General features: G+C 44.8%; 2 protein-coding genes and 1 long non-coding RNA gene across 7 annotated transcripts in view; 2 read left to right on the top strand and 1 right to left on the bottom strand.

The window, feature by feature from the left end:
- LOC112260899 (rho guanine nucleotide exchange factor 18) overlaps positions 1–16,843 on the top strand; it is a 46,754-nt gene extending 29,911 nt beyond the window's left edge. Inside the window, 10 exon segments of the mRNA XM_042329089.1 lie at positions 1–175; positions 1,007–1,086; positions 1,383–1,430; positions 5,696–5,878; positions 6,608–6,760; positions 11,216–11,338; positions 11,448–11,771; positions 13,564–13,765; positions 15,622–15,720; positions 15,990–16,843. The exon segment at positions 1–175 is cut by the window's left edge and continues 44 nt beyond it. Of these exon segments, the coding sequence (XP_042185023.1) occupies positions 1–175; positions 1,007–1,086; positions 1,383–1,430; positions 5,696–5,878; positions 6,608–6,760; positions 11,216–11,338; positions 11,448–11,771; positions 13,564–13,765; positions 15,622–15,720; positions 15,990–16,174 (1,572 nt within the window). The 3' untranslated portion in view covers positions 16,175–16,843.
- LOC121847516 lies at positions 14,399–15,615 on the top strand. Of its 4 annotated transcripts, none has more exons than XR_006084386.1 (4): positions 14,399–14,431; positions 14,521–14,701; positions 14,764–14,829; positions 14,939–14,979. It is a non-coding gene; the product is annotated as an uncharacterized LOC121847516 (long non-coding RNA). The 4 variants fall into 4 exon arrangements; XR_006084387.1 differs by lacking the exon at positions 14,939–14,979 and adding an exon at positions 15,075–15,615 and having other exon boundaries at positions 14,409–14,453; positions 14,764–14,856; XR_006084385.1 differs by having other exon boundaries at positions 14,409–14,453.
- Positions 16,844–31,535: 14,692 nt separating the features above from the next.
- On the bottom strand, positions 31,536–62,115 carry LOC112260898 (signal peptide peptidase-like 2B). 2 transcript variants are annotated; one of them, XM_042329088.1, is made up of 15 exons: positions 61,969–62,115; positions 61,328–61,444; positions 60,392–60,574; positions 59,087–59,176; positions 58,482–58,621; positions 53,505–53,647; positions 50,192–50,288; positions 49,846–49,962; positions 42,475–42,556; positions 40,137–40,211; positions 38,701–38,763; positions 38,470–38,569; positions 36,436–36,513; positions 34,049–34,209; positions 31,536–33,122 (listed from the first exon to the last, which is right to left on the bottom strand). In XM_042329088.1, exons 1-15 carry the CDS (start codon positions 62,038–62,040, stop codon positions 32,970–32,972), a joined length of 1,671 nt encoding a protein of 556 aa, XP_042185022.1. In that variant the 5' UTR covers positions 62,041–62,115; the 3' UTR covers positions 31,536–32,969. The 2 variants fall into 2 exon arrangements, 1 of the variants encoding a protein (XP_042185022.1); XR_006084383.1 differs by having other exon boundaries at positions 32,983–33,122; positions 33,959–34,209.
- Between the last annotated feature and the right edge of the window lie 9,974 nt (positions 62,116–72,089).

The raw sequence follows: 72,089 nt of genomic DNA, 5'->3' as shown, positions 1-72,089 counted from the left end.
GATCCCCACCCCCATCCAGAGGACAGCCTGGGACCAGGGAGGTTCAGTTTGAGGCCAGAAGTGGTACGGCTTTATCTAGGAGGGCTAGGCCTTGGGCGGCTGGGGAACCTGTCGGTGCATAGGAGAGCTGAGACCTTTGGAGGTTACGACTGCAACCCTCCCACCCCCATCAAGAGTAAGTATTTTATTTATCAAAACAATAATTAACCCCTTTTTCTCCCCAATTTCGTGGTATCCAATTGGTAGTTACAGTCTTGTCTCGTCGCTGCAACTCCCGTACGGACTTGGGAGAGGCGAAGGTCAAGAGCCGTGCGTCCTCCGAAACACAACCCAACCAAGCCGCACTGCATCTTGACACAATGCCCACTTAACCCTGAAGCCAGCCGCACCAATGTGTCGGAGGAAACACCATACACCCGGCAACCGTGTCAGTGTACACTGCGCCCATCCCACCACAGGAGTCGCTAGTGCGCGATGGGACGAGGACATCCCTGCCGACGCTGGGCCGATTGTGTGCCCCCCAATGGGTCTCCCGGTCGCGGCCGGCTGCGACAGAGCCTGAACTCGAACCCAGAATCTCTAGTGGCACAGCTAGCACTGCGATGCAGTGTCTTGGGCCTTCCGAGTGGTGCAGTGGTCTATCAAGAGTAAGTCTGTCACTCAGTCGCTCAGTCGGTCTGCCGCTCAGTCGGTCTGCCGCTCGGTCGGTCTGCCGCTCGGTCGGTCTGCCGCTCGGTCGGTCTGCCGCTCGGTCGGTCTGCCGCTCGGTCGGTCTGTTCGTCTGCCGCTCAGTCGGTCTGCCACTCAGTCTGTCGGTCTGTCGGTCTGCCGCTCGGTCTGTCGGTCTGCCGCTCGGTCGGTCTGTCGGTCGGTCTGCCGCTCGGTCGGTCTGTCGGTCTGCCGCTCATACAGATGGACTATTATGTCCATATCTGGTCCTATCGTTCCTCATATCTCACAAATCCAGTGTTATCTTTTGAACACAGTTTAACATAATGTTTTCCAGATGTGGAGGGACGACCTCAACGTTCAAAATCTGACCCCCAGCTACAGGACCTTGACCAATCAGAGAGCCTGGAACTGTCGGTGAGTGACCGGCTATCCCAATCTCCTCGCAAGTGTGCTCTTGTTTTCTCCTCAGAGAGGAAGGGAGGTGTGGACTAGTTTTTAGTTTGTCTGATTCATGGTTTAGTGATTACAAGCTGATGAGGCACCAGAATCATACTGTAGTTCTCCATGCCCAAATCCATCCTTCCCTGAAGCCAAGTTAGGTGTTACTAGATTACTCTCAACCTGAACATACAATATCATTATGTTTAGTCTCCTGAATATCTGAAGTCAATTGGTTTTCTTGTCTCAACCTTATTTCTCGATCTCCCCAGTTCTTTTACGCTGTGCTGACGCTCTCACATAGGCTCTACGGTCTGCAGGTAAGACATACACCGACTGTACAAAACATTAAGAACACCTGAACACCTCCATGACACAGATTGACCAGGTGAATCCAGGTGAAATCTATGATCCCTTATTGGATGTCACTTGGTAAATACACTTCAAATCAGTGTAGATGAAGGGGAGGAGACGGGTTAAAGAAGGATTTTTAAGCCTTGAGGAAATGTTGACATGGATTATGTATGTGTGCCATTCAGAGGGTGAATAGGCAAGACAAAATATTAGTGTCTTTGAACAGGGTATGGTAGTAGCTGCCAGGCGCACCAGTTTGTGTCAGGAACTGCAATGCTGCTGTGTTTTTCCACGAGCAACAGTTTCCCGTGTGTATCAAGAATGGTCCACCACCCAAAGGACATCCAGCCAACATGCCTCAACATGGGCCAGCATCCCTGTGGAACGCTTTCGACACCCTTGTAGAGTACATGCCCTGACGAATTGAGGCTGTTCTGAGGGCAAAGGGGGTGGGCGGGTGCGCAACTCAATATTAGGGAGGTGTTTCAAATGTTTGGTATACTCAGTGCATATATTCTTTACATGCTACAGACACAGTTGTAGCTTCATCCTGTCTTATCTTACCATTCCATTCAGTTTTAAGTGTGTCCCCCTGCCTCTCCCTAGTCTGAAGTGTGTCCCCCTGCCTCTCCCTAGTCTGAAGTGTGTCTCCCTGCCTCTCCCTAGTCTGAAGTGTGTCCCCCTGCCTCTCCCTAGTCTGAAGTGTGTCCCCTGCCTCTCCCTAGTCTGAAGTGTGTCCCCCCTGCCTCTCCCTAGTCTGAAGTGTGTCCCCCTGCCTCTCCCTAGTCTGAAGTGTGTCCCCTGCCTCTCCCTAGTCTGAAGTGTGTCCCCTGCCTCTCCCTAGTCTGAAGTGTGTCCCCCTCTCCCTAGTCTGAAGTGTGTCTCCCTCCTCCCTAGTCTGAAGTGTGTGTCCCCTGCCTCTCCCTAGTCTGAAGTGTGTCCCCTGCCTCTCCCTAGTCTGAAGTGTGTCCCCCTGCCTCTCCCTAGTCTGAAGTGTGTCCCCTGCCTCTCCCTAGTCTGAAGTGTGTCTCCCTGCCTCTCCCTAGTCTGAAGTGTGTCCCTGCCTCCCCTAGTCTGAAGTGTGTGTCCCTGCCTCTCCCTAGTCTGAAGTGTGTCTCCCTGCCTCTCCCTAGTCTGAAGTGTGTCCCCTGCCTCTCCCTAGTCTGAAGTGTGTGTCCCTGCCTCTCCCTAGTCTGAAGTGTGTGTCCCCTGCCTCTCCCTAGTCTGAAGTGTGTCCCCTGCCTCTCCCTAGTCTGAAGTGTGTCCCCCTGCCTCTCCCTAGTCTGAAGTGTGTCCCCTGCCTCTCCTAGTCTGAAGTGTGTCCCCTGCCTCTCCCTAGTCTGAAGTGTGTCCCCTGCCTCTCCCTAGTCTGAAGTGTCCCCCTGCCTCTCCCTAGTCTGAAGTGTGTCCCCCTCTCCCTAGTCTGAAGTGTGTCCCTGTCTCTCCCTAGTCTGAAGTGTGTGTCCCTGCCTCTCCCTAGTCTGAAGTGTGTCCCCCTGCCTCTCCCTAGTCTGAAGTGTGTGTCCCTGCCTCTCCCTAGTCTGAAGTGTGTCCCCTGCCTCTCCCTAGTCTGAAGTGTGTCCCCTGCCTCTCCCTAGTCTGAAGTGTGTGTCCCTGCCTCTCCCTAGTCTGAAGTGTGTCTCCCTGCCTCTCCCTAGTCTGAAGTGTGTCTCCCTGCCTCTCCCTAGTCTGACGTGTGTCCCCTGCCTCTCCCTAGTCTGTGTGTCCCCCTGCCTCTCCCTAGTCTGAAGTGTGTCCTCCTGCCTCTCCCTAGTCTGAAGTGTGTGTCCCTGCCTCTCCCTAGTCTGAAGTGTGTGTCCCTGCCTCTCCCTAGTCTGAAGTGTGTCCCCCTGCCTCTCCCTAGTCTGAAGTGTGTCCCCTGCCTCTCCCTAGTCTGAAGTGTGTCCCCTGCCTCTCCCTAGTCTGAAGTGTGTCTCCCTGCCTCTCCCTAGTCTGAAGTGTCTCCCTGCCTCTCCCTAGTCTGAAGTGTGTCCTCCTGCCTCTCCCTAGTCTGAAGTGTGTGTCCCTGCCTCTCCCTAGTCTGAAGTGTGTGTCCCTGCCTCTCCCTAGTCTGAAGTGTGTGTCCCTGCCTCTCCCTAGTCTGAAGTGTGTCTCCCTGCCTCTCCCTAGTCTGAAGTGTGTCCCTGCCTCTCCCTAGTCTGAAGTGTGTCTCCCTGCCTCTCCCTAGTCTGAAGTGTGTCTCCCTGCCTCTCCCTAGTCTGAAGTGTGTGTCCCTGCCTCTCCCTAGTCTGAAGTGTGTGTCCCCTGCCTCTCCCTAGTCTGAAGTGTGTCCCCTGCCTCTCCCTAGTCTGAAGTGTGTCCCCCTGCCTCTCCCTAGTCTGAAGTGTGTCCCCTGCCTCTCCCTAGTCTGAAGTGTGTCTCCCTGCCTCTCCCTAGTCTGAAGTGTGTCCCTGCCTCTCCCTAGTCTGAAGTGTGTGTCCCTGCCTCTCCCTAGTCTGAAGTGTGTCTCCTGCCTCTCCCTAGTCTGAAGTGTGTCCCCTGCCTCTCCCTAGTCTGAAGTGTGTGTCCCTGCCTCTCCCTAGTCTGAAGTGTGTGTCCCCTGCCTCTCCCTAGTCTGAAGTGTGTGTCCCCTGCCTCTCCCTAGTCTGAAGTGTGTCCCCTGCCTCTCCCTAGTCTGAAGTGTGTCCCCCTGCCTCTCCCTAGTCTGAAGTGTGTCCCCTGCCTCTCCCTAGTCTGAAGTGTGTCCCCTGCCTCTCCCTAGTCTGAAGTGTGTCCCCTGCCTCTCCCTAGTCTGAAGTGTGTCCCCCTGCCTCTCCCTAGTCTGAAGTGTGTCCCTGTCTCTCCCTAGTCTGAAGTGTGTGTCCCTGCCTCTCCCTAGTCTGAAGTGTGTCCCCCTGCCTCTCCCTAGTCTGAAGTGTGTGTCCCTGCCTCTCCCTAGTCTGAAGTGTGTCCCCTGCCTCTCCCTAGTCTGAAGTGTGTCCCCCTGCCTCTCCCTAGTCTGAAGTGTGTGTCCCTGCCTCTCCCTAGTCTGAAGTGTGTGTCCCTGCCTCTCCCTAGTCTGAAGTGTGTCTCCCTGCCTCTCCCTAGTCTGAAGTGTGTCTCCCTGCCTCTCCCTAGTCTGACGTGTGTCCCCTGCCTCTCCCTAGTCTGAAGTGTGTCCCCCTGCCTCTCCCTAGTCTGAAGTGTGTCCTCCTGCCTCTCCCTAGTCTGAAGTGTGTGTCCCTGCCTCTCCCTAGTCTGAAGTGTGTGTCCCTGCCTCTCCCTAGTCTGAAGTGTGTCCCCCTGCCTCTCCCTAGTCTGAAGTGTGTCCCCTGCCTCTCCCTAGTCTGAAGTGTGTCCCCTGCCTCTCCCTAGTCTGAAGTGTGTCTCCCTGCCTCTCCCTAGTCTGAAGTGTCTCCCTGCCTCTCCCTAGTCTGAAGTGTGTCCTCCTGCCTCTCCCTAGTCTGAAGTGTGTGTCCCTGCCTCTCCCTAGTCTGAAGTGTGTGTCCCTGCCTCTCCCTAGTCTGAAGTGTGTGTCCCTGCCTCTCCCTAGTCTGAAGTGTGTCTCCCTGCCTCTCCCTAGTCTGAAGTGTGTGTCCCTGCCTCTCCCTAGTCTGAAGTGTGTGTCCCTGCCTCTCCCTAGTCTGAAGTGTGTGTCCCTGCCTCTCCCTAGTCTGAAGTGTGTCTCCCTGCCTCTCCCTAGTCTGAAGTGTGTGTCCCTGCCTCTCCCTAGTCTGAAGTGTGTGTCCCTGCCTCTCCCTAGTCTGAAGTGTGTGTCCCTGCCTCTCCCTAGTCTGAAGTGTGTCTCCCTGCCTCTCCCTAGTCTGAAGTGTGTCTCCCTGCCTCTCCCTAGTCTGAAGTGTGTCTCCCTGCCTCTCCCTAGTCTGAAGTGTGTCTCCCTGCCTCTCCCTAGTCTGAAGTGTGTCTCCCTGCCTCTCCCTAGTCTGAAGTGTGTCTCCCTGCCTCTCCCTAGTCTGAAGTGTGTCTCCCTGCCTCTCCCTAGTCTGAAGTGTGTCTCCCTGCCTCTCCCTAGTCTGAAGTGTGTCTCCCTGCCTCTCCCTAGTCTGAAGTTTGTACCCTGTCCATCACTGGTGTTAAAGGCAAGATGCACCCATTTTGAATGTTACTTCATATTTGTGCTTCCCCTCGATTCCCAGGGTCATTTCATGTTTTCACGTGTATCTGGGTTATTCACGTTCAAGCAGGAAGGAAATACATCTAGTATGATGAGTTTTGCATCATATGCCCGCTGCCTCCTGGTGTTAAGTATGTCCACTGTCCCTCTCCGTAGGCCATCGTCTCCCAGCAGGACAGCCACATTGAGCTCCAGCGTGCCTCTCATTTGGTGCGTGAGCGTCCGGCTCGCAACCGAGGCAACATGCTACTGGAGCAGGAGAAACAACGTAACCTGGAGAAACAGAGAGAAGAGGTGGCCAACTTCCACAAGCTGCAGACACAGCACCGTCAAAACCAGGTACAATACAGTTTATTGTGGTAGGGAAATTCAAATTCAACTCTGGACCTCGGAAGTCAGATCCACTGTTTTTTTCATGGTTCCCCTTTAATCAAGGACTGAATTAGCCCTGGGACACCAGGTGGGTGATTCCCCTCTAATCAGGGACTGATTTAGCCCTAGGACACCAGGTGGGTGATTCCCCTTTAATCAGGGACTGATTTAGCCCTAGGACACCAGGTGGGTGATTCCCCTTTAATCAGGGACTGATTTAGCCCTAATACACCAGGTGGGTGATTCCCCTCTAATCAGGGACTGATTTAGCCCTAGGACACCAGGTGGGTAATTCCCCTCTAATCAGGGACTGATTTAGCCCTAGGACACCAGGTGGGTGCAATTCATTATCTGGTAGAACAGAAATCCAGCAGGCTCCGGACTTCATAAGTTAAGAGTTGAATACCCCTGATGTAGTGGATCTATCTCATCTCATCTCTCCATCTCATCTCTCTCTCCATCTCATCTCTCTCTCCATCTCATCTCTCTCTCCATCTCATCTCTCTCTCTCTCCATCTCTCTCTCTCTCCATCTCATCTCTCTCTCCATCTCATCTCTCTCTCCATCTCATCTCTCTCTCCATCTCATCTCTCTCTCCATCTCATCTCTCTCTCCATCTCTCTCTCTCTCCATCTCATCTCTCTCTCCATCTCATCTCTCTCTCCATCTCATCTCTCTCTCCATCTCTATCCCCAGGCTCGCTGGGAGAAGGAGCGGGAGCGTCACCGGCTGCAGGCGGAGGTCCTAGAGGCGGAGCTAAGACAGAGAGAGGAGGAGTGTAGGAGACTGGAGAAAAAACTAGAGATGGAGAGAGAGGAGCTGGAGAGACAGAGAGAGACATACCAACAGGTTGCTGCTTCCTTACAATATAATAATATACAGGAGAAAATCTGACCTCTCTGAAATGAAAATGGATGGCCCTCCCTTCAGTGAAAATATATTTTTACCCTCCCTGTGAACGCTTGAAAAAGTGATCCTCCCATATACCCCAAATAATAATTAAAACATAAAATGGATAGCAGAGAACAATCATTTACCCTCATTCCTAGGACAAACCAGAGTCTTAGATATTCAGTTTTAGAAACTGTTCTTCGTTTTGTAAGCATTACATGGCAAAGTACCCAGAAGGTTGTCAATTCACAGACTACCGCGGACAAGAGTAGGGGTGAAGAGACTGACTTGCCTCCATTGTAATAAAAGCACTAAATTCATCTATTTTTTTAACCTTTATTTAACGAGGCAAGTCAGTTAAGAACAAATTCTTATTTTCAATGACTGCCTAGGAACAGTGGGTTAACTGCCTGTTCAGGGGCAGAGCGACAGATTTGTACCTTGTCAGCTCGGGGATTTGAACATGCAACCTTCCGGTTACTAGCCCAACGCTCTAACCACTAGGCTACCCTGCCGCCCCTATCATATTTTTGCAGGCCAAGAAAAATGAGCCTTTTTATGAACTCATTTCATGCAATTCTATGTCATTTCTACATGACTGTAGACGAGCAGAATCTATTTTAATACCGCAACAGAGCATGACAACGAATGTGCACATACTGCAGTTCCAGATACATTTAGATTTCTATACAGGCTAGTGTTAAAAAAAAAGAGGACAGTCTAACCGTGATAAAGTTGTCTATCAAGTGTAAAAATATATCAGAACAGAACCTGTTACGACTGAAGTACCTGATCATCAATGAATTTCAGAAAAATACATTAATTGTTTAACACAGCAGCTGCATATCATCAGGTAGGCCAATATACACTTGTAACTTTTTTTCATATGCAAAACTATCATTTTCTAATTCATTCCATGATACTGTTGTTACAAAATAGATTTGTTTTGGCTGTGATCAGGGCACGGAAATATAAGTATTATATACTAAATTATATACTAAATTTAACAAACTAGGCATGCATAGCTCACCACATGATCCTCAAACCAGAGACTGGCCAAAGGCACTGTAGAATCACTGACTGTATAGCCTAATAAGACATTTTTCATTTAATTATTATTTAATTCAAAGTATTTTTTTAAATGTAGTATTTCATCATAATAAATACATGTATAGGCATGTTGTTGAAACTCCTGCTAGCTTCTTGCATGTCTCAAATGCTTCACAATGGATTTCTTAAATGGCCTTGAAATAATAATAATAATATAGCCTAAATAATACATTTGTTTGTTCCTTCTTAGGCTACCTGGCTGGCTCCTGACTGATTTAGAGTTAATATGTTGTTTAATAGCGTGTTGAAATATTTGAATGTCAATTGAAAGTGACAGAATCACACATTACTTCCCAAGCCAAGTACATGTTTTGTCTCCTCGGCAACAGAAGGTTGTAGCGAAGACTCTGAATGTGATAGAGACAAACCAAAGACAAACCATATGCATCGTAGTCACGTCTTTCCCAGCATTGTTCAGCTTGTTTCTAGCTTGAAGCATTTGGAAAAAAATATATATATTTAACCTTTATTTAACTAGGCAAGTCAGATAAGAACAAATTCTTATTTACAATGACGGCCTACACCGGCCAAACCCGGATGCTGGGCCAATTGTGCGCCGCCCTATGGGACTCCCAGTCACGGCCGGTTGTGATACAGGCTAGATTCAAACCAGGGTATCTGTAGTGTCTTAGACCGCTGTGATACAGCCTGAATGGAACCAGGGTGTTAGACCGCTGTGATACAGCCTGGATGGAACCAGGGTGTTAGACCACTGTGATACAGCCTGAATGGAACCAGGGTGTTAGACCACTGTGATACAGCCTGAATGGAACCAGGGTGTTAGACTGCTGTGATACAGCCTGGATGGAACCAGGGTGTTAGACCCCTGTTATACAGCCTGAATGGAACCAGGGTGTTAGACCCCTGTTATACAGCCTGAATGGAACCAGGGTGTTAGACTACTGTGATACAGCCTGAATGGAACCAGGGTGTTAGACTGCTGTGATACAGCCTGAATGGAACCAGGGTGTTAGACCACTGTGATACAGCCTGGTTGGAACCAGGGTGTTAGACCGCTGTGATACTGCCTGAATGGAACCAGGGTGTTGGACAACTGTGATACAGCCTGAATGGAACCAGGGTGTTAGACTGCTGTGATACAGCCTGAATGGAACCAGGGTGTTAGACTGCTGTGATACAGCCTGGATGGAACCAGGGTGTTAGACTGCTGTGATACAGCCTGAATGGAACCAGGGTGTTAGACCGCTGTGATACAGCCTGGATGGAACCAGGGTGTTAGACCCCTGTTATACAGCCTGAATGGAACCAGGGTGTTAGACCCCTGTTATACAGCCTGAATGGAACCAGGGTGTTAGACTACTGTGATACAGCCTGAATGGAACCAGGGTGTTAGACCGCTGTGATACAGCCTGGATGGAACCAGGGTGTTAGACTGCTGTGATACAGCCTGAATGGAACCAGGGTGTTAGACCCCTGTTATACAGCCTGAATGGAACCAGGGTGTTAGACCACTGTGATACAGCCTGGATGGAACCAGGGTGTTAGACCACTGTGATACAGCCTGAATGGAACCAGGGTGTTAGACTGCTGTGATACAGCCTGGTTGGAACCAGGGTGTTAGACCGCTGTGATACAGCCTGAATGGAACCAGGGTGTTGGACAACTGTGATACAGCCTGAATGGAACCAGGGTGTTAGACTGCTGTGATACAGCCTGAATGGAACCAGGGTGTTAGACTGCTGTGATACAGCCTGGATGGAACCAGGGTGTTAGACCGCTGTGATACAGCCTGAATGGAACCAGGGTGTTAGACTGCTGTGATACAGCCTGAATGGAACCAGGGTGTTAGACTGCTGTGATACAGCCTGAATGGAACCAGGGTGTTAGACCGCTGTGATATGCCTGAATGGAACCAGGGTGTTAGACCGCTGTGATACAGCCTGGATGGAACCAGGGTGTTAGACTGCTGTGATACAGCCTGAATGGAACCAGGGTGTTAGACCCTGTTATACAGCCTGAATGGAACCAGGGTGTTAGACCACTGTGATACAGCCTGGATGGAACCAGGGTGTTAGACCACTGTGATACAGCCTGAATGGAACCAGGGTGTTAGACTGCTGTGATACAGCCTGGTTGGAACCAGGGTGTTAGCCTGATACAGCCTGAATGGAACCAGGGTGTTGGACAACTGTGATACAGCCTGAATGGAACCAGGGTGTTAGACTGCTGTGATACAGCCTGAATGGAACCAGGGTGTTAGACTGCTGTGATACAGCCTGGATGGAACCAGGGTGTTAGACCGCTGTGATACAGCCTGAATGGAACCAGGGTGTTAGACTGCTGTGATACAGCCTGAATGGAACCAGGGTGTTAGACTGCTGTGATACAGCCTGAATGGAACCAGGGTGTTAGACCGCTGTGATACAGCCTGGATGGAACCAGGGTGTTAGACCGCTGTGATACAGCCTGAATGGAACCAGGGTGTTAGACTGCTGTGATACAGCCTGAATGGAACCAGGGTGTTAGACTGCTGTGATACAGCCTGAATGGAACCAGGGTGTTAGACCGCTGTGATACAGCCTGGATGGAACCAGGGTGTTAGACCGCTGTGATACAGCCTGGATGGAACCAGGGTGTTAGACCACTGTGATACAGCCTGAATGGAACCAGGGTGTTGGACAACTGCGCCGCTCTGGAAAATTGTGGACTAAAGCGTTGTTATATAATCAGGTCTCTAAAAAATACCTCTTAGGCTAACAAAGGGGTAGGCCTATGCTTTCAGCCATTTCCTTTAACAACAGCCACAATATCCTCACATACTGTACCCTCACATAACCCCTCAATACCAGATCTGGTTTTAACTGAACACACCAAGCTCTTCATTTAAGTCTGAGATATTTATACGGAGTGCACGGTGACTGACAACATGTATGGATAGTAGCCTAGAAGACCAGAGGGAAGAGTGACCCCTATCTGCCCTCCAACCCCACTTCCAGCAGCATCTGGTCTCCCATCCAGGGACGACCAGGACCAACCCTGCATAGCTTCAGAGGCAAGCCAGTAGTCAGATGTAGTGTGGTATGTTGCTGACAGCGGAAGGTAGCCTAGCTGTCAGAGCAGTGGACCAGTAACCGAAAGGTTGCTGGTTCGAATACTCGAGTCGACATGGTGAAAAATCTGCCAGTGCCCTTGAGCAAGGCACTTATCCCTAATTTGCTTCAGGGTCACCGTGCTACTATGGCTGACCCTGTAAAACAACACATTTCACTGCACCTATCCGGTGTATGTGACAAAATGTGTTTATTTAAAGTAATTTCCCTTTGTCATGTAACGTACCAACAGGATCTGGAGAGGCTGAGGGAGTCAATGAGGACGGTGGAAAAACAGAAGGAACACCTCAATACACAGATGAAGCAGAACAAGACCGTCACCAACCCTGGGAGTTTTAACTTCAAAGCTCAGCAGGTGGGGATGTGGTGTGGTCGTTAAGAACTGAGGACCAATAGTGTGAGGAGCTGTTGTTGATGTATTTGTAGATGTTTACATCATCCAGACATTCTATTCTTCTCCTCAGGTTCCCCTCTCCCAGTCCTTCCGAGGGGATCCTCCCCTCCTCTCCCAGTCCTTCCGAGGGGATCCTTCCCTCTCCCAGTCCTTCCGAGTGGATCCTTCCCTCTCCCAGTCCTTCCGAGGTGATCTTCCCCTCTCCCAGTCCTTCCGAGTGGATCCTTCCCTCTCCCAGTCCTTCCGAGGGGATCCTCCCCTCCTCTCCCAGTCCTTCCGAGGGGACCTGACAGCTGATTGGATGAAGGGAAGAGAGGTGATCCAGATCCCCAAGGTCCTTGTCCCCCCCAGCATCTCTGTAGCCACCAACATGTTCCTGGAGCAGCCCCCGGAGGTGAGCCACATAGGACGTAATAGGACAGTGCATTCAGAAAGTATTCAGACCCCCTGACTTCTTCCACATTTTTTTACATTACAGCCTTATTCTAAAATGGAATACATCGTTTTTTCCCTCATCAATCTACACACATTACCCCATAATGACAAAGCAAAAATAGGTTTTTAGCAAATTTTATAAAAAATTCAACTGAAATATCACATTTACATACACAATATCACATTTAAATACACATTTCCCTGAGTACAAGGTGTTGAGACCCTGTACTCAGTACTTTATTGGTACACCTGTATTTGTGGAGTTTCTCCCATTCTTCTCTGCAGATCCTCTCAAGCTCTGTCAGGTTGGATGGGGAGTGTCGCTACACAGCTATTTTCAGGTCTCTCCAGAGATGTTTAATCGGGTTCAAGTCTGGGCTCTGGCTGGGCCACTCAAGGACATTCAGAGACTTGCCCGAACCCACTCTTGCATTGTTTTGGCTGTGTACTTAGGGTCGTTGTCCTGTTAAAAGGTGAACCTTTGCCCAGTCTGAGGTCCTGAGAGCTCTGGAGCAGGTTTTCATCAAGGATCTCTGTTCAGCTTTCCCTTGATCCTGACTAGTCTCCCAGTACCTGCTGCTGAAAAACATCCCCACAGCATGATGCTGCCACCACCATGCTTCACTGTAGAGTTGGTGCCAGGTTTCCTCCTAAAGTTCAATCTTGGTTTCATCAGACCAGAGAATCTTGTTTCCCATTGTATGAGAATCATTTTGGTGGGCTGTGGGCTGTCATGTGCCTTTTACTCAGGAGTAGCTTCTGTCTGGCCACTCTACCATAAAGGCCTAATTTGTGGAGTGCTGCACATATGGTTTTCCTTCTGGAAGGTTCTCCCATCTCCGCAGAGGAATTCTGGAGCTCTGTCAGAGTGACCATCGGGACCAGGGCTTTTCTCCCCCGATTGCTTAGTTTGGCCCAGCGGCCAGCTCTAGGAAGAGTCTTGGCGGTTCCAAACTTCTTCCATTTAACGATGGAAGCCACTGTGTTCTTGGGGTCCTTCAACAATTCCTTCGACCTCATGGCTTGGTTTTTACTCTGACATGCACCGTCAACTGTGGGACCTTATATAGATAGGTGTGTGCCTTTCTAAATCATGTCCAATCAATTGAATTTACCACATATGGATCCAATCAAGTTGTAGAATCATCTCAAGGATGATCAATGGAACAGGATGCATCTGAGCTCAATTTTCGAGTATCATAGTAAAGGTAGCAAAGGTACTTATGTAAATAAGGTATTTCAGTTTTTTATTTGTTATAAATTTGCACAAATTTCTAAAAACCTGTTTTTGCTTTGTCATGATGGGGTATTGTGTGTAGATTGACAAGGGGAAAAAATGATTGAATCCATTTTAGAATAAGGCTGTAATGTAACAAAATGTGGAAAAGGTTGAGGGGTCTGAATACTTTCCAAATGCACTGTACCGACCATGGTTTTCTAGAAATCCCAGTTAGAGGATTCCTGGAATCAGGAAATAGTACTTTGTCAAGTTACCAGTATTTTTCAACCCTAACCAACTACGTGAATGTGTGCTCACTTTTCAGTTTTTCTATTGTAACGTGCTGTTCAATAGTGTATTGATATTGTGTATTTTGCATGCTGAATTTCCATGGAAATGGACAGTAATGTTCCCATTCGGTGCACTTGGTACAACACTCTTGCCAGTTAGATCTCCATAGCTGTGTGTTGTAACTCATTTTCCAGTAGTTCATTCACAGTTATATTCATAACTTTACGTTATCGTATCTTAGGTGCCCCCTCGCAGGGAGAGCATCAGCCCCGGGCCCCCTAAACCGGAGTTCCCCATCCACCTGATCAGCACAACCAACCAGGTGGTTCACAAACCAGGGGCCGTGCAACAGCAGATACCCACCAAGCTGGCTGTCCTTGGTAACAAGGGCAAGGAGAAGAGCAGTAAGAAGAGGTCCCACCACAAGCGCAATCACAGCGCAGGTAAAAACTCGGCTCAGTAGAGCACGGCACAAGTCAGAACGGAACAGAACACGGCGCAGGTCTGCTCAGGTCATAACAGAACAGAACACGGCTCAGGTCATAACAGAACAGAACACGGCTCAGGTCATAACAGAACAGAACACGTCGCAGGTCAGAACACGTCGCAGGTCAGAACAGAACACGGCAGAACACAGGTCATAACAGAACAGAACACGGCTCAGGTCATAACAGAACAGAACACGGCTCAGGTCATAACAGAACAGAACACGGCTCAGGTCATAACAGAACAGAACACGGCTCAGGTCATAACAGAACAGAACCCGGCTCAGGTCATAACAGAACAGAACCCGAACACTCAGGTCAGAAACCGAGTAGAACACGGCTCAGGTCAGAACCGAGTAGAACACGGCTCAGGTCAGAACCCGGCTCAGGTCAGAACCGAGTAGAACACGGCTCAGGTCAGAACCGAGTAGAACACGGCTCAGGTCAGAACCGAGTAGAACACGGCTCAGGTCAGAACCGAGTAGAACACGGCTCAGGTCAGAACCGAGTAGAACACGGCTCAGGTCAGAACCGAGGTCAGAACACGGCTCAGGTCAGAACAGAACAGAACACGGCTCAGGTCAGAACAGAACATGGCTCAGGTGAGAACAGAACACGGCGCAGGTGAGAACAGAACACGGCGCAGGTCAGAACAGAGTGAGAACACGGCGCAGGTCAGAACAGAACATGGCTCAGTAGAGAACACGGCGCAGGTGAGAACAGAACACGGCGCAGGTCAGAACAGAACACGGCGCAGGTCAGAACAGAACACGGCGCAGGTCAGAACAGAACATGGCACGGCGCAGGTGAGAACAGAACACGGCGCAGGTCAGAACAGAACACGGCGCAGGTGAGAACAGAACACGGCGCAGGTGAGAACAGAACACGGCGCAGGTCAGAGAACAGAACACGGCGGTCAGGAACACGGCTCAGGTCAAGAACAGAACACGGCGCAGGTCAGAACAGAACACGGCGCAGGTCAGAACAGAACACGGCGCAGGTCAGAACAGAACACGGCGCAGGTCAGAACAGAACAGAACACGGCTCAGGTCAAAAGAACAGAAGAACAGAACACGCCGCAGGTCAGAACAGAACAGAACACGCCGCAGGTCAGAACAGAACACGCCGCAGGTCAGAACAGAACACGGCGCAGGTCAGAACAGAACACGGCGCAGGTCAGAACAGAACATGGCTCAGGCGCAGGTCAGAACAGAACACGGCAGGTCAGAACAGAACACAGCGCAGGTCAGAACAGAACACGGCGCAGGTCAGAACAGAACATGGCTCAGTAGAACACGGCGCAGGTCAGAACAGAACACGCCGCAGGTCAGAACAGAACACGGCGCAGAACAGAACAGAACACGGAGCAGGTCAGAACACGGTACAGGTCAGAACAGAACAGAACACGGAGCAGGTCAGAACAGAACAAGGCTCAGTAGAACACGGCGCAAGGTCAGAACTGTACACGGCACTCCTATAATCTCAAATGTTCCGTTTATTAGTCATGTACTGATTCACTTGTTTTGAAGTCCTACTCTTTCCTCTTGACCTCAGCTGTGCTAGGGGAAATCATAACATTTACCCCATATTGATATTTTCTATGATCTGTTAAAGCAGTGGGCGTATATCTCCACCACAGGAGGCTTGTGGTAATGGCTGGAGTGGAATCACTGGAATGGTATCAAACACATGGTTTCTATGCATTTGATGCCATTCCATTTGCTCTGTTCCAGACATTATTATGAGTTGTCCTCCCCTCAGCATCCTCCACTGATCTCCATAGTTCTGATGCAGTGTTGTCTTTCCTCCTGCAGCGTCCATAGAAATGTCTCAGTTGGTGCCGATCAGAGTGACAGGAAATCAGAGTCTGAGAGGGAAGAAGACTGTGAGCCCACAGAGAAACTACCAATCAGGTAAGAGCCCTCACTGATACTACCAATCAGGTAAAACCCCTCACTGATGCTACCAATTAGGTAAGAGCCCTCACAGAAACTACATCAGGTAAAACCCCTCACTGATGCTACCAATCAGGTAAGAGCCCTCACTGGACCTACCAATCATCTAAGACGAGAACCTTGGGAGTTCCAGATACATATTGTCGATTTTTACTGTTTTAACATCTCAGGAACTAAATTAACACACACAATAATTAAGTTAACCGTACTCTGTTATGCCTCTTCAGATGATTTCTTCAGTCCTCCAGAGCCCCTGTCCAGCGCTAAGCCCTCCCAGACCCTGTCGTCCAGCAGCAGCATGAGGACCAATAACCAGAGCCACATCCCTCCACCCAAACCTCCACCTCCCCCTCCACCCTTCCCCAAAGACATAGCAAGCAAACCAACCAAGGAACACGTTATCTACCTGTAAGGACACAGGGCGACACCAAAACCCTATAAGCCAGGGCTCTGAAATGGCGGCCCATGTGCTAAAACCGGCCCACGAGTGATTTATATTTGGCCCGCCAAAGCTCTGTCCACAGTAAAGATGTGATTATATATATATTTTTTACTGATTGGGCTTTCTAATTGCTGGTACTTATTGAGTTCCTGTTGAATTTCCACATTTCCAAAATTAATTTCTATTGTTTGGATGAGTGCTTGTCTCTAAACTCTCTCTGCACTCAAGTCTTTATGTTTTTAAGCCTTTTTAAAGATGATTTAAATTCATGTTAGGAAGCTGGTTATTACTTTGAATTGTTTACAGGTCTGAGGTGCCAAGCACGTTACCTCAGAGCGCATTAGAATCTCTTTTAAATCTGAATTGACCTGTTCCTCGTTTTGTATTTCTTCATGTCATAGAATGTATGGAAGTAAATGTTCATTTAGCTGTGAGGTGTAAAACTGACCAGTTTACCAGACGCAGATTAAGTTTAGTCCAGGACTAAAAAAAGATTCTCAATTGAGATTCTCCCAGTTTTTTTTTATTTATTTTTTTAGTCCAAGACTAGGCTTAATCTGTGTCTGGGAAATGGGCCCTTATGGTATGGGAATTATGGTGTATTTTAACACTGTGAATAATAATGACTACTGTACTAAATTATGCCAATTCTACTGTGGTTTATGCCATTTTGTGATTTTTGTTATGAAGTTTACAGGAGAGGGTTTCATGACATTTTGTCAGACAGCTTCTCCACACCCATATCAACATGGATTGTTGGCAGTCAAGTTTTAGTTTAGTTTTACGACAGGAAAGTTTGTGCGTGAGAGTGAAATGTTAGAACTATCTTATGTGTGTACTTTGAACAAGAGGCAAAACGTTTTGCCAGATGGTTTTCTTCATTGTGTAACTGTCAAAAGGTTATGTTCTGGGAACCAAGGAACTTTTTGAACAACGTTCTATCGGGGAAGATGTTTGGAAGGATTTGTGAAGTATGTTGCTCATGGTTACACAGTTTCCAGTGAACACAGTCTGGGAATAGAATTAGAACACATATGACGAAACATTTGTTTTTACTGCTCTAATTACGTCGGTTATTATCTTCAAAATGGAATCTCCCTATAACACATGTTCTATTGTTTCTACTATGTTGTTACTTATAACCTGTGTGGTTCCAGCCCTGAATGCTGATTGGCTGATATCGCCGTGGTATATCACACTGTGTGCCACGGGTATGACAAAACATTTGTTTTTACTGCTCTAATTAAGTTGCTAACCAGTTTATAATAGCAATAAGGCACCTCTGGGGTTTGTGGTATATGGCCAATATACCACGGCTAAGGGCTGTGTCCAGGCACTCCGTGTTGCGTCGTTCGTAAGAACAGCCCTTAGCCGTGGTATATTGGCCATATACCACACCTCCTCTGGCCTTATTGCTTAAATATATATATTTATATATATATATATGGTCTGGACATTCTGCTGTGATGTTGATGTCCTGGTGAACTGTTGTGGTTCCCATCCACAGCCGATGGAAGGAATAAAAATAATTATGATGCCTGTAATCAGCCTTGCCTGTTTGTTTCTAGAAGGAGGGCTCAGTCAAGTCAGGCCGGGATTCAATCCAATAGTTTCCTTTCAAATCTGCATTGGCGTAATCGGATTGAATCCCCGGCCTCAATGTCACCTCCGAATGACTCACTTCCTCCCATCCCATGTCCAGTCTGAAATAGCAGTGAACCAGAGCAAGGACAAAGCAGTTCTGTCTTCCCCCACCAGAATAGAACAGTGGCCTGTAATAGTTAGTCGTGTATGTTTTGCCTCCAGTTCAGCCCCTCAATGGGTGAATCTCAATTGTATTTCCTTGATTCCTTTCATCCTCTCGCTTCAAAACACTTGGATGGGAGGGGGACAAAATGGCGCCGTAGAGAGAACAAGGTGTTTCAGCGAGCTCTCGTGGCATTCGTAAATTTATATTCTTACATTAATCTCCTAGCTTGAAAAAGTGGTAGAATTGGCTAAATAAGTTACCATATAATGAGTCTTGACAACTATTTCGCAAAAATATCCGACAACATGCCCAATAGAACTACTAAGAAGTCGACCAAAACCACCACCCCTGTGGATGTGCATGAGGAGCTAGCTAACGTTAGCGAAGCTAACACCATTGCGGATCCAGGCACAATGGACCTGATGATTCAAAAGATGACTGATAACATTACTAAAGTGATCGATGCTAAGATAAGAACGGTCTTGGAAGCAATAGCAGGCCATTCAGCTGAAATACAGAGCGTTGTGAAACGTGTTGTTGAGGCGGAAGGGAGAATTGCTGCAGTGGAAACTTCAACTACATCTATGGACGCTAAGATAAAAGCACTTGAGAAACAGGTGCGCGAAATGGCGGAGCACATTGACGACTTGGATAATCGAGGACGCAGATGCAATATTCGTGTTGTGGGACTCCCGGAAAATTCTGAAGGGACACGTTCAGTAAAATTCTTTGAGGAATGGATCCCTGGCTACCTACAAATGGACACTAAGGCTGGTCGTGTGAAGCTGGACAGAGCTCATCGCTCTCAAGCACCGATACCCGGTCCCAATCAGCGCCCACGGCCGGTGGTTATAAAGTTCCACAACTTCACCGACAAGCAGCGCGTCATGGATGCGGCTAGAAACATCGGCTCTGATGGTAGTCAACATAAAGGTCCAAAGGTCTCATTCTTCAATGATTATTCCACAGCGGTTGTACGAAGACGCAAGCGTTTGATGAGGCGAAGGCTCGACTCAGGAGAATGAAGATGGACTACGCACTGTTGTACCCGGCCACATTGAAGATTATGGTCAACGGATCACCTAAAAGCTCTACACACCTGAAGAGGCTGCTGCGTTTATTGACTCTCTCGGGTAAATAACTTTAAGCTGCACCTCCACAGCATTGAATAACTTTGTTTATTTTTGGTTGAATCTGATCATGAAACAGTGGTGTGAGTCCTCACGTACTCCGGCTCAGTAATATTCGTATCTTTATTATTTTTCTTGCTAAAGTAATAGCCGCTATAGCTCAGGCTGAGATATGTGTGAATCCATATTGGTGCCCAGGCTTGGTTTTAGGTGGAAGAGCCTCAATGTTCTTCTATTGATTTTCTTTTCCATATATATAAAGGATGAGGCTATTGAGCGGCAATGCGGACTTAAGAGTCTACATTGGAGAGTTGAAATCCCCTGCATGTTAGCTAGTGGGAAAACCCCCTTTTGGATCTTTACATGTTTAATTTTTGGGTTTAGTATAGTTCGAGTTCAGGGTTCATATTTTTTATTTATGCTCAGTGAGATAGAGGAGAGTTCAACACATGGAAAAAGGTACCACCCCACTTTTACAGTAGGATCCATTCTGGATATTGAATGGTCAAGATACAATGGCAGATAACAGACTGTGTGTATGTACGTGGAACATTAGAGGGAGCCATAACCCCATTAAAAGGAAGAAAGTACTGTCTTTTTTGAAAAAAGAAAATATTGATATTGCCCTGTTGCAAGAAACTCATTTGGATGATAAGGAGCACCTGAAATTACAACAAGGAGGGTTTGGTCAAGTGTTTTTCTCATCATTTACATCCAGAAGTAGAGGTGTAGCAATTCTGGTGAAAAAGAACTTACCACTTAAGGTCTTGAATTGTGTGAAAGATAAATTTGGTCGCTTTGTTATAATTAATGGTACTTTACAAGGGCAGAACATTTCCATAATGAATATTTACTTCCCCCCTGCTCACCCCCCTGATTTCCTCACTAAGGCATTTCTAGACTTTTCAGAATTAAACTCAGACACTGCAGTGGTTGGAGGAGATTTTAACTGCTTGTTGAACCCCCTTATTGATAGGTTTCCCAGTGGTATAGCTTCACTCTCTCCTCAAGCTAAGTCACTTAAAGTTATTTGTGATGATCTGGGGTATGCGGATGTCTGGAGAGCTTTTCATCCCTCCAACAGAGAGTTCACTTTTTTCTCTGCACCTCATGGATGTCAGACTAGAATAGATTATTTTTTTATGCCCAAGATGTCTTTGCAGTCTGTTTTATCTGCTAGGATAGGAAGCATAGTCATATCTGATCATGCTGAGGTGATCCTGGACATAAAACTCAACGGGGCACTCAATCGGTCAAGACATTGGAGGTTGAACACAACCATTCTTAAAGACCATACATTCACATCATATTTTATAACAGAGTTTAAAGCATTTTTCTCTATTCTCAATCAACAGATAACCCCTCGCTCCTTTGGGAGACCTGTAAAGCGTATGCCAGGGGTCTGATTATGTCATACACAGCTACTAAGAGACGGAAAAAGCGGGAAAAGCAAAAAATGTTAGAGGGTGAATTAGGAACTAAAGAGAAGGACTACATTAAAACGCCCACTCCTGCCCTATTAAAGGAAATATCAGTCATTAGATCAACGTTAGACTCTCTCCTAACACAGGACGCTGAAAAGAAAATGAGATTTGTCAGGCAAAAGCTATATGAACATGGCGATAAGCCAGGAAAGTACTTGGCATACCTATCTAAAAAGAGGGCTGACTCTCAGTCAATTGCTACTATTACTGATTCTGATGGTAATCATTTATATGAAAATAAATTGATAAGTGACTCATTTAAGAAATTTTATACAAACCTTTACGCCTCAGAACTGCCAAAGGATGCACCCAAATTAATGGAGAACTTCTTTTGTAAGATTGTGCTCCCTACTATCTCCGAAGAGCAGAGGTCCCTCCTTAATGCCCCTATTACCAAGGAAGAGATAATGTTCGCAATTAAGAATCTGCAAAATGGTAAGGCCCCAGGACCAGACGGGTTTTGTAGTGAGTTCTATAAAGAGTTCCATGGCCTGATCCTTGAGCCATTGCGTGATATGTTTAACCACTCATTTTCAAATGACCAACTCCCTCAAACGCTGAGAGAAGCCAACATTTCACTTATTCTCAAAAAGGGAAAATGTCCAGAGTCTTGTTCCTCGTACAGGCCAATTTCCCTTCTGAATGTGGATAGAAAATTGCTTTCTAAAATTCTAGCCACAAGATTAGAGGACTCACTGCCACTAATTGTGAAAGGAGACCAAACTGGCTTCATTAGGGGCCGTAAGTCATGCAACAACGTCAGGCGGCTTCTTAATGTAATTCAAGCCTACCAACAAAGTGCTGTGGATGGTCTTGTGCTCTCCCTAGATGCTGAGAAAGCATTTGATCGTGTGGAGTGGTCTTACCTATTATTTGCTCTAAATAAATTTGGTCTGGGGGACAACTTTATAAAATGGGTGAAAGTTTTATATGATGATCCTCAGGCAGCTGTCCTTACTAATGGGCTACGGTCAAATAGCTTCTCTATACACAGAGGTACCAGACAGGGCTGTCCTTTATCCCCCCTCCTCTTTGCACTCGTTATGGAACCACTAGCTGAGGCCATCAGGGTAACGCCTGCTATACAGGGGCTGCTCATTGGTGATGTTCACCATAAAATAAGCTTGTATGCTGATGATGTCCTGATATTCATCTCTAGTCCCGAGACTTCAATTACATCTCTTATTAATATTATTGAATTATTCAGCGAATTCTCAGGCTACAAGATTAACCTTACTAAGTCAGAGGCTATGCCACTTGGTAGCCTACACTCTGTACCTAATACTTCTCCCCCCTTCCCTTTTAAATGGTCTCCCTCAGGTTTCATGTATCTGGGTATATTTGTAACTCCTAAATTCCAGCTAATGTACAAAGCCAATTTTGTTCCCTTGTTTGATACAATAAGACAGGATCTGGATCGCTGGAACTCTCTCCCGATTTCTTGGTTGGGTAGAATATCCCTCTTGAAAATGAGCATTTTACCTAGACTACTTTACCCAATCCAAATGATCCCAGTATTACTCTCCAATAAGGTAATAAAGGATGTAAATGGATGGCTAAGTTCCTTTATATGGAGTAAACGCAAACCAAGACTTAAGATGGCAATATTGCAGCTGCCAAGTTCTATGGGCGGCTTGGACCTGCCCAATATCAGGTTCTATCAATGGTGTGCCCACCTTTGTTATATTTCTGACTGGATCACAAATGATGACTCCTCTATTTGGTTAGACATTGAGACTTCTCTTTCAAAATACCCCTTACAAGATCTTTTATTTTTCAGAAGTTTCAAGTCTGTAGAAGACCATTGCAATAATCCCGTTACACTTAACACACTCAAAGTATGGAGGTCAGTTCAACGCTTCCTGGGAAGGTCCAAACTAACCTCTGCTCTTACCCCAATTCTTATCAACCCAGATTTCAGTCCAGGATTGCTGGATGCTGGCTTTAACTTATGGCTTAATAAGGGCATACGCAGGCTAAATGACTTATTTGCTGATAAGATTTTGTTGTCATTTGAGCAGATGGTCGAGAAATATCGACTCCCAAAGCAGGACTTTTTCCGCTTCCTACAAGTAAGACATTATATTCTGAAGAGCACCACCTTAATTGGTAACCCTGATGTGTCTGTCATTGAAAGAATGCTTTTTTCCCACAAAGGAAAATGTCTAAGTCTGTTTTATGATACTTTAAGGTCCTTTTCTGCTGTCAACACATGGAGGGTGAAACAAGTGTGGGAGAAAGAATTGTCTGTTACTATTGACGAAGAGATGTGGGAGGACATTTGGAGATATGCAAAAACAATATCTATATGTAACCGTACTAGAGCAATCCAATTAAGAATAATACACAGATTGCATATATCCCCAAATCGCAGACATGCTTTTAGCCCCACTTCCTCTTCCCCTCAGTGTCTTAAATGCAAAACTGATACAGGCACCCTAACACATTGTTTATGGTCATGTACCAAAATACAAAGATACTGGTCTGGTGTTCTGCAAGAAATTGAAAAGATCCTAGGGGTTGATCTAGAATTGGACCCAGTTTCTTTACTGTTAGGTCTCCCTAGTAGGCATGTTACTTCTGTCGGTAAAAGGAGGCTTTACAACATCCTTACCTTCGCAGCGAGGAAAAACATCCTTTTACAGTGGATTAGTGATAAGGTTCCTTCTATTAAAGATTGGCATAAGATATCAAATCAAATCAAATCAAATTTTATTTGTCACATACACATGGTTAGCAGATGTTAATGCGAGTGTAGCAAAATGCTTGTGCTTCTAGTTCCGACAATGCAGTAATAACGAGCAAGTAATCTAACTAACAATTCCAAAAAAAACTACTGTCATACACAGTGTAAGGGGATAAAGAATATGTACATAAGGATATATGAATGAGTGATGGTACAGAGCAGCATAGGCAAGATACAGTAGATGATATCGAGTACAGTATATACATATGAGATAAGTATGTAAACCAAGTGGCATAGTTAAAGTGGCTAGTGATACATGTATTACATAAGGATGCAGTCGATGATATAGAGTACAGTATCAACGTATGCATATGAGATGAACAATGTAGGGTAAGTAACATTATATAAGGTAGCATTGTTTAAAGTGGCTAGTGATGTATTTACATCATTTCCCATCAATTCCCATGATTAAAGTGGCTGGAGTAGAGTCAGTGTCATTGACAGTGTGTTGGCAGTAGCCACTCAATGTTAGTGGTGGCTGTTTAACAGTCTGATGGCCTTGAGATAGAAGCTGTTTTTCAGTCTCTCGGTCCCAGCTTTGATGCACCTGTACTGACCTCGCCTTCTGGATGGCAGCGGGGTGAACAGGCAGTGGCTCGGGTGGTTGATGTCCTTGATGATCTTTATGGCCTTCCTGTAGCATCGGGTGGTGTAGGTGTCCTGGAGGGCAGGTAGTTTGCCCCGGTGATGCGTTGTGCAGACCTCACTACCCTCTGGAGAGCCTTACGGTTGAGGGCGGTGCAGTTGCCATACCAGGCGGTGATACAGCCCGCCAGGATGCTCTCGATTGTGCATCTGTAGAAGTTTGTGAGTGCTTTTGGTGACAAGCCGAATTTCTTCAGCCTCCTGAGGTTGAAGAGGCGCTGCTGCGCCTTCCTCACGATGCTGTCTGTGTGAGTGGACCAATTCAGTTTGTCTGTGATGTGTATGCCGAGGAACTTAAAACTTGCTACCCTCTCCACTACTGTTCCATCGATGTGGATGGGGGGTGTTCCCTCTGCTGTTTCCTGAAGTCCACAATCATCTCCTTAGTTTTGTTGACGTTGAGTGTGAGGTTATTTTCCTGACACCACACTCCGAGGGCCCTCACCTCCTCCAAAATTGCTGTAGGCCGTCTCGTCGTTGTTGGTAATCAAGCCTACCACTGTTGTGTCGTCCGCAAACTTGATGATTGAGTTGGAGGCGTGCATGGCCACGCAGTTCGTGGGTGAACAGGGAGTACAGGAGAGGGCTCAGAACGCACCCTTGTGGGGCCCCAGTGTTGAGGATCAGCGGGGAGGAGATGTTGTGCCTACCCTCACCACCTGGGGGCGGCCCGTCAGGAAGTCCAGTACCCAGTTGCACAGGGCGGGGTCTCTCGGCCTTGATGACAGAAACTTGGAGGGTACTATGGTGTTGAATGCCGAGCTGTAGTCGATGAACAGCATTCTCAATAGGTATTCCTCTTGTCCAGATGGGTTAGGGCAGTGTGCAGTGTGGTTGAGATTGCATCGTCTGTGGACCTATTTGGGCGGTAAGCAAATTGGAGTGGGTCAAGGGTGTCAGGTAGGGTGGAGGTGATATGGTCCTTGACTAGTCTCTCAAAGCACTTCATGATGACGGATGTGAGTGCTAACGGGGCGGTAGTCGTTTAGCTCAGTTACCTTAGCTTTCTTGGGAACAGGAACAATGGTGGCCCTCTTGAAGCATGTGGGAACAGCAGACTGGTATAGGGATTGATTGAATATGTCCGTAAACACACCGGCCAGCTGGGCTGCGCATGCTCTGAGGGCGCGGCTGGGGATGCCGTCTGGGCCTGCAGCCTTGCGAGGGTTAACACGTTTAAATGTCTTACTCACTTCGGCTGCAGTGAAGGAGAGACCGCATGTTTCCGTTGCAGGCCGTGTCAGTGGCACTGTATTGTCCTCAAAGCGGGCAAAAAGTGATTTAGTCTGCCTGGGAGCAAGACATCCTGGTCCGTGACTGGGCTGGGTTTCTTCCTGTAGTCCGTGATTGACTGTAGACCCTGCCACATACCTCTTGTGTCTGAGCCGTTGAATTGAGATTCTACTTTGTCTCTGTACTGGCGCTTAGCTTGTTTGATAGCCTTGCGGAGGGAATAGCTGCACTGTTTGTATTCAGTCATGTTACCAGACACCTTGCCCTGATTAAAAGCAGTGGTTCGTGCCTTCAGTTTCACACGAATGCTGCCATCAATCCACGGTTTCTGGTTAGGGAATGTTCTAATCGTTGCTATGGGAACGACATCTTCAACGCACGTTCTAATGAACTCGCACACCGAATCAGCGTATTCGTCAATATTGTTATCTGACGCAATACGAAACATCTCCCAGTCCACGTGATGGAAGCAGTCTTGGAGTGTGGAGTCAGCTTGGTCGGACCAGCGTTGGACAGACCTCAGCGTGGGAGCTTCTTGTTTTAGTTTCTGTCTGTAGGCAGGGATCAACAAAATGGAGTCGTGGTCAGCTTTTCCGAAAGGGGGCGGGGCAGGGCCTTATATGCGTCGCGGAAGTTAGAGTAACAATGATCCAGGGTCTTTCCACCCCTGGTTGCGCAATCGAGATGCTGATAAAATTTAGGGAGTCTTGTTTTCAGATTAGCCTTGTTAAAATCCCCAGCTACAATGAATGCAGCCTCCGGATAAATCGTTTCCAGTTTGCAGAGAGTTAAATAAAGTTCGTTCAGAGCCATCGATGTGTCTGCTTGGGGGGATATATACGGCTGTGATTATAATCGAAGAGAATTCTCTTGGTAGATAATGCGGTCTACATTTGATTGTGAGGAATTCTAAATCAGGTGAACAGAAGGATTTGAGTTCCTGTATGTTTCTTTCATCACACCATGTCACGTTGGCCATAAGACATACGCCCCCCCCGTCTTCTTACCAGAAAGATGTTTGTTTCTGTCGGCGCGATGCGTGGAGAAACCCGCTGGCTGCACCGCTTCGGATTGCGTCTCTCCAGTTAGCCATGTTTCCGTGAAGCAGAGAACGTTACAGTCTCTGATGTCCCTCTGGAATGCTACCCTTGCTCGGATTTCATCAACCTTGTTGTCAAGAGACTGGACATTGGCAAGAAGAATGCTAGGGAGTGGTGCACGATGTGCCCGTCTCCGGAGTCTGACCAGAAGACCGCTTCGTTTCCCTCTTTTTCTGAGTCGTTTTTTTTTTGGTCGCTGCATGGGATCCACTCGGTTACACTGGTTGTAAGGCAGAACACAGGATCCGCATCGCGAAAAACATATTCTTGGTCGTACTGATGGTGAGTTGACGCTGATCTTATATTCAGTAGTTCTTCTCGGCTGTATGTAATGAAACCTAAGATGACCTGGGGTACTAATGTAAGAAATAACACGTAAAAAAACAAAAAACTGCATAGTTTCCTAGGAACGCGAAGCGAGGCGGCCATCTCTGTCGGCGCCGGAAGTCTCGGAGTGAATCCGATTACAAGGACGGGGAGGTGGCTGATCCTAGATCAGCCCCAAATATCAACTGGTGTAGCTCTACTCACAGCTCCAGGATGATACTATTTGAATGGGTGCCTCTGGAATATCTGACATGTACATTGCATTCTAAAACAGACCAGTTCTACAAAGTATGGGAACCTTATCTAAATTACCTAGAACCTGAGGTATCAGCTATTATGCTGCAAGGATTCTCTTAGAATGGCGGGGATCTATGTATTTCAGAACTACACTGTACGTTCCATGTGTGGAACCTAACCTCTTGGTTTAAACTGAGCTTTTTTGTTTAATTTCTGTTTGTAAGTTTGTTTAAAATGTATGTATTGAGAGACGCAATGATGGTGATGGGGCGAGAGAAGCACCAAGCGGGAAGAGGAAAATGGTGTACGTATGTATGGGTGTGTATATGTGTGTGCGTGCGTGTATGTATGCGTATGTGTGTGTATATGCATGGGTATATGTATGTGTGTGTATGTATGTATGTATGTGTATATATATGCACGTAGATATGTGTAAGTGGGTGCTGTTTATCTTGTTTTTGTTCTGTGTGCTTTGTCTCTGTTGTTGTATCTCTTAATATGGGTGAAAATTGTGAAATTCCAATAAAAATACTGTTACAAAAACACTTGGATGAGGTCAGAGGTCAAAACCCCTCTGACCGGCAACCTCAGAATTATAGTCACCATTCTTCTTCTGTTGCTAATATAAAACATTCAGTTGGTGGTATATGACCTGCCAGTAGCAAGAGTTCTGAATGGAGAGTCTGTCTGACTGGGAGAGTCACTCCGGGAGCCGGTGGAGATTTGATGCCCTGTCACTACCTGGTTGCTTGGTCCTGGTTGCTTGGTCCTGGTTGCCTGGTCCTGGTTGCCTGGTCCTGGTTGCCTGGTCCTGGTTGCCTGGTCCTGGTTGCCTGGTCCTGGTTGCCTGGTCCTGGTTGCCTGGTCCTGGTTGCCTGGTCCTGGTTGCCTGGTCCTGGTTGCCTGGTCCTGGTTGCCTGGTCCTGGTTGCCTGGTCCTGCCCGTTAGCGCTGAGGAAGTCTCCTCTGGCTCCCAGAGTGACTCTCCCAGTCAGACAGAATCTCCATTCAGAACTGATGATTCACACAGCACTGCAGCGCCTCCCTTGGCTCTCATCTCATCAGCAAGGCAGGCACACATTGTGGAGAGAAGGCTAGAGAGTCTGACTGCTGTGAGAGTGTAATTTGAGACGGGGCCAGAATGAAAAGGGTCATTCATATTCAGTTGCAGTACAACTCTTGCTACTGCCAGGTCATATACCACCAACTGAACGTTTTATATTAGCAACAGAAGAAGAATGGTGACTATATTTCTGAGGTTGGCAATGATGAAGCCATGTTGAGGATGAAATGCATTGTTTATTTATTTTGGCGTATTCCTCCTCAGATGTTTAAAAACCACCTGGTGACGTCATCAAATAACCCTGTTGAATATCTCATCTCATTGGCTGCAAAATAGTGTGCAGATGAATCTGACAAGGCACTCTCCCTGACCAACCAGCTTCTTCCGTCAAGACTCTTGACTTCTTATCTCTAACCCCTATCCTTTGACCTCTAGCAGACTGTTAAAATAGTGGTGTTCCTCTGCTAATATGTTGGTGACACATGCCAGATCTTAGGTATAGGTATTTTATGCATCAGCTAACCGCATGTTATAGCAATCTGGTGCCCGACGGCACAGTCGATGACGTGGCACGTAACCATTGGTTGATGCAGGGGAACACCACCTATATTTCCAGTACTGACCAGGTCCTTCCTGTGTTTATGGACTCGTGGCTGTGATGAAATGAACGGGAACAACAACAAAAAACTAAAATCTACTTTGTTTAGCTACGGAATATACAGTGTGGTCAGGAATTATTGGCACCCTTGATAAAGATTAGCAAAAAAGACCGTATAAAATAAATAATGCAAATACTGAGCTATGTTGTATGCTCAAACTATCCTGCACAAAAATATAAATGCAACATGCAACAATTTCAAAGATTTTACTGAGTTACAGTTCATATAAAGAAATCAGTCAAATTAAATGAATACCTTTGTCCCTAATCTATGGATTTCACCTGACTGGGTGGGGGTGCAGCCATGGGTGGGCCTGGGCGCAGCCATGGGTGGGCCTGGGCACACCCAATGGGGGGCCAGGCCCAGCCAATCAGAATGGCCCGCAAAAGGGCTTTATTACAGACAGAAATACTCCTCAGTTTCATCAGCTGTCCGGGTTGCTGGTCTTAGACGATCCCGCAGGTGAAGAAGCCGGATGTGGAGGTCCTGGGCTGGCGTGGTTACACGTGGTCTGTGGTTGTGTGGCCGGTTAGACGTAATGCAAAATTCTCTACAAATGACGTTGGAGGCGGCTTATGGTAGAGAAATGACCATTCAATTCTCTGGCAACAGCTCTGGCGGACAGTCCTGCAGTCAGCATGCCAATTGCACGCTCCCTCAAAACTTTATCTGTGGCATTGCGTTGTATGTCAGAACTGCACATTTTTCATGATTACTGATCAATTTCTTCATACATTTATAATTAGTAGGTTTTATGTTTTCACAAATATTTTTTATTTTGTACGTATGTATTGTATATCGTGTTGTGGTGTTCATATAAGCCTACATCTGCACACTGTTTTTTATTTCATTCGTTTTTTTGTATTTATCTCTTGTTTTCTTTGGCGCAAATTATTATTTTTAACTGGCCTTTTATTGTCCCCAGCACAAGGTGCACCCCTGTAATGATCATGCTGTTTAATCAACATATTGATATGCCACACCTGTCGGGTGGATGGATTATCTTGGCAAAGGAAAAATGCTCACTAACAGGGATGTAAACTAATTTTGTGCACAACTTTTTTTGAGAAATAAGCATTTTGTGTGTATGAAATATTTCTGGTTTCTTTTATTTCAACTAATGAAACACGGGACCAACACTTTAAATATTGCGTTTTTATATATTTTTTTGTTTAGTATAGGTGCCGGTACTGTTTATATTTAGGTGCTGGAAATCAACAATACTTTTAACCTAATTTTCTATCAGAGGTTAAGGAACTGTTTTTATTGAGGTGCAGGAACTGTTTATATTGAGGTGCAGGAACTGAAACAGTAGAAACATCTGAGGTGCCGGTATTCAGAGAGCTCCTGCCCAAGTCAAGCACGGGTTGAGTCCCTGGTTCAAAAGTAGTGCACTATAAAGGAAACAGGGTGCCATTTGGGATCAACAAATATTTAGCAAATGTATTAAGTTAAAAAAAAAAAAAAAAAAAGTTACTGGAGAATTGAGACAATTGATTATAAGCTCAGCAAAAAAAAAAAGAAACGTCCCTTTTTCAGGACCCTGTCTTTCAAAGATAATTCATAAAACATCCAAATAACTTCAAATCTTCATTGTAAAGGGTTTAAACACTGTCTCCCATGCTTGTTCAATGAACCGTAAACAATTAATGAACATGCACCTGTGGACCGGTTAAGACACTAACAGGTTACAGACGGTAGGCAATTAAGGTCACAGTTATGAAAACTTAGGACACTAAAGAGGCCTTTCTACTGACTCTGAAAAACACCAAAAGAAAGATGCCCAGGGTCCCTGCTCATCTGCGTGAACCTGCCTTAGGCATGCTGCAAGGAGGCATGAGGACTGCAGATGTGGCCAGGGAAATAAATTGCAATGTCTGTACTGTGAGACGCCTAAGACAGCGCTACAAGGAGACAGGACGGACAACTGATCGTTCTCGCAGTGGCAGACCACGTGTAACAACATCTGCACAGGATCGGTACCTCCGAACATCACACCTGCGGGACAGGTACAGAATGGCAACAACTGCCCTAGTTACCCCAGGAACGCACAATCCCTCCATCAGTGCTCAGACTGTCCGCAATAGGCTGAGAGAGGCTGGACTGAGGGCTTGTAGGCCTGTTGTAAGGCAGGTCCTCACCAGACATCACCGGCAACAACGTTGCTTATGGGCACAAACCCACCGTCGCTGGACCAGACAGGACTGGCAAAAAGTGCTCTTCACTGACGAGTCGCGGTTTTGTCTCACCAGGGGTGATGGTCAGATTCGCGTTTATCGTCGAAGAAATGAGTGTTACACCGAGGCCTGTACTCTGGAGCGGGATCGATTTGGAGGTGGAGGGTCCGTCATGGTCTGGGGTGGTGTGTCAGAGCAACATCAGACTGAGCTCGTTGTCATTGCAGGCAATCTCAACGCTGTGCGTTACAGGGAAGACATCCTCCTCCCTCATGTGGTACCCTTCCTGCAGGCTCATCCTGATATGACCTTCCAGCATGACAATACCACCAGCCATACTGCTCGTTCTGTGCATGATTTCCTGCAAGACAGGAATGTCAGTGTTCTGCCATGGCCAGCATCTCAATCCCATTGAGCACGTTTGGGAACTGTTGGATCGGAGGGTGAGGGCTAGGGCCATTCCCCCCAGACATGTCCGGGAACATGCAGGTGCCTTGGTGGAAAAGTGGGGTAACATTTCACAGCAAGAACTGGCAAATCTGGTGCAGTCCATGAGGAGATGCACTGCAGTACTTAATGCAGCTGGTGGCCACACCAGATACTGACTGTTACTTTTGATTTTGACCCCCCCCCCTTGTTCAGGGACACATTATTCAATTTCTATTAATCACATGTCTGTGGAAGTTGTTCAGTTTATGTCTCAGTTGTTGAATCTTGTTTATGTTCATACAAATATTTACACATGTTAAGTTTGCTGAAAATAAACACAGTTGACAGTGAGGACGTTTTTTTTTGTTGCTGAGTTTATTATCATGAGACAACCTCCCCCCTCCCCCCAAACAACATAAAGTATCACTTATCAGTTTAAGAAACATAATAAACTAACACATGAATACAGAACTCTGTCTTCATAAAGCACTATGCACAGAGACATTCCAATTGTAACCATGGACACCAGTAAGGCCAAAACCCATTAAGACAATATGAATTATATAACCAAAATTGGTCGCTCTACATTAGGTCTCCTTATAACCCATGTGTTCACATGGTAGCTACATACCAGTAAGTAGTTAGTGTAATTAGTTACAACTTTAAAAACTGGTAAACACGTTTAAGTACTATTTGAACCTAGCTGCCTACAATGTAATTACACCTATATACTACTGTATGTATCTACCACATAAATACATGGGTTTTTACACCTAATGGAAAATGGGACCACAAAATCTACTAGAGAAACGGTGTGGACAACATTAACTGTTGCACCCTTAGTATTATATAAAGACAGTGTGTAAGCTACTATATAAACCACACACTATTGTTGACAGCCTGGTTTAAACCAAACCCATAGCATGCAAAAACAATAAAAAGGTCAAAAGTTCAGATTTAAACCAAATCAAAAAAACTATTGGAGAAGGTTTCCCGGGCACGGATGAAGCCTTATCCAGGATTTATAACCATTTACAAGGAGATTCTCCATTAAGCTTGTTTTTTAACTGCCCCTTGACCCCCTGCCCCTTGACCCCCTGCCCCTTGACCCCCTAAATCGATAATCATTCTATCCCGTTTAGGTCGTTGAGAATCCATGATAGCACCACATGATATAGGGTATGTAGTACGGGTATGTAGTACGGTAGATACTTCATCTGTCATAAACAGAGAGACAAGCCGTAGTGTGGTTCTTCTTCTTCAAGGTACTTAATAAAGGAAATTGGGAAAAATTGGGAACAAGCTAACCGACAGAGCTTCTGATGGTAGGACTGCAACACATTGACCTTCTAGTTGTGGAGATTGTTGACTGATATTTTGCATAGGACTGGTGGGATAAATGGTGAACTGGAGGACAAGAGAGTTTGGAGACAAAAACGTCTATTTTATGTGACAGGATGATAAAACTCATGAGAGGGGTGTTAAGTCAGCATAGGTCGCAGTCGGGGCTGTGTATGTTGTGCTCTTTGACCTGGGGCTACAGTGCATCATCCAGGACTCTCAGCCAGTGCTGATCCCTGCTGACCCCAAGGTGTTTCACAGGTTGAAGAACTGCCACTGTAGGTTGAGTGCCCTCCCTCTCTCCCGTCAGTCCTTTTCTTACCCTTTTTCACACCAAGTGCACTGAAATGTTTATCATTTGTTTAAGAACTTATAGTGTTCCATTGAGATCCTATGTGTCAAAAATAAAATGAAATGAATAAGAAATTGGCATCCTAGAAGTCCTTTACTCTGATTTGCTGGCCTCTTTCTCTGGAAGGGGAGTGTCCTCACTCTGATTGGTTGCATCAGGACCTTGTGGCTCAGGATTGGTGAGGGGGTCATCTGTGGGTGGTCCTGGTGTTTGCATACAGTTGATTGGTTGCAGAACTATGGGAGGCTGAGAGGGATATACAGAGTGGAGACATCAGACCACTGTGGAGCAAGTCTGGGAGACAGACTATTGCCAACAATAGGCACACAGATAAGATTGCTTATGCAGGATGCCAACAAAATATACAGACATTCCTCTCAACAAGTGGATCAATCGGCTTGATGGTTTTTCTACCATGAGGTTGTTGTCCTTCACTAGAATCACCACTGACTGGAGGAGTGTGTTAGCCAGCCTGGTAGACCGTTAGCAGAGGTATGGCTGTACATTGAGCTTGAAAACACCTCAGATAAAACTGGTGCCCTGTGTTGGCCTTACAGCACAAACCTATTTGGGGACCAGGCTACCTCAGACACACAGAGGGGAAAAAAACATTCTCAGGAAGGAAAGTTGCTTCAGAGCACCTCGTTTCACACCACATTCAAACCCAGTAGCTTATAGAAGCATCTTCACAATTTGCAGTTCAGAGAAAATGGGTGAGAGACAGATCAGAACTCCCCTTGTCATCACCAGATACAATTCATGTTGTCAATGTGTGAATTCATCACGACTCTACCTACCAATAGTGTTTAATGACCCTAGAAGTATCTATTCTAACACCACAGGACAATCTATTAAGACAATATGACACGTATCTAGGAGCAGAGGAATACAATGGGAGAATCCAGGCTGGTGGCAGACACAGACCCTGGAGCCCTCAGCAGCAAAGCAGAGAACCCACAGTACAATGACAGTAGAGGACAGGAAGGGGCGGAGCACAGCAGGGGGAACAGCAAACAGAAACAGCATGTTGGAACGAAGAAGCGATTTATATCTAGTTTGTTTTCGGGGTTACGGTACTCAACTTTAAATTCTAGGTTTACTTTGTGGTACAAAACACTAGAAATGTTTCTTTCCGTAGAAGAAGAAGGCACTCAAATCAAACTGGTAATCACCACAAATCCACTTCCTGTCCAGAATAATGGCAGCTCTTTGCGCCACAGCGCCACCGCCAGGCTGGAGAGGAGGGTGCAAGGCACCAGGTATAACAGGGCCGGCTGACCCATCTGCATCAGGGCCAGAGCTACGAAGGTGATGAGCAGCCCGATACCATAACCTTCATGGGGGAGAGAGAGGAGGGAGAGGAGAGTGGGTGGAGGGGGAGAGAGAGGAGTGTGGGTGGAGGGGGAGAGAGAGGGAGGGAGGGAGAGTGGGTGGAGGGGGAGAGAGAGGAGGGAGAGGAGAGTGGGTGGAGGGGAAGAGAGAGGAGTGTGGGTGGGTGGGTGGGTGGGTGGAGGGGGAGGGAGAGGAGAGTGGGTGGAGGGGGAGAGAGAGGAGTGTGGGTGGAGGGGGAGAGAGAGGGAGTGTGGGTGTTGGGGGAGAGAGAGGAGGGAGAGGAGAGTGGGTGGAGTGGAAGAGAGAGGAGTGTGGGTGGGTGGAGGGGGAGGGAGAGGAGAGTGGGTGGAGGGGAAGACAGAGAGGTGTGGGTGGAGGGGGAGGGAGAGGAGAGTGGGTAGAGGGGAAGAGAGAGGAGTGTGGGTGGAGGGAGAGGAGAGTGGGTGGAGGGGAAGAGAGAGGAGTGTAAGGGAGAGTGGGTGGAGAGGGAGAGAGAAGAAAGGGGGAGGAGAGTGGGTGGAGGGGGAGAGAGAGGAGGGAGAGTGGGTGGAGGGGAGAGAGGAGGAGGGAGAGGAGAGTGGGTGGAGGGGGAGAGAGAGGAGGAGTGTGGGTGGAGGGGGAGAGAGAGGAGTGTGGGTGGAGGGGGAGAGAGGAGTGTGGGTGGAGGGGGAGGGAGAGGAGAGTGGGTGGAGGGGAAGAGAGAGGAGAGTGGGTAGAGGTGAAGAGAGAGGAGTGTGGGTGGAAGGGAAGAGAGAGGAGGGAGAGGAGAGTGGGTGGAGGGGAAGAGAGAGAGGTGTGGGTGGAGGGGAAGAGAGAGGAGTGTGGGTGGAGGGGAAGAGAGAGTGTGGGTGGAGGGGCAGGGAGAGGAGAGGGTGGAGGGGAAGAGAGAGGAGTGTGGGTGGAGGGGGAGAGAGAGGAGGGAGAGGAGAGTGGGTGGAGGGGGAGAGAGAGGAGTGAGAGGAGAGTGGGTGGAGGGGGAGAGAGAGGAGTGTGGGTGGAGGGGGAGGGAGAGGAGAGTGGGTGGAGGGGGAGAGAGAGGAGGGAGGGAGAGTGGGTGGAGGGGAAGAGAGAGGAGTGTGGGTGGAGGGGAGAGAGAGGAGGGGTGGAGGGAGAGTGGGTGGAGGGGGAGAGAGAGGAGTGTGGGTGAGGGGAAGAGAGAGGAGTGTGGGTGGAGGGGAAGAGAGAGGAGGGAGAGGAGAGTGGGTGGAGGGGAAGAGAGAGAGGTGTGGGTGGAGGGGAGGGAGAGGAGAGTGGGTGGAGGGGAGGGGAAGAGAGAGGAGTGTGGGTGGAGAGAGAGGAGGGGAGAGGAGAGTGGGTGGAGGGGGAGAGAGAGGAGTGTGGGTAGAGGGGAAGAGAGAGGAGTGTGGGTGGAGGGGAAGAGAGAGGAGTGTGGGTGGAGGGGAAGAGAGAGGAGGGAGAGGAGAGTGGGTGGAGGGGAAGAGAGAGAGGTGTGGGTGGAGGGGGAGGGAGAGGAGAGTGGGTGGAGGGGAGAGAGAGGAGTGTGGGTGGAGGGGGAGAGAGAGGAGTGTGGGTGGAGGGGGAGAGAGAGGAGTGTGGGTGGAGGGGGAGAGAGAGGAGGGAGAGGAGTGTGGGTGGAGGGGGAGAGAGAGGAGGGAGAGGAGTGTGGGTGGAGGGGAGAGAGGGAGTGTGGGTGGAGGGGGAGAGAGAGGAGTGTGGGTGTGGAGGGGGAGAGAGGAGTGTGGGTGGAGGGGGAGAGAGAGGAGTGTGGGTGGAGGAGGAGAAAGAGAGGAGGGAGAGGAGTGGGTGGAGGGGGAGAGAGGAGTGTAGGTGGAGGGGGAGAGAGAGGAGGGAGAGGAGAGTGGGTAGAGGGGTAGAGAGAGGAGGGAGAGGAGAGTGGGTGGAGGGAGAGGAGAGTGGGTAGAGGGGTAGAGAGAGGAGTGAGAGGAGAGTGGGTGGGGGAGAGGAGAGTGGGTAGAGGGGTAGAGAGAGGAGGGAGAGGAGAGTGGGTGGAGGGAGAGGAGAGAGAGGAGGAGAGTGGATGGAGGGGTAGAGGGGGAGAGAGAGGAGGGAGTGGAGAGTGGGTGGAGTGGGAGGGAGAGGAGAGTGGGTGGAGGGGGAGAGAGAGGAGGGAGAGGAGGGTGGGTGGGGGGGAGGGAGAATGAAGCAGGTATGTTACTGCTTGTTTGGAACAAATACTAGTTGTTATAAAAGACTCTACACACAAATGACGTTTTTGACTATCAAAAAGGCAATGTGTCGCTCTTACCGATTGTGCAGGCCAGGAAATAGAACCGTGAGGACTGCATTAGGATGTCAAACCTGTGACAGTAGGCTATCAGCAGACCTGAGAAAGAAAGAACATGGTCAGTTCAACAGCTCAACAGGGTCGAGTACAGATATCTCACCACAGAAAGATACGATAACAAGAGGTAGATATTATACGATAACAGGAGTTAGATATTATACGATAACAAGAGTTAGACATTGTACGATAACAGGAGCAGAGTACAGTACAGTAGGAGGCTACAGGAGTATAGTACAGTAGTGGAGTACACAGTACAGTAGTAAAATACAGTACAGTAGTAGACTATAGTACAGTAGTAGACTATAGTACAGTAGTAGAGTACAGTAGTAGACTATAGTACAGTAGTAGAGTACAGTAGTAGACTATAGTACAGTAGTAGACTATAGGTACAGTAGTAGACTATAGTACAGTAGTAGAGTACAGTAGTAGACTATAGTACAGTAGTAGAGTACAGTAGTAGACTATAGTACAGTAGTAGACTATAGTACAGTAGTAGACTATAGTACAGTAATAGAGTACAGTAGTAGACTATAGTACAGTAGTAGACTATAGTACAGTAGTAGACTATAGTACAGTAGTAGAGTACAGTAGTAGACTATAGTACAGTAGTAGAGTACAGTAGTAGACTATAGTACAGTAGTAGAGTACAGTAGTAGACTATAGTACAGTAGTAGAGTACAGTAGTAGACTATAGTACAGTAGTAGAGTAGAGTAGTAGACTACAGTGCAGTAGTAGACTAGAGTATCAGTAGTAGAGTACAGTAGTAGACTATAGTACAGTAGTAGAGTACAGTAGTAGAGTACAGTAGTAGAGTACAGTAGTAGACTATAGTACAGTAGTAGACTATAGTACAGTAGTAGAGTACATTAGCAGAGTACAGTAGTAGACTATAGTACAGTAGCAGACTATAGTACAGTAGTAGACTATAGTACAGTAGTCGACTACAGTACAGTAGTAGAATACAGTACAGTAGTAGTACAGTCGTAGTACAGTCGTAGACTCCAGTACAGTAGTAGAGTACAGTAGTAGACTATAGTACAGTAGTAGAATACAGTACAGTAGTATAGTAGAGTAGTATTACCTGGTACTAAGATGTCGCTGACTATAGTACAGTAGTAGAGTACAGTAGTAGACTATAGTACAGTAGTAGAGTACAGTAGTAGAGTACAGTACAGTAGTAGACTATAGTGCAGTAGTAGACTATAGTACAGTAGTAGACTAGTACAGTAGTAGAGTACAGTAGTAGACTATAGTACAGTAGTAGACTATAGTACAGTAGTAGACTATAGTGCAGTAGTAGACTATAGTACAGTTGTAGACTAGTACAGTAGTAGAGTACAGTAGTAGACTATAGTACATTAGTAGAATACAGTACAGTAGTAGACTATAGTACAGTAGTAGACTATAGTACAGTAGTAGTAGAGTACAGTAGTAGACTATAGTGCAGTAGTAGACTATAGTATAGTTGCAGACTAGTACAGTAGTAGAGTACAGTAGTAGACTATAGTACAGTAGTAGAATACAGTACAGTAGTAGACTATAGTACAGTAGTAGACTATAGTACAGTAGTATAGTAGAGTAGTAGACTATAGTACAGTAGTAGACTATAGTACAGTAGTATAGTAGAGTAGTAGACTATAGTACAGTCGTAGACTACAGTACATAGTAGACTATAGTACAGTAGTAGACTATAGTACAGTAGTAGACTACAGTACAGTCGTAGACTACAGTACAGTAGTAGACTACAGTACAGTAGTAGACTATAGTACAGTAGTAGACTATAGTACAGTAGTAGACTATAGTACAGTAGTATAGTGGAGTAGTAGACTACAGTACAGTAGTAGACTATAGTACAGTCGTAGACTACAGTAGTAGACTATAGTACAGTAGTATAGTAGAGTAGTAGACTATAGTACAGTAGTAGACTATAGTACAGTCGTAGACTATAGTACAGTAGTAGACTACAGTACAGTAGTATAGTAGAGTAGTATTACCTGGGACTAAGATGTCTCCAAATCCCAGCAGAGAAAAGGGCCTGTCACACAGAGCCAGAGGGGAGGAGTTGAGGCGGGGCACTTTGAGCACCATAGGAAGCTGGAGGAAGGCCAGCAAGGACAGGGAGCATCCTTTATTAGTTACATTATCACAGCCTTCTACTGTTACATCACTTCAAGAGAACGAACAACTGTCATAATGAGACCAAATCAAATCAAAGCCTACTGTACCTTTTCATGTGTGGAGGAGTCAGAGGGCCCCGCCGCCACCTCCACCATAATACTATGGCCACTCTGAGGAGACAAACACAGGACAACAACATGGTAGTGGCTTAATGCAGGGTTTCCCAAACTTGGTCCCGGGGCCCCCACTAGGTGCACGTGTTGTTTTTTGCCCTAGCACTACACAGCCGATTCAAACAAACAAAAGCTTGATGATGAGTTGGTTATTTGAATCATCTGTGTAGTACTAGGGCAAAAAAAAAAACCTACATGTTCACCCAAGGGGGGGCCCCAGGACTGAGTTTGGGAAACACTGATAATGTAGACCATTTATCTAGCCAGTTAGTTATTGCTTCATGTATAGCACATACAGTGTGTTCAGAAAGTATTCACACCCTTTTGTTATGGCAAGCCTAAATAAATAATTTCCGGAGTAAAAATGTGCTTTACAAGTCACATAATAAGTTGCTTGGACTCACTCTGTGTCCAATAAGTGTTTAACATGATTTTTTGAATGACTAACTAATCTCTGTACTCCACACATACAGATAATTGTAAGGTCCCTCAGTCGAGCAGTGAATTTCAAAGACATATTCAAGCACAATGACCAGGGAGGTTTTCCAATATCTCGCAAAGAAGGGCACCTATTGGTAGATGGCCAAAAATAAATTGACATTGAATATCCCTTCGAGCATGGTGAAGTTATTAATCATCTATACAACCCAGTCACGACAAAGATAAAGGCATCCTTCCTAACTCAGTTGCCGAAGAGGAAGGAAACCACTTAGGGATTTCATCATAAGGCCAATGGTGACTTTAAAACCGTTTCAGAGTTTTTTGGCTGTGATATGAGAAAACTGAGGATGGATCAACAACATTGTAGTTACTCCACAATACTAACCTAAATGACAGAGTGAAAAGAAGGAATACTTTCTGAAGGCACTGTTTAGCACCGCCTATATAGCACCGCCTGTATAGCACCGCCTGTATAGCACCGCCTGTTTAGCACCGCCTGTTTAGCACCGCCTGTATAGCACCGCCTGTATAGCACCGCCTCATTTTACCCTGATGAAGACAGCTTGGCTGTCGAAACGTTGGTAATTAAATTATTGCATCTGAGCTCCTAGAGTGTGCTCTCTTTTATTTTATTTTCAAGTTTTCTACTCCGCTAGCCAGCACCTCGTCTTAATAGGTGTGCGTTTCTTTTTCTTCTAGATAGCACCGTCTGTATAGCACCGCCTGTATAGCACCGCCTGTATAGCACCGCCTGTATAGCACCGCCTGTATAGCACCGCCTAAGTCTTATAATTTTTCACTAAGTCAGATCAGCTTTTTGCCAATAATTGGTGAAAATATCAGAAATTTGTCCTGTAACAAAAAGCGCTTTAGGATTAAATAGGTATCAATATTTCCTATTCAAAAGGAGGGGCTCCACTGTGACGTACCTTGGTGAAGAGAGGAGTAATAAAAACAAAGAAAACATCGTAGACAAACAGGGTCACCAGCAGCATGGTGCAGGCCTGGAGCAGAACACATGGAAGAACAAGAAGACATTAATACGACTTCTCCAGCTTATGGATGTTGTTCAACGAGGTTAGATACAGAGGTCACTGCATGTCATAGGGGGTCGGGGGAAAAAAACTATTGGTCATTAAACACGCACATGCATGATCATCAGTACAACTCCTGGCCCTAAGTAGTTTTAATGTGGTCGGTAACACTTTAAAATGACAGACATATCCACTGACTTGAATGGGATAGTCCAGTTCTAGTGATTCTACTTTTATTATAGAATCATTTAGTTAGTGCTTGCAATTTGTCCTATTTCACACATGTACAAGTGTGTACTAATACGCATGTGTGAATTGGAAATGTTTTTGTTGTGTTTGTAATATCCCAACTTGGAGAGTGGGGTCACAGCCAGATCCTGGAGCAATTAGGGATAAGTGCCTTGCTCAAGGGCACATAAAGATTTTTTTCTACCTTGTCGGCTCTGGGATTCGAACAAGCGAGATTTTGGTAGCCGGCCCCACCGCTCGGCTACCTTCCGCCCTGTTACGCTATGATCCATCTACGTGTATCGATTGAATTACAGTTGAAGTCGGAAGTTTACATACACTAAGTTGACTGTGCCTTTAAACAGCTTGGAAAATTCCAGAAAAGTATGTTATGGCTTTAGAAGCTTCTGATAGGTTAATTGACATGATTTGAGTCAATTGGAGGTGTACCTGTGGATGTATTTCAAGGCCTACCTTCAAGGCCTAAACTTAGTTGCTCTTCGCTTGACGTCATGGGAAAATCAAAAGAAATCAGACAAGACCTCAGAAAAGACCATCCACAAGTCTGGTTCATCCTTGGGAGCAATTTCCAAATGCCTGAAGGTACCACGTTCCTCTGTACAAACAATAGTACGCAAGTATAAACACCATGGGACCACGCAGCCGTCATACCGCTCAGGAAGGAGATGCATTCTGTCTCCTAGAGATGAACGTACTTTGGTGCGAAAAGTGAAAATCAATCCCAGAACAGCAGCAAAGGACCGTGTGAAAATGCTGGAGGAAACAGGTACAAAAGTATCTATATCCACAGTAAAACGAGTCCTATATTGACATAACCCGAAAGGCCGCTCAGCAAGGAAGAAGCCACTGCTCCAAAACCGTCATAAAAAAGCCAGACTACGGTTTGCAACTGCACATGGGGACAAAGATCGTACTTTTTGGAGAAATGTCCTCTGGTCTGATGAAACAAAAATAGAACTGTTTGGCCATAATGACCATCGTTATGTTTGGAGGAAAAAGGGGGAGGCTTGCAAGATGAAGAACACCATCCCAACCTTGAAGCACGGGGTGGCAGCATCATGTTGTGGGGTGCTTTTCTGCAGGAGGGACTGGTGCACTTCACAAAATAGATGGCATCATGAGGTAGGAAAATGATGTGGATATATTGAAGCAACATCTCAAGACATCAGTCAGGAAGTTAAAGCTTGGTCACAAATGGGTCTTCCAAATGGACAATGACCCCAAGCATACTTCCAAAGTTGTGGCAAAATGGCTTAAGGACAACAAAGTCAAGGTATTGGAGTGGCTATCACAAAGCCCTGACCTCAATCCTATAGAAAATGTGTGGGCAGAACTGAAAAAGCATGTGCGAGCAAGGAGGCCCACAAACCTGACTCAGTTACACCAGCTCTGTCAGGAGGAATGGGCCAAAATTCACCCAACTTATTTTGGGAAGCTTGTGGAAGGCTACCAGAAACGTTTGACCCAAGTTAAACAATTTAAAGGCAATGCTACCAAATACTAATTGAGTGTATGTAAACTTCTGACCCACTGAGAATGTGATAAAATAAATAATTCTCTCTACTATTATTCTGACATTTCACATTCTTAAAATAAAGTTGTGATCCTGACTGACCTAAGACAGGGAATTTTTACTAAGATTTGTGAAAAACTGAGTTTGCATATGTGTATGTAAACTTTATACTTCAACTGTACATATAGAATCATACTGGCTATACAATTATAGGATCTCTATACTGGTGGGCTCCCGCACAGCATCTCAGTGCTAGAGGCGTCATTACAGACAACCTGATTTGAATCCAGGCTCTATCACAACCGGCTGTGATTGGGAGTCCCATATAGAGGTACACAATTGGCCCAGCGTCGTCCGGGTTTGGCAGGTGTAGGCTGTCATTGTACATAAGGATTTGTTTTTAACTGACTTGCCTAGTTAAATAAAATACAAATGAGGCGGAAAGGCCTGGCATTAAAACGGTGTATGCACCTTAAACGTGGGCAGTCTGATAGTCTTGAGCATGTAGAGACAGAAGGCTATGCCCAGGGCGTCTTGTAACACCCACGCCCACCTAGGAGAGGACACAGCAGATGGCAGGAACAACAGTTAGCCAGCACATACAAAACACCTCAAGTAGCAATGCAAATATCACAGTACAGCTTTATGGACACTCAGTCACTATGGTTTTTAATGGTGAGTTTACAAAACATAGATTTGAAACTTGTATCTCATTATGTTGAAATAAGTATAGCCAGTTGTAACTGTAATGGCTTAGCAGATAATAAGAAAAGACGATCAGTATTTACCTGACTAAAAGAGAAGGAATATATCTATTGTTTACAGGAAACTCATTCAGCAATGTTAGATGAAGCTGTGTGGAAAAATGAGTGAAATATACTTCTCCCAATGGGCAAAGACATTTAAAAAGGGGTGATATTAATTAATAGTAATTTTGATCTGAATGTGCAAATTGTCCAAACAGATCCTCAAGGTAGATGGATGATTTTAAATAGGTTATTTGACCATAAACAGACATGGCTCATTAACCTATACAGTCCGAATAATGATGATCCACACTTCTTTGAAAATATATATATATTATGTTAAAGGTCCCCACATCCCTGGGTCGCTTGTCTTTTCAGTTTGCTGCAGCTAGCGACTGGAACGAGCTGCAACTAACACATCTCTTCATTCAAAGGCTCAATCGTGGACACTCTTACTGACAGTTGTGGCTGTTTTCTGTGATGTATTGTTTTCTCTGCCTTCTTGCCCTTTGTGTTGTTGTCTGTGCCCAATAATGTTTGTACCATGTTTTATGCTGCTACCATGTTGTGATGCTACCACGTTGTTGTCATGTGGTTTTGCTACCATGCTGTACTGTCATGTGTTGCTGCTTTGCTATGTTGTTGTCTTAGGTCTGTCTTTATGTAGTGTTGTCTCTCTTGTCATGATGTGTGTTTTGTCCTATATTTATATATTTTATTACATTTGTTTTGTATTTTTAATCCCCCGTCCCCCGCAGGAGGACTTTTGCCTTTTGGTAGGCCATCATTGTAAATAAGAATTGGTTCTTAACTGACTTGCCTAGTTAAATAAAAGGTTAAATAAAATTAAAATTAAAAATAAAATAAATGATTATGGTGGGACATTATAATATAGTTTTAAATATCTCTATGGACTGTAAAGGAAATCACACTATAACCTATCAACCTCATGCACTTAAGGAAATCACAAATGTCATGGATATATTAGAACTAGTGGATATATGGAGGTTTAATATCCTGACCTAGTGAGATGTACACGGAGGAGGTTTAATATCCTGACCTAGTGAGATGTACACGGAGGTTTAATATCCTGACCTAGTGAGATATACACGGAGGAGGTTTAATATCCTGACCTAGTGAGATATACACGGAGGAGGTTTAATATCCTGACCTAGTGAGATATACACGGAGGAGGTTTAATATCCTGACCTAGTGAGATATACACGGAGGAGGTTTAATATCCTGACCTAGTGAGATATACACGGAGGAGGTTTAATATCCTGACCTAGTGAGATATACACGGAGGAGGTTTAATATCCTGACCTAGTGAGATATACACGGAGGAGGTTTAATATCCTGACCTAGTGAGATATACACGGAGGAGGTTTAATATCCTGACCTAGTGAGATGTACACGGAGGAGGTTTAATATCCTGACCTAGTGAGATATACACGGAGGAGGTTTAATATCCTGACCTAGTGAGATGTACACGGAGGAGGTTTAATATCCTGACCTAGTGAGATATACACGGAGGAGGTTTAATATCCTGACCTAGTGAGATATACACGGAGGAGGTTTAATATCCTGACCTAGTGAGATATACACGGAGGTTTAATATCCTGACCTAGTGAGATGTACACGGAGGAGGTTTAATATCCTGACCTAGTGAGATATACATGGAGGTTTAATATCCTGACCTAGTGAGATATACATGGAGGAGGTATAATATCCTGACCTAGTGAGATATACATGGAGGAGGTTTAATATCCTGACCTAGTGAGATATACATGGAGGAGGTTTAATATCCTGACCTAGTGAGATATACATGGAGGAGGTTTAATATCCTGACCTAGTGAGATATACATGGAGGAGGTTTAATATCCTGACCTAGTGAGATATACATGGAGGAGGTTTAATACCCTGACCTAGTGAGATATGCATGGAGGAGTATTAATATCCTGACCTAGTGAGAGATACATGGAGGAGGTTTAATATCCTGACCTAGTGAGATATACATGGAGGTTTAATATCCTGACCTAGTGAGATATACATGGAGGAGTATTAATATCCTGACCTAGTGAGATATACATGGAGGTTTAATATCCTGACCTAGTGAGATATACATGGAGGAGGTTTAATATCCTGACCTAATGAGATATACATGGAGGAGGTTTAATATCCTGACCTAGTGAGATATACATGGAGGAGGTTTAATATCCTGACCTAGTGAGATATACATGGAGGATGCTTAACATCCTGACCTAGTGAGATATACATGGAGGAGGTTTAACATCCTGACCTAGTGAGATATACATGGAGGAGGTTTAATATCCTGACCTAGTGAGATATACATGGAGGATGCTTAACATCCTGACCTAGTGAGATATACATGGAGGAGGTTTAATATCCTGACCTAGTGAGATATACATGGAGGAGGTTTAATATCCTGACCTAGTGAGATATACATGGAGGAGGTTTAATATCCTGACCTAGTGAGATATACATGGAGGAGGTTTAATATCCTGACCTAGTGAGATGTACATGGCGGAGGCTCAATCAAGCTAGTCGTCTTGACTACTTTCTTATTATTTCATTCTCTCTGGCACCAAAAGTTTAAAAAAATAAAAAAGGTGATCGGGGACAGAATGTGGTCGGACCATCAAATAATTGTCGTATACATTCTGAAGGTATTCAGACCCCTTGACTTTTTCCACGAAGTTACGTTGAAGCCTTATTCGAAAATTTATTTTTAATTAAAAAAAAAAATTTGAACTGAAATATTACAATCGCATTAGTATTCAGAACCTTTCATAACTACTTTGTTGAAGCACCTTTGGCAGCGATTACAGCCTTGAGTCTTCGTGGGTACGATGGCACAAGCTTGGCACACCTGTATTTAGCGAGTTTCTCCCAGTTTACAGTTGGCTCATTCATCCCCCTGCTCTCCCCTGTAACTATTCCCCAGGTCGTTACTGCAAATGAGAACGTGTTCTCAGTCAACTTACCTGGTAAAATAACAGATAAATAAATAAAATGGTACCCTTCCCTAGATCTGTGCCTCAAAACAATCCTGTCTCTGAGCTCCAAGGACAATTATTTTTTTTATCTTAAATACAGAAATGCTCCCAAAAATAATTTACTGAAACTTGTTACAAATGACGGAGTCACCCATGATTCACCAAATTACATTTTGAAAGAGGAAATGAAGGACTTTAAGCTTATGTTTTTGTTTCAGTCTCCTCCATCTCCACTAACCAAAGCGAAGTATGTGGATTTGTTTTATATTATTATTATATATATATATATTTTTTACATCGGGCCTCTCGTGTGGCGCAGTGGTCTAAGGTACTGCATCGCAGTGCTAGCTGTCCCACCAGAGATTCTGGGTTCGAGCCCAGGCTCTGTTGCAGCCAGCCGCGACCTGGAGGTCCATGGGGCAACGCACAATTGGCCCAACGCTGTCCGGGTTAGGGAGGGTTTGGCTGGCCCTCAAACTAGACACTCTAAAGTACTTTCCTCTTGCTAAGTTGTGCACCGGGGCCTCCCACTCCTCTTTCTATTCTGGTTAGAGCCAGTTTGAGCTGTTCTGTGAAGGGAGTAGTACACAGCGTTGTACAAGATCTTCAGTTTCTTGGCAATTTCTCGCATGGAATAGCCTTCATTTCTCAGAACAAGAATAGACTGACGAGCTTTAGAAGAAAGTTCTTTGCTTCTGGCCATTTTGAGCCTGTAATCGAACCCACAAATGCTGATGCTCCAGATACTCAATTAGTCTAAAGAAGGCCAGTTTTATTGCTTCTTTAATCAGGACAACAGTTTTCAGCTGTGCTAACATAATTGCAAAAGGGTTTTCTAATGATCAATTAGCCTTTTAAAATTATAAACTTGGATTAGCTAACACAACGTGCCATTGGAACACAGGAGTGATGGTTGCTAATAAATGGGCCTATGTAGATATTCCTTTTTTTTTTAAATTTTAACTGCCGTTTCCAGCTACAATAGTAATTTACAACATTAACCATGTCTTTCACTGTATTTCTGATCAATTTGATGTTATTTTAATGAATAAAAAAAATGTGCCTTCCTTTCAAAAACAAGGACATTTCTAAGTGACCCCAAACTTTTGAACGGTGGTGTACATGTGATATGAGTAATGTAAGACATGTAAACATTATTAAAGTGGCATTATTTAGAGTGGCTTTGTATAAAGTGACGAGTGAGCCATTTATTAAAGTGGCCAGTGATTGGATCTCAATGTAGGCAGCAGCCTCTCTGAGTTAGTGATTGCTGCTTAGCAGTCTGATGGCCTTGAATAGAAGGTGATTTCAGTCTCTCGGTCCCAGCTTTGATGCACCTGTACTGACCTCGCCTTCTGGATTGTAGCGGTGTGAACAGGCAGTGGAGCGGGTGGTTGATGTCCTTGATGATCTTTTTGGCCTCCCTGTGACATTGGGTGCTGTAGGTGTCATGGAGGGCAGATAGTTTGCCCCTGGTGATGCTTTGTGCAGACCACACCACCCACTGGAGAGCCTTGCGGTTGAGGACGGAGCAGTTTCCGTACCAGGCTGTGATACAGCCCAACAGGATGCTCTCGATTGTGCATCTGTAAAAGTTTGTCAGGGTTTTGGGTGACAAGCCACATTTTTTCAGCCTCCTGAGGTTGAAGAGGCGCTGTTGCACCTTCTTCACCACACTGTCCGGTGGACAATTTCAGTTTGTCCGTGATGTGTACGCCCAGGAACTTAAAACTTTCCACCTTCTCCACTGCTATCCCTTCGATGTGGAAAGGGGGGTGCTCCCTCTGCTGTTTCCTGAAATCCACAATCACCTCCTTTGTTTTGTTGATGTTGAGTGAGAGGTTGTTTTCCTGACACCACACTCCGAGTGCCCTCACATCCTCCCTGTAGACTGTCTTATCGTTGTTGGTAATCAAGCCCACTACTGGTGTGTCGTCTGCAAACTTGATGATTGAGTTGGAGGCGTGCATGGCCACGTAGTCGTGGGTGAACAGGGGGTACAGGAGGGGGTTGAGCACAAACCCTTGTGGGGCCCCAGTGTTGAGGGTCAGCGAAGTGGAGATGTTGTTTCCTACCTTCACCACCTGGGGGCGGCCCATCAGAAAGTCTAGGACCCAGTTGCACAAGGCAGGGTTAAGACCCAGGGCCTCCACCTCGATGATGAGCTTGGAGGGTACTATGGTGTTGAATGCTGAGCTGTAGTCAATGAACAGCATTCTTACATAGGTATTCCTCTTGTCCAGATGGGACAGGGCAGTGTGCACTGTGATGGCTATTGCATTATCTGTGGACCTGTTGGGGCGGTATGCAAACTGAATTGGGTCTAGGGTAGCCGGTAAGGTGGAGGTGATATGATCCTTGACTAGTCTCTCAAAGCACTTCATGATGACAGAAGTGAGTGCTACGGGGCGGTAGTAATTTATTTCAGTTATCTTTGCCTTCTTGGGTACAGGAACAATGGTAGCCATCTTTAAGCATGTGGGGACAACCGACTGGGATAGGGAGCGATTGAATATGTCCGCAAACACACAAGTCGGCTGGTCTGTGCTCTGAGGACGCGGCTAGGGATGGCATCTGGGCCAGCAGCCTTGCGAGGGTTAACACGTTTAAATGTTTTATTCACGTCACCCACGGAGAAGGAGAGGCGCAGTCCTTGTTAGCGGGCCGCGACGGTGGCAGTGTGTTATCCTCAAAACGGGCAAAGAAGGTGTTTAGCTTGTCTGGAAGCTTGACGTTGGTGTCCGTGACGCGGCTGGTTTTCTTTTTGTATTCCGTGATTTCCTGTAGACCCTGCCACATACGTCTCGTGTCTGAGCCGTTGAATTTCGACTCCACCTTGTCCCTGTACTAGTATTTCACTTGTTTGATTGCCTTGCAGAGGGAATAACTGTAACGACATTCAGAGGTGGAAGAAGGATCGGACCAAAGCGCAGCGTGGTATGTGTTCATGATGTAATATTTAATGAAACGAACGGAACACTGAAATACAAAACAATAAAGTAAACGAACGAAAACCGAAACAGTACTGTGTGGACCAAACACTCACACGGAAAAGAAACACCCACAACTCAAAAGTGAAACCCAGGCTACCTGTTTGAGGTTGTGGACAGGTGTCTTTTATACTGATAACAAGTTCAAACAGGTGCCATTAATACAGGTAACGAGTGGAGGACAGAGGAGCCTCTTAAAGAAGAAGTTACAGGTCTGTGAGAGCCAGAAATCTTGCTTGTTTGTAGGTGACCAAATACTTATTTTCCACCATAATTTGCAAATAAATTCATTAAAAATCCTACAATGTAATTTTCTGGATTTTTTTTTCTTATTTTGTCTGTCATAGTTGAAGTGTACCTATGATGAAAATGACAGGCCTCTCTCATCTCTTTAAGTGGGAGAACTTGCACAATTGGTGGCTGACTAAATACTTTTTTGCCCCACTGTACATATCCTGAAAGAAAGAAATGATCTCACTCCAATAAATTTGTATAGAAAGTTAGCAAAAATAGATAAGATCTTGCTACCTTGGAAAGGAAAATTCCTGTCTATTTTTGGAGAAATCACCCTGATTAACTCTTCAGTCATATCTCAGTTTAATATTGTTGTTCATTAGTTTACTCGGGTGGTAGAGTTAGTTGAAAATGATAACGGAAAATATATTGTAAAAAGATAAAAATGTATATACATTAAAAAAATGTATATGGGGGATTGAAAATTATGCAGACAATTACATTGATGGAGGCTACAATCTATCTGCAATATTAAATCTGATCTACCACCTAAGAATAAAATAAATGCCTCAGGAAGACTATGTTGGCCACGGAGCTGAAACCTGATGCCTAAGCATTCATTAGATCTGGGAGCTAAAGGCTCAAGCCAGTCTTCAGGTCTCAGGCAGCATTACTCATCCCTCCAGCGTAGACAACCAGTAAGACGGTTGGAAGATTCCAGGAATAAGCAGGAAACCCTCTAACTGGGATTTATGGAAAACCTAGGAATTTGATAGAAGTTACTTTCGGAATATTCCGTAATTTTGTAGAAGTTACTTTCCGAATATTACGGAATTTTGCCACTCTAATACTCACTGGTCTTCGTTGCGGAACACACCCCAGGTGACGCTGACTCCGATGCAGAAGGCTGACAACAGCAGCATGCGTACCTGAGGTCTCTTGTGGCAGTAAGGCAAGTTGTTCTCTGGGATCCTGCACACACACACACACATCAGGAAGAAGTTGGAAAAAGTAAATAAAATTTAAAAAATACAACAATAGATGGAGAAGAGTCAACTATTTGCTTTGATTCAATTTCTGTTTTATTTTTTTGGGTTGATTGTGTAATCCTCTTGTGATTTGTGTTGTTGTTAGGTTGATTGTGGACTACTTCCTGGTGATTATAAACAGATCTTTGTTAGGTTGATGGTATGTCTCTCACCTGCACTTCCCGAAGGGGAGTCTCCTAACAAAGGGCCAGAGACAGCTGTACAGGCCAACAGACGAGGCCAGGCAGAATATCCCAATGATCATATAAACTACACAGACAGAGAGGATAGAATACAACAATGATCATAGACACTACACAGATAGAGAGGATAGAATACAACAATGATCATAGACACTACACAGACAGAGAGGATAGAATGTAACAATGATCATAGACACTACACAGACAGAGAGGATAGAATGTAACAATGATCATAGACACTACACAGACAGAGAGGATAGAATACAACAATGATCATAGACACTACACAGACAGACAGGATAGAATACAACAATGATCATAGACACTACACAGACAGAGATAAGTGAATGTAGATGAGTGAGAAAGTCAGAGAGACCGGTAAAGGCAGAGAGACAGGTAAAGGCAGAGAGACAGGTAAAGGCAGAGAGACAAGTATAGACAGGTAGAGATGGGTACAGGTTTATATATAGGTGGTCATAGACTAGATTAAGATACAGGTATAGACAGGTAGAGACAGGTATAGATGGGTACAGGTTTATATATAGGTGGTCATAGACTAGATTAAGATACAGGTATAGACAGGTAGTGACAGGTAGAGAAGTGTACAGGTTTATATATAGGTGGTCATAGACACTACACAGACAGACAGGATAGAATACAGATAGACACTACACAGACAGAGATAAGTGAATGTAGATGAGTAGAGAAAGGTCAGAGAACCGGTAAAGGCAGATACAGGTGGTCATAGACTAGATTAAGAGATAGGTATAGACAGGTAGAGATGGGTACAGGTTTATATATAGGTGGTCATAGACTAGATTAAGATACAGGTATAGACAGGTAGTGACAGGTAGAGAAGGGTACAGGTTTATATATAGGTGGTCATAGACTAGATTAAGATACAGATATAGACAGGTAGTGACAGGTAGAGAAGGGTACAGGTTTATATACAGGTGGTCATAGACTAGATTAAGAGACAGGTATAGACAGGTAGAGACAGGTACAGGTGTATATACAGGTGGTCAGACTAGATTAAGAGACAGGTATAGACAGGTAGAGACAGGTACAGGTTTATATACAGGTGGTCAGACTAGATTAAGAGACAAGTATAGACAGGTATAGACAGGTAGAGATGGGTACAGGTTTATATACAGGTGGTCAGACTAGATTAAGAGACAGGTATAGACAGGTATAGACAGGTATAGACAGGTAGAGATGGGTATAGACAGGTTTATATACAGGTGGTCATAGACTAGATTAAGATACAAGTATAGACAGGTATAGACAGGTAGAGATGTGTATACAGGTTTCATAGACTAGATTAAGAGACAAGAATAGACAGGTAGAGACAGGTATAGACAGGTAGAGACAGGTATAGACAGGTAGAGATGGGTACAGGTTTATATACAGGTGGTCATAGACTAGATTAAGATACAGGTATAGACAGGTAGAGACAGGTAGAGAAGGGTACAGGTTTATATACAGGTGGTCATAGACTAGATTAAGAGATAGGTATAGACAGGTAGAGATGGGTACAGGTAGAGATTTATATACAGGTGGTCATAGACTAGATTAAGAGACAGGTATAGACAGGTAGAGACAGGTAGAGATGTATATACAGGTGGTCAGACTAGATTAAGAGACAAGTATAGACAGGTAGAGACGGGTATAGACAGGTAGAGATGGGTATAGACAGGTAGAGATGTATATACAGGTGGTCATAGACTAGATTAAGAGACAAGAATAGACAGGTATAGACAGGTATAGAGAGGTAGAGATGTGTATACAGGTGGTCATAGACTAGATTAAGAGACAAGAATAGACAGGTAGAGACAGGTATAGAGAGGTAGAGATGGGTATAGACAGGTAGAGATGTATATACAGGTGGTCATAGACTAGATTAAGAGACAGGTATAGACAGCTAGTGACAGGTAGAGATGGGTACAGGTGTATATACAGGTGGTCATAGACTAGATTAAGAGACAGGTATAGACAGGTATAAATGGGTACAGGTGTATATACAGGTAGTCATAGACTAGATTAAGAGACAGGTATAGACAGGTAGAGGCAGAGAGACAGGTAAAGGCAGAGAGACAGGTATAGACAGGTATAGACAGGTAAAGGCAGAGGGACAGGTAAAGGCAGAGAGACAGGTAAAGGCAGAGAGACAGGTAGAGATGGGTACAGGTTTATATATAGGTGGTCATAGACTAGATTACGATACAGGTATAGACAGGTAGTGACAGGTAGAGAAGGGTACGGGTTTATATACAGGTGGTCATAGACTAGATTAAGAGACAGGTAGAGACAGGTAGAGACAGGTATAGACAGGTATAGACAGGTAGAGACAGGTATAGACAGGTAGAGATGAGTATAGACAGGTAGAGATGTATATACAGGTGGTCATAGACTAGATTAAGAGACAAGTATAGACAGGTATAGACAGGTAGAGATGGGTACAGGTGTATATACAGGTGGTCAGACTAGATTAAGAGACAGGTATAGACAGGTATAGACAGGTAGAGATGTATATACAGGTAGTCATAGACTAGATTCAGAGACAAGTATAGACAGGTAGAGACAGGTATAGAGAGGTAGAGACAGGTAGAGACAGGTATAGAGAGGTAGAGATGTATATACAGGTGGTCATAGACTAGATTAAGAGACAAGTATAGACAGGTAGAGACAGGTATAGAGAGGTAGAGATGGGTATAGACAGGTAGAGATGTATATACAGGTGGTCATAGACTAGATTAAGAGACAGGTATAGACAGCTAGTGACAGGTAGAGAAGGGTACAGGTGTATATACAGGTGGTCATAGACCAGATTAAGAGACGGGTATAGACAGGTAGAGACAGGTATAGATGGGTACAGGTGTATATACAGGTGGTCATAGACTAGATCAAGAGACCAGTATAGACAGGTAGAGATAGGTATAGACAGGTAGAGACAGGTATAGACAGGTATAGACAGGTAGAGACAGGTAGAGACAGGTATAGACAGGTAGAGGCAGGTATAGACAGGTAGAGGCAGGTAGAGGCAGGTAGAGGCAGGTAGAGACAGGTAGAGGCAGGTAGAGGCAGGTATAGACAGGTAGAGACAGGTAGAGACAGGCAGAGGCAGGTATAGACAGGTAGAGACAGGTAGAGGCAGGTATAGACAGGTATAGACAGGTATAGACAGCTAGAGACAGGCAGAGGCAGGTATAGACAGGTATAGACAGGTAGAGACAGGTAGAGACAGGCAGAGGCAGGTAGAGACAGGTATAGATCCAGGTTGTACCCAGTTGGTCGTAGAAGAAGTAGAGCAGCACCAGCATGGAGCAGCACATGACAACGAACACAGAGATCATGATCGGCGTCACGTCCACCGTCTCCTCGTCCTGCTTCTCCACGCTGTCATCACGTTTGTGCTTCAGGTAACGCCTGCAGACAGAGGGACACCACAGGGACACGTGAGGGAGGCCCCTGGGGACTGTCGTCAGTAACAGACCCCTCTCCATCCTGAGGCAACTGGTCTTCACCCTTCATCCTAAAGCTAGAGCCTCCCCCTCCAGGTAGAAGATCTAAGATCAGCTGTAATACCCTCCCCAAATCCTGGAGAGGCTTTAACTGTAGGATGAAGGGGGGTCTGTCACTGACAGTGGGAGGGTAAAGGGGGGTTGATGCACGGACCGGTTTGTGTTGTTTTATATACCTTGTATAACAGTATTTCAACGTTTGGTTTGTTAAAATGTGTTACGCTTCTACGCCATGTTTAGTAATGTCAGTTTTTATGGTTTACTCCATTCGTTATGTGTCGTCACTCTCCCTCTCTCTTCCACACACGCAAACCCCCCGTCACTCAAAGAGAGCAGTTTTTGCACTACATCTGTCTTTTATTCCTCAGTAGCCAGGTTTCCATCCAATTGTCGACAGATTTTGTGGCAAATATTCTAATATCTGCATATTTTCCCACCTGTGGTGAGTTTCCACCAAACAGACTTGTCGTGGATAAAAATCAGTGTGTGATGACGTAGTGCAGTTATTCTCAAACTGTGGGGCGCGAGGGGTTGGCGGGTGGGGCGCGAGGGGTTGGCAGGTGGGGCGCGAGGGGTTGGCGGGTGGGGCGCGGGGGGTTGGCGGGTGGGGCGCGGGGGCTGATGAGGCACTACCCAATTTACTCTTGAAAGTTGTAATAGTAGACGACACAAGGTGCAGCCTGATACAGCCTGATGCCAGTAGTGTTGTCGGCCTAGATCAGCATGTTGTTTGTGCAATGGTACGGTATATTCTAAATCAGAGAGGAATAGGCGAAGCATGAATATTTTCGCTACATCAAAGCTACAGTAAGAGAACACATTTAATGTAACATGATTTAGGGTCCACTGGAAAACACTGACCAAAACTTTGGTTCCTACAGTGCCACAAGAGCCCCTCCCTGGCTTTTTCATTCGTTGTCATGTCAAACATTGTATTCAAAGTGCCCACTAAATTCCAACTTTTGGTTGAAGTTTCATTGAACAGTATAAAACAATCAGAATGGACAAAGCCCCATTGAAATCACTTATAATGTATGTGTTGCCACCCTAGGGTCATGAGCTACTCATAAAGCATATTTAGAACTTTTTAAATTCAAAAACCTCAAATACCGTCAAAAATATTGTGGTGTGATATTTTGCCCATATCGCCCAGCCCCTGCCGAACTGACCCCTGCTCAGTATCTAGACTAGAGGCAACTTCACTCTTCCCCTCTCTCTCTACCCTGCCCAAAGCACTCTCTTTTCCCCAGAGATAACCCTTGATAATTTAACCCACGGTCTAAATTAAGCCACTACTATGTGGCCTTGCAAGACTCCCCCTCTCACACTAGCTTTCATTGTAGTCTCAGACCACGCTGCTATCCACAAATGTCTGTTGGAGTGGCCTATGGTTGTCTAGCTGTCTAAGCCGTTGCCTCCGGATCACATATACCACTGCAGCGTGGATTGGAATCTGGCCACTGCCATTTCATCAAACTCTCTCCATCTTTTGTGTCTACCTCTGTCCTACCAACAAATCAAAAAGTCAGGTGTCCTTTTGTGAGAGAATACTTTTTACTGTCTGTCAGACTTCTTGATGTCCTTACTACTACTACCACCACTACTAGTACTACTACTACCACCACTACTACTACAACTACCACCACTACTAGTACTACCACCACTACTACTACTACCAACACTACTAATACTAGTACTACTACTACCACTACTAGTACTACCACCACCACCACTACTAGTACTACCGCCACCACCACCACCACCACTACTACTACTACTACCACTACCACTACTAGTACTACCACCACCACCACTACTAGTACTACCACCACCACCACCACTACTAGTACTACTACTACCACCACTACTACTACAACTACCACCACTACTAGTACTACCACCACTACTACTACTACCAACACTACTACTACTACCAACACTACTAATACTAGTACTACTACTACCACTACTAGTACTACCACCACCACCACTACTAGTACTACCACCACCACCACCACCACCACCACCACCACCACTACTACTACTACTACTAGTACTACTACTACCACCACTACTACTACAACTACCACCACTACTAGTACTACCACCACTACTACTACTACCAACACTACTAATACTAGTACTACTACTACCACTACTAGTACTACCACCACCACCACTACTAGTACTACCGCCACCACCACCACCACCACTACTACTACTACTACCACTACTAGTACTACCACCACCACCACTACTAGTACTACCACCACCACCACCACTACTAGTACTACTACTACCACCACTACTACTACAACTACCACCACTACTAGTACTACCACCACTACTACTACTACCAACACTACTACTACTACCAACACTACTAATACTAGTACTACTACTACCACTACTAGTACTACCACCACCACCACTACTAGTACTACCACCACCACCACCACCACCACCACTACTACTACTACTACTACTACTACTACTACTACTACTACTACTACTACTACTACTACTACTACTAGTACTACTACTACCACTACTACTACTACCAACACTACTACTACCAACACTACTAATACTAGTACTACCACTACTAGTACTACCACCACCACCACTACTAGTACTACCACCACCACCACCACCACTACCACTACTACTACTACTACTACTACTACTACTACCACTACTACTACTACTACTACTACTACCACCACCACTACTACTACTACTACTACCACTACTACTACACTACTACTACTACTACTACTACCACTACTACTACTACTACCACCACCACTACTAGTACTACTACTACCACCACTACTAGTACTACTACTACTACCACTACTACTACTACTACCACCACCACTACTACTACCACCACCACTACTACTACTACTACTACTACCACCACTACTACTAGTACTACTACTACCACCACTACTACTACTACTACCACCACCACTACTACCACCACCACCACTACCACCACTACTAGTACTACTACTACCACCACTACTAGTACTACTATTACCACCACTACTAGTACTACTACTACTACTACTACTACCACCACTACTACTACCACCACTACTAGTAGTACTACTACTACCACCACTACTACTACCACCACCACTACTAGTAGTACTACTACTACCACCACTACTATTACTACTACTACCACCACTACTACTACGACTAGTACTACTTGTCATGACGTTGCCCTCTTTGGGTAAAGCGAGCACCATCCCCCTCTCTCTGTCTCATACAACCAGGCTGCTGTGGTCAGAGAGGTCGTAAATCCCTCGAGGAGATTATCTCCTCATGGCCACAGTATAGAGAGAGAGTGAGTTTTCATAGAGAGAACAAAGGCATTTCTTCCACCTCACAGAACTTGAGGTCCGAACAATATTTATGTTCTGGAGAATGTATAAAAGATGGGTGAAGAATCCAGCTACGAACTGGTCCGTTTAGTACAATTCTGTGAAACTCATGAGAGACAATACGGCCACATTACCATAACGCTGTTTATACAATAGCCTCAGATATGAGGCTTACAACTAATTGTTGTATAAGATGAATGAGTGAGGATGATACTGTTTGTGAAATTGTGTAATGTGATTTTGGACTGTTTAATGAAGGAAACTCCAATTCCCTTTGGAGTTTAACTAAATCAGAGGACCGCCCATGAGCACAGTTATGGTCTGGTGTCCTGGGACAGACCCTATTCTGCTCTTCCGAATAAAACCCCCACCCGGGTTTTCTATCACCAGACCGAGCTCACCTCAATTACGAGATGGCTAAAGGTTGCAGACCAGCTTACCTCGATAACGAGAGGACCAAGGTTTAAAATACTAGTAGTGGTGGTAGTAGTTTGATACTACTACCACCACTACTAGTACTACCACTAGTACTACGACTACTACTAGTACTACTACTATCACCACTACCACTACTAGTACTACTACTAGTACTACTACCATCACTACTAGTACTACTACTACCACTACTAGTACTACTACTACCACTAGTACTACGACTACTACTACTACTATCACCACTACCACTACTAGTACTACTACCAGTACTATTACTACCATCACTACTAGTACTACTACCACTACTAGTACTACGATCACCACCATCACTACTACCACAACTACTACGACCACCACCACTACTACTACTACCACTAGTACTACTACTACCACCGCCACCACTACTACTACTACCACCACCACCACTACTACCACCACCACCACTACTACCACCACCACCACTACTACTACCACCACCACCACTACTACTACTACCACCACCACTACTAGTATTACCACTACCACTACGACCACCACCACTACTACTACTACCACCACTAGTACTACTACTACCACCGCCACCACCACTACTACTACTACCACCACCACCACTACTACCACCACCACCACCACTACCACCACCACCACTACTACTACTACCACCACCACTACTAGTATTACCACTACCACTACTACCACCACCACTACCACCACTACTACTACCACCACCACCACTACCACCACCAGTACTGCTACTACTACTACCACCAGTACTGCTACTACTACTACTACTACTACTACTACTACCACCAGTACTGCTACTACTACTACTACTACTACCACCACCAGTACTGCTACTACTACTACCACCACTACTAGTATTACCACTACTACTACTACTAGACTTACTTCTTGATGTCCTTGCTACCGGCCCAGTACCCTCCGACGGCCACCGTCCCGACAGCCATGAGGAAGATGATAACCATGTTGTAGTCCAGGACGGGCTCCTTGGGCGCGTACATGGCCACCTCTCTGCCCTGTCCAAACATCTGCAGGGAACAGGAAACACAGCATTTGGGTAAATTGACTAATTAACTGATTTGTTGATCTTTGTTAGTAATGTTACAAACATCAATTTTCTTTGAACAGGGTCTCGTTTCATCAGGGCGGCAGATATAAAATGTCATGAATAGAGATGCTGACATGATTCCTATAGCCTCAATACTTACTCTACACGTAAGAGAGGCATCTCTGTTCTATATGATATAGCTCTGAATGTTCCACAGCGTATCGTGTGTCCTACTGAACAGTGTGGTTGTAAGGGTTGCAAAATTCCAGTAACATTTCCCAAAACTCCCAGGTAGTCCAGAAATCCTCTTGGAAGATTCTGGAATTCCTGCTTATTCATTATTTTTTTCCCAGATAATCTTCTAGCCAGGGATTTCAGGAAAAGCTGGGAATTTGGGGAAAGTTACCAGAATTTTACAAGATGTTGGTCTCTCCTCTGCTCTCACCTTCCTAATGTCCAGCATGTCAGTGTAGCTGAGCAATGCCACAGGGATGTCAATCTCCTCATACTGACTCTTGTTTCCTGCCGGTGGGGTCTGTGATAGGAAAAACAGAAATTACAATTGGCAAACTCTGACTCTACAGAAATTATTTAGAAAATCTATATTCAATCTATTATATATACATTACAGCTGTAGGATCTTAATTTGATCACCCTGTTGCAGGGGAACTATCCTACAATGCAGTAAATGTAAAACATTTGAGTTTTAAAAACTCTTCTGAAGTTTCAGACTTGATTTTCCTTTATTAAACATGTATTAATACCTAAATGTCCATAAATTATAATCCACATTATAATTCACATTTCCTGTTGCTGCAGGATTATTTTCCTGCTGTAGCAAACTGGCTCAAATTAAGATCCTACACACGATGTCCTACACTGTGTATACCAAACATTAGGAACACCTTCCTAATATTGAGTTTGCCCTCAGAACCAGTGGAGGCTGCTGAGGGAACCATTGCTGAGGGAACCATTGCTGAGGGAACCATTTCACTCATTCTGCTCCAGCCATCACCACGAACCCGTCCTCCCCAATTTTGGTGCCACCAACCTTCTGTGCCCAGAACAGCCTCAATTCGTGGGGGCATGGACTCTACAAGGCGTCGAAAGCGTTCCACAGGGATGCTGGCCCATGTTGACTCCAATGCTTCCCAATGTTGTCTCAAGTTGGCTGGATGTCCTTTGGGTGGTGGACCATTCATGACACACACAGGAAACTGCTGAGCGTGAAAACCCCCAGCAGCGTTGCCATTCTTGACACAAACTGGTGCGCCTGGCAGCTACTACCATATGACGTTCAAAGACACTAATATTTTGTCTTGCCTATTCACCCTCTGAATGGCACACATACATAATCCATGTCTCAATTGTCTCAAGGCTTAAAAATCCTTCTTTAACCCGTCTCCTCCCCTTCTTCTAAGCTGGTTGAACTGGATTTAACAAGTAACATCAATAAGGGATCATAGCCTTCATCTGGATTCACCTGGTCAGTCTATGTCATGGAAAGAGCAGGTGTCCTTAATGTTTTCTACACTCAGTGTATATAACCTGTTTACGACAGGTGTGTTCCAATGCTCTTAGTCTGCTTCTTTCCCTCCGAGCCTTTTACAACAGCACTAGTTAAGATAAGAGGGAACAGGAGATTGCTAAAGTACATAGACAGGTCTGGGACCACCAGGCTAATATGATAGGACATAGGCTGGTAAGAGTCAAGTTGTCTTTGATATGAATTATATGGGTTGACTCTTACCAGTCTGTCTTTGCTGACGATGAGCAGGCCTTTAGCTCCATTGAGCTGAGCCAGGCGGACCTTCTCATAGAAGGTGCAGTTCCCCCGCATCACCATGGGGATACGATTGGGGAAGCCACCCTCGGGGACGTCTGATGGGAAACACAGGACTGACGGTGTCAGGTCATAGGTCTCCAGACGAGACTAGTGGAGGCATAAAGGACGATTGGTTAATAATGGGTTTCATCGTGCGCACATTACCGCACACCAGCATTCTGATGAACTTGTCAGGGCAGAGAGCACACACACACACCAGCATTCTGACACAGAGAGCACACACACACCAGCATTCTGATGAACTTGTCAGGGCAGAGAGCACACACACACACACAGCACACTTGTCACAGAGAGCACACACACACCACCAGCATTCTGATGAAATTGTCAGGGCAGAGAGCACACACACACACACACACACACACACACACACACACCAGCATTCTGATGAACTTGTCAGGGCAGAGAGCACACACACACACACACACACACCAGCATTCTGATGAACTTGTCAGGGCAGAGAGCACACACACACACCACACACCAGCATTCTGATGAACTTGTCAGGGCAGAGAGCACACACACACACACACACACACACACACACACACACACCACACACCACACACCAGCATTCTGATGAAATTGTCAGGGCAGAGAGCACACACACACACACACACACACACACACAGCATTCTGACACTTGTCAGGGCAGAGAGCACACAGCATTCTGATGAACTTGTCAGGGCAGAGAGCACACACACACAAACACACACACACCACACACCACACACCAGCATTCTGATGAACTTGTCAGGGCAGAGAGCACACACACACACACACACACCTTTGTTAGACATCTCTCAAGAAGTGACAATGACAGCCGTTTACTCCACTTACTGCTTTGTTGAGGTCCCGAGGTAGACGAGCCCACTGGGAGTTGAAGAAGATGCAGTAGTCCTTTCCTTTGCCTTGACCCTTGTCACTGAAATGGGCCATCCCATATTCCCCCACAACCTGGCAAGAGAGAATTAACGTGTATAATAGATAAAAGCCTAAGTGCCTCGAAGAGGGGTGAGAACAATAGACAGAGATGTAACAGTGGCCAGAATAACTTGAGATATTTAATAGACTGGTCAACTGACTCTATGAGAGTGTGCAGTACTACATCTTTCCACCAGCTAGTCAGCTTTACACTGATGCACAAGCTTTAACTAGACATTTCCAAAATTGACAATACCAGGGAGCACGATATTCATCTTAAACCACATTGATACATCAAAAATGATCAAAGCCATGTTACAGAATGATGTACAGAGGATATTACTTGTAGATGGGCCCTATAACTACGACTATTCTCAGCGCCCTAATAGGTTGTGTTCTCCGCAAGCTAACAGTCATGTAGCATGCAGGCTAACTGTTAATTATCTCGACAACAAAATACAACAAGTACTGTTAAACGTTGGATCGGACACATGCGACTTGTTTTACAGATGAATGCAACATTATTTTTTGGGTAAATAGACATGCGACCATCTCACCTGTTTTAAGAGAAAATATGCCCAAACCAGGTTTAGCAAAGCCTTCATGATGCTTGCTTGTTGTTTTCCCATCAACCGCACTGCTCTGCTCTCACGGTGCGGTCACCAGCTGTTTTCCCAGCTCTCGCCCACATTCTACAGTGCATTTGCCATTGGCTTATTTTTTAACCAGTACTGAAGTACACGAATTATGATTGGTTTACATGATGTCAATCAAACATATCAATAAATTCCAGAGGTTTTCGGTCAGCTTCTATAATTTAGTGGTCAGCATACTAGATAACATAATTAGGCGGGTGCTTACATTTGTCCTATTTCACTCATGTACATGTGTGAATTGGAAATATATATTTTTTGTATATCCCACTCCCCCTGAGACTCACTTGGAGAGTGGGGTCAGAGCCAGGGATTAGCCATTATTGACCACGACCATGAAGCAATTAGTGCCTTGCTCATGGGCACATCAGACTAGGTGAAAAAAGCCGCTTGGGGATTTGAACCAGCGACTTTTCGGTTACTGGACCAACGCTTAGGGTTGCCAACTGTCCCGTATTTGCCAGGATGTCCCTTATATTGGGCTAAATTGGTTTGTCCCATACGGGACCTCCCTTGTCCGGTATATTCATCCAATCACAGTGTAGCGTAAACGCGCCAAATTCCTACCAAAGTAATTTCTGTTGTTGTTCGGTCGGTTTGGCATACCAAGTAAATATGGATAAACATGCAAAAAAAAAAAGACTGTGCAGCTACAACAAACAATGGGAAGCAAAAAATAGAGGTGGGTTAAGCCGGTCAGTGGTGACTCGACTAAAGCTTTCTGTACTTTATGCGGTCGGGAATTCTCAATAGGCAATGGAGGGGAGAATGACCTAACTCAGCATGCATCCACAGAAATGCACAAGGCCACGCAAGCTAAAGGTGCCAGTAATATCGGTCATTCTTCGTAACGTTTACTGCGGAAAATAACAACATCGCGGAAAGTGAAGCCTCGTATGTGTACCAGACGGTTAAACACGGACTCAGCTATAACAGCCCCGACTGTCTTGTTAAGCTCAAAGGTGCTTTGTTTCATGACTCAAATGTTGTGAAGAAGATGCACTTGGGAAGAACAAAAGCGAAGATGATTACAATGAATGTTTTTGGACCAAATACTGTGCGGGATATTTTGGATGATCTGTCCCCGACCGAAGGTGCGACCGTGTATTTCTCAGTTGCCAGTGATGCCTCAAACAAGGGAAATAGACAAATGTTTCCATTGTGTGTGAGATATTTCTCTGATGGAGTGCAAGTTACTTGACTTGTATGAAGATAATGATGAAATTGCAAATGGCATACATCAAGCTCTGATGAACTGTCTGGAAAAGCATGAACTGGATATTAGACACATCACAGCCCTATGCAGCAGATAATGCAAATGTCAACTTTGGAAAACACCTCTCCGTTTACCAGTTATTGAGCAGTGACCACAATTGCATTCTGAAAGCTAATTGTCCAGCTCACATAGCTCATAATGCCTGCAAGCACGCCTGCGAGCCACTAAGTTGCCTTGCTAGTTAAACTTGTGATTTACTATATTTTTTATTTATTTATTATTAACACAACAAATACAAAAAAACTGAAATATACAAACAAGAAAAGAGTACATAAACCTAACAGACGGGTGTTACATATCAAGATTCATTTTCAATTTGTTAAATACTTTTATGGTGCTTATTGCTTTTTAGTTTTTACATTTACTGATCATTTCAAAATAATATTTAAATTCTATCTTAAATAATGTGAAAATTGGTCTGTTCTCTGCCCACTTCATTTTGTGGACAAAGAATCTTCCATGAAAGATAAACAAATTAACAATGAAAGTTAAATCAGGGTCCATATCATTTAGATCACAATAAAACATAATATCAGAGTCTTTCAAATTAACATTAATACTTGTTTCTTTTAAAATAAAATCTTCTAACTCACTCCAAAATCTTCTGACAAAAACAGTCCCAAAATAAATGATCAAGAGTTTCTGGGTCACAACCACAAAATACACATTTGTTATCAATAGCTATTTTAAATCTGTGTATAATAAATGTCTTTACAGGGTGGCTTCTATGAATGAGTTTGTATGATACTTCTTTCACCTTATTAGATATACAATACTTACCAGATAACAACAAAACTTTGTTCCAGTTCACGTGTCCTAGGGCTGCATTCCAGTTCACGTGTCCTAGGGCTGCATTCCAGTTCACGTGTCCTAGGGCTGCATTCCAGTTCACGTGTCCTAGGGCTGCATTCCAGTTCACTTGTCCTAGTTCTGCATTGTCCTAGTTCTGCATTCCAGTTCACTTGTCCTAGTTCTGCATTCCAGTTCACGTGTCCTAGTTCTGCATTCCAGTTCACTTGTCCTAGTTCTGCATTCCAGTTCACTTGTCCTAGGGCTGCATTCCAGTTCACTTGTCCTAGGGCTGCATTCCAGTTCACTTGTCCTAGTTCTGCATTCCAGTTAACTTGTCCTAGGGCTGCATTCCAGTTCACTTGTCCTAGGGCTGCATTCCAGTTCACTCGTCCTAGTCCTGGCACTTGTCCTATTCCAGTTCACTTGTCCTAGGGCTGCATTCCAGTTCACTTGTCCTAGGGCTGCATTCCAGGTCTGCCTATTTCCAGTTCACTTGTCCTAGGGCTGCATTCCAGTTCCTTGTCCTAGGGCTGCATTCCAGTTCCTAGGGCTGCATTCCAGTTCACTTGTCCTAGGGCTGCATTCCAGTTCACTTGTCCTAGTTCTGCATTCCAGGTCTCTTGTCCTAGGGCTGCATTCCAGTTCACGTGTCCTGGGGCTGCATTCCAATACATTTTAGCAGAGGGAATAGTAACATATTGACATAGTTTCCTTATATACATGTTATTACATTTATAGTTTAAAATGTCAATTCCTTCTAGTTGTAATTGAGGCTACAAAATCCTCAACAGTTTCACTTGGAGTATTGTTATAGCTCTAACAACAATTTGATACTCCTCAGGAGTGAATGTAACATTGTGTTGGTCTCGTATATTCTGGATAATCATATAGTTGTCCATCATTATTCAACAATTGTTTAACCCAAATAATGTTTTTGTCAAAACAGTTCTGGAACAATAAAGACTTGTTTTTGTATTTTATGTCTATATTATTCCAGATTGTATACCTATGAGGGGGGAAATTGTGTTTGTTCCAAGGTTCCAAGTTAGAAGTACTTGTTTATGAGAGTTTGCAAGCTTAATAGGGATTTTACCCAAATCAACGTTACATTTGAGTAAGAATTCTAGACCACCAATCTGTTGGAAAATTAAATTAGGGATTATATTCCAAATGCAATCCTTATTTCTTAAATTGTTTTGTATCCATTTAATATTAAATATTATATTAGAGGTTTTAATATCCAGAGCATTCAACCCTCCCTCACCTTGGGTGCTACATATTACCGCTTGTCTTAAATAATGAGCTTTATTCCGCCATATGAAGTTAAATCATTTAGTATCAACCATTTTAGTTACTGACAGAGGAACATCCAAGGCAAGGGAGGTATAAACTAATCTGGACAGACCTTCAGATTGTGATAAAAGTACACGTCCAGATGAAGATCTCTTAATAACCAGGAGTTAAATCTCTTTGCAATTTTCTCTACAATAGGAGAGGTATTTAAGTTGGCACTTTCTTTCTGATCTTTGCTAACTTTAATACCAATATATGTGATCACATCTTTTACAGGGATATTACGTACTGAGTTTAAGTCACATCTTTTCAACGCAAATAATTGACATTTCCTAATATTCAGAGATAAACCTGATACATGTGAGAAGGCATTAATACACTCAATAGCTTTCCTGACTTCATTATGATCTTTCAAAAAAAGGTGTCGTCAGCCAATTCTGAACATTTTATCTCTTTGTCTTGTATCTGAATACCCCTAAAATTATTCTTATTTATATGAAGTGTGTGACCAATAAAAATAAGAAAGGAGAAATTGTGTCACACCCTGGTCTAAGTATTTTGTGTTTTTCTTCATGTATTGGGTCAGGCCAGGGTTTGGCATGGGGTTTTTGTATTGTGGTGTGTTTTGTCTTGGGGTTTTGGTGTGTATGTATTGGGATTGTAGCTAGTGGGGTTATCTAGCAAAGTCTATGGCTGTCTGGAGTGGTTCTCAATCAGAGGCAGGTGTTTATCGTTGTCTCTGATTGGGAACCATATTTAGGCATCTATATTCTTTGAGTTTGTCGTGGGTGATTGTCCTATGTGTCGTTGTTCCTGTCGCAGTGTTAGTTTACGCAAGTATAGGCTGTTTCGGTTTTCGTTGAGTTCTTTGTTTTGTAGTGTTTGTTATTGATTCGTGGTTTACGTTCGTTCATTAAACATGGATCGCAATCTACACGCTGCATTTTGGTCCGACTCTCCTTCACACCTAGAGAACCGTAACAAATTGGGCATCCTTGTTGAATTCCACGTCTAATGTCAAATCTTTGAAGTTCCGTGGGATAATTTAACAGAGCTGTTACTATTATTGTAAAGAGTCTTAATTACACTTTGAAAATATTGACCAAAACATCGAAGAGTCTCAAAAATAAAGTAATGTTCAACTGTATCAAATTCCTTGTAAGTCTACAAATAAAATACAGCTATCTTAGATACAGAATTAAAATTATCCACCTCAGATAATTTTGATATCCTGAAATACACCTGTAACTCTCTTAATCTCTTCTTCAAATTCTTGAAATAATATCCTGTTTTGTTTGTTGGATGCATAAATATTCCCTAATAAAAACATTTCACTGTTGAAATGTACTGTTAAAATGAACCAACGTCCAGAGTGGTGAGTCTTACGACTGATGACCTCCCCTTTAAATGCACCTCTTAAAACTGCTACACCTACAGAGTGGTTGTTGCCATATGATAACGAGATATCGTTACCCCATTGATTTTTCCAAAAAGATAGATCGGAAGAACAAGCATAGATCTCTTGTAAAAAGTAAGTCTGCATTAAACTGTTTGCAATACAGGAAAATAGCCTTACACTTGAGTAAATTACGAATACCCCTAACATTAATTGAACAAAGAAATAAAGACATTTCAACAACAACCTTGTTATGCTCTAAATATAAGCTTTTCCTACGGATATGTAACTCAAAAGGATTTCCATCCCATTATTAACCTCTAACAAAAAAATATATATATATTGGTCATAAAGTTAAAGTATTCTTACTCCCACAAGGGGGAGACATTGTGTAGACTTTACAATAAGCAGTTATTCATTTGTAGTTAGTGTTTAGTTTACCAGTTCTCTGGTCAGCGTTTTCTCATTCAAGTGTTTGTGTAAATATTTTATAATAAAAGGCTGCTTTTCACCTGGAAATTGTTTTTTTTGTCCCGACAGTTCTGTCTGAGTTAGACTCTGGCTCTCACTCAAATGTTCTGATTTGGCTGCATTTCGTTCTCTTGCACCGATAAAAAATGTGGGTTTCCCTGCCTTTCGAGCTGCAGCCACCATCGGCCACAGTTTCTCTCTTGTCACTTTGTCTGCTGAGGTCAGATCCTCCGTGAAACTCAATTTTTGCTTGATGAGGAATTCACAATTCTTTGCTCGCCTCCAGAGAAGATCCTGTGTAGATCTGTTGGTGAACTGGATGATGGTTGTCCTTGGTCTCTTGTCTTGATCATTGACTCTTTCCAAATGATGGACGATGTCTACAGTTTCTTGAAGTTTGGCTTTTGATTCGGGAATGACAGCTCCACAGATGTCAACAGCTCTGCATTTGATGTCCTCACCCGCCTGCTCTGAAATTCCATGGAGCCTCAGGTTCCACCTGAGCTGGTATCTCTCCGCCTCATTCACCTTTTGCTCGAGTTCAGCCACCTTCTTTTCATATTCCTGGCAGATAACTTTCTTCATGTCACTTTTGAGGGTTTTCACTTCTCCAATGATAAAGTCAACAGATGTTTTAATGGCCTCAATTTTCATCGTATTCTCCCTAACCATGACCTCCAAGCCATTTACCCTTTCATCCATCTTTGCTGTCAAAAGCATTACAATATTTTTGTTGCATCTCAAGAAGTGACATACCCTCTTGGCCTCTCATCTTTTCCCCCTGGGGCTTGACTGGAGTGCCGGGGTCGTAAGGTAACAGCCTGAGCTGGGGACTGGAGGGGCTCAAGTTGTGAGCATTGTTGTCCGTGCTCACCACATTGTCATCACCCATTGCAGTCTTTCCCCCCCACAGTTACATTCTGAAGAGGAGTACCCAAAATCACACCATCTTTTGTGGTTAATTGTCCATCTGACGAGCTCTCCATTTCTTTCCTTTTGGTTCTGGTCGTAGAAGTTTCCATGTACGTTCGACAAGCTAGTTGTCGAGCTAGCTAGCTTATCTGGCTATCTAGTGTTGTCGAGCTAGCTAGCTTATCTGGCTATCTAGTGTTGTCGCAAACTTAGTTTTAGGCGCACCCTCGATTTACAATATATGTAACTGCTAAAAAGAGGCTATATTGTGAGCTAAATTTGATTTAATGTATATTATGCTAGCCTGAAACAGTTGAAAATAAATTATTATTTGGGGCTTTTCAGCAGTCAAAGGTTGTAGTTGAGGAGAAAAGGGCAAGTACCTCTGGAAAAGATTCTATCAAGGCCATAAACTGTGTGTGTGTGTTAAATAATAGCACTGGTGTGGCCATGAGGTGAGGGTAAGATGGTGGACAGGAAAACAAGGAGAAAAGTGTTACATACAGTTGAGATCCGCCATTTTGAGCCCCACATTTTTAGCACAAAAAATCTAATATATGTATTTTTTGGTGCTTGCCTGTTTTGCATGTTATTTTGGCATTAATACATGTCACTTATCAGTTTGCAAACAATGTAAAAAATAATATATATCATTGAGTTAATAAAGCCGCATACAAACATGGTCTCTTTTTTTTGTTTTCTTGAGTAAGGAAGCTCCAAAATGCAGGTGTTTCAGCCTAGCTCAGTGCTTTCTGTGGTGGTGGGGCAAGCCAGCAGAAAATACGGAGCGTTACGCCGTGATTGGCTCAGTGTTCTGTCACTCATGGGGACACTTCTTCACCACAAAGTCTAAGAGGAGACCTCAAAAATTCAAGCCCTTTGGGTGCTGCCATAGAGTTACATTAGAAGTGCTCATCCAATAAGGTTCAAGGTCATTGGCCACAGATAAAATGTACAGTAGCTTTGATTGGACTGATCATTTCAACTTCATACTTTCAAAATCTTAGCTAGCAGTCATCATCATGAATCAAGTTGACAATCTACTGGCAAATCCTTTTTAATCCTTGTCATATGAAGATAAATAATGAAAAAAAATTATGGCTGTGTGGTCCCAAATCTGGGATTAAGGGGATTAACTTTTCCAAGTTTAAAATGATAAACATTCAAATCAAATCAAATCAAATTTTATTTGTCACATACACATGGTTAGCAGATGTTAATGCGAGTGTAGCGAAATGCTTGTGCTTCTAGTTCCGACAATGCAGTAATAACGAGCAAGTAATCTAACTAACAATTCCAAAAAAACTACTGTCATACACAGTGTAAGGGGATAAAGAATATGTACATAAGGATATATGAATGAGTGATGGTACAGAGCAGCATAGGCAAGATACAGTAGATGATATCGAGTACAGTATATACATATGAGATAAGTATGTAAACCAAGTGGCATAGTTAAAGTGGCTAGTGATACATGTATTACATAAGGATGCAGTCGATGATATAGAGTACAGTATCAACGTATGCATATGAGATGAACAATGTAGGGTAAGTAACATTATATAAGGTAGCATTGTTTAAAGTGGCTAGTGATATATTTACATCATTTCCCATCAATTCCCATTATTAAAGTGGCTGGAGTAGAGTCAGTGTCATTGACAGTGTGTTGGCAGTAGCCACTCAATGTTAGTGGCGGCTGTTTAACAGTCTGATGGCCTTGAGATAGAAGCTGTTTTTCAGTCTCTCGGTCCCAGCTTTGATGCACCTGTACTGACCTCGCCTTCTGGATGGCAGCGGGGTGAACAGGCAGTGGCTCGGGTGGTTGATGTCCTTGATGATCTTTATGGCCTTCCTGTAGCATCGGGTGGTGTAGGTGTCCTGGAGGGCAGGTAGTTTGCCCCGGTGATGCGTTGTGCAGACCTCACTACCCTCTGGAGAGCCTTAAGGGCGGTGCAGTTGCCATACCAGGCGGTGATACAGCCCGCCAGGATGCTCTCGATTGTGCATCTGTAGAAGTTTGTGAGTGCTTTTGGTGACAAGCCGAATTTCTTCAGCCTCCTGAGGTTGAAGAGGTGCTGCTGCGCCTTCCTCACGATGCTGTCTGTGTGAGTGGACCAATTCAGTTTGTCTGTGATGTGTATGCCGAGGAACTTAAAACTTGCTACCCTCTCCACTACTGTTCCATCGATGTGGATGGGGGTGTTCCCTCTGCTGTTTCCTGAAGTCCACAATCATCTCCTTAGTTTTGTTGACGTTGAGTGTGAGGTTATTTTCCTGACACCACACTCCGAGGGCCCTCACCTCCTCCCTGTAGGCCGTCTCGTCGTTGTTGGTAATCAAGCCTACCACTGTTGTGTCGTCCGCAAACTTGATGATTGAGTTGGAGGCGTGCATGGCCACGCAGTCGTGGGTGAACAGGGAGTACAGGAGAGGGCTCAGAACGCACCCTTGTCAACATTGGCCATTCTGTCAATGAAGCATGATTTGTGCAGAACTGCAAAAACTTGACATCTGTGAGTTCCAGACAACTGGAAAGTTGGGAATAAATAAGCTCCGACTGGGAAAATAAGTTTTGAACATCCAACTCGGAATTGTAAATCTGGCCTCCAGTTGTTTTGAAAGCACCATAAATCCATAGAATGCCAGACTTTGCCAATGAAGGACCGCCGCGCCAGCTTCCTGTTCAAGTGAGCACAGCATAACAAGGTGAGTGCAAAAATGTATTGTTCGCTGCTGCATAAATGATGTAATATGCCAGGGAGATGTGTATACTGTAGCTAAGAAAGTAATACTAAGTGTATGTTGTGTAATAAGATGTTGGTAGCCCATGTGCCTCACCCTAATAATTTGGTCTATTTACCCTGCATAATTTCACCTACTGTACTGACTTGGTGATGCACATTTAGCATATAACCTGTTTTAGAGAAATGTAATCGTCGAATATTGTAAGAGCTTTTTTGTCTGTTTATATGCCCCCTTTATTTATCCTACGGTTCTGACTTGGTGTACAGGGAGAACACAGCAAGAATGCCCATGTTCTGAATTCTGTCGCTGTACATTTAAAAAGTGTTAAACAAATAATTATATAGCTCGCTCATGAATGTCTTAATCGAAAGATTACAGATAACCTCTTATCCGCTCGTCGTCCCCTTATTCATCTCAATTGTCATTAGACACCGCATTTGTTTAAGCAAGTCAGACATATCAGCTTTGTTTTTTAAAGGGCAGTAAATGAGGATGAATGAACTGTTTCGCTGCCAGACAAGGCTCCGCTGATAGCCAGGAGTAGCAGTGGTAAAATGTTGGGCCAGCTTTATGTAGGCCGTAACAGTTTGTGGGCACCGTTTGTCACCGTTATAGTGCAATTCATGTATTGTTTAGTGTTGTGGCTTTACTGGCATGCATCCCACTTCAAGATTTACAGGCTAAAATCACCACTGGTTACATATAAGTACATATGGAACGCACAAGCCTTCTGGAAGATCTGATGAAAGAGAAGATGGCAGACATGGGGGAAAAAAGAGAAGTGGGACATGTTTTGAGTGAATATGGAGTGGTGGAGCACAGAGACGTTTGGAAGAACTACAGAAGGAAATGAAACATGACAAGAGTGAGGATGAATTAACTGCGGTGGCAAGTGCGGTGAAGACCGCCGTGTTTTGAGCCTAGTCCTGATGATGACAAAAATGATTCGGGTCTAGTGGGAGTGAGATGGCAGATCCATATGTGGTGTCAGGTTGGGTGGAGAAGAGGTTGGGGAATGTGGAATCGTGTTTATTTACTTTTTGCGTTTCTGCTGTCCAGAGGGAGCGTGAGCCCCACACCACACGACTGAGGACAAGAACTGTGACTTGCTTTCCTCTCCAGAGCACAGAGTGATAACTG

This window comes from Oncorhynchus tshawytscha, linkage group LG10, assembly GCF_018296145.1.
Source record: "Oncorhynchus tshawytscha isolate Ot180627B linkage group LG10, Otsh_v2.0, whole genome shotgun sequence".
Taxonomy (NCBI): domain Eukaryota; kingdom Metazoa; phylum Chordata; class Actinopteri; order Salmoniformes; family Salmonidae; genus Oncorhynchus; species Oncorhynchus tshawytscha.
This window is presented reverse-complemented; position numbering and strand designations above follow the sequence as displayed.

Coding starts and splice junctions, on each gene's coding strand:
- LOC112260898 (XM_042329088.1), bottom strand. CDS start 62,040: ATGGGAAAACAACAAGCAAGCATCATGAAGGCTTTGCTAAACCTGGTT. Junction 40,212..42,474: donor TCAGACTGCCCACGTTTAAG/GTGCATACACCG, acceptor GTTCTGCTCCAG/GCCTGCACCATGCTGCTGGT. Junction 34,210..36,435: donor TTTCCTGGCCTGCACAATCG/GTAAGAGCGACA, acceptor TCCCCCATGAAG/GTTATGGTATCGGGCTGCTC.